Source organism: Thalassophryne amazonica, chromosome 2, assembly GCF_902500255.1.
Source record: "Thalassophryne amazonica chromosome 2, fThaAma1.1, whole genome shotgun sequence".
NCBI lineage: Eukaryota > Metazoa > Chordata > Actinopteri > Batrachoidiformes > Batrachoididae > Thalassophryne > Thalassophryne amazonica.
Genome location: NC_047104.1, coordinates 52,770,447 through 52,842,535, shown reverse-complemented (window position 1 = coordinate 52,842,535; position 72,089 = coordinate 52,770,447). Strand labels below are relative to the sequence as shown.

The 72,089-nt window shown below is 41.4% G+C and overlaps 1 long non-coding RNA gene across 1 annotated transcript; it reads right to left on the bottom strand.

Annotated features, from left to right (window-relative positions):
- Positions 1–25,209: 25,209 nt before the first annotated feature.
- Positions 25,210–71,357, bottom strand: LOC117502184. Its single transcript, XR_004558214.1, has 6 exons — positions 71,347–71,357; positions 70,947–70,951; positions 70,835–70,848; positions 48,260–48,328; positions 41,582–41,594; positions 25,210–25,221 (listed from the first exon to the last, which is right to left on the bottom strand). It is a non-coding gene; the product is annotated as an uncharacterized LOC117502184 (long non-coding RNA).
- Between the last annotated feature and the right edge of the window lie 732 nt (positions 71,358–72,089).

Genomic DNA, 72,089 nt, shown 5'->3' with positions numbered 1-72,089 from the left:
TGATCAGAGACCACTGATGTAAGAGGCATGATGTCAATATTCATGACAGCAATACCACATGCAAGAACCAAATCCAGAGTATTTCCACTAATGTGCGTCAAGTCCCGAATGCATTGCCGAAATCCTAATGCCTCCACAATTTCCATAAATGATTTGCAGAGGGAATCAGAAGGCGTATTTACATGAATGTTAAAGTCACCAATGATCAGAATGTTATCTGCACTAGTTGACAAGTTAGAGATGAACATTTGGTGTGAGAGAATTCAGAATACGGGCCAGGAGGCCTATATACAGTGACAAAGTAATACAGCTGATTTTTATTCTTCTGACCTTGGCAATGTGTAATATCCTGAGCAGAGCAGAGAATCAGATGCTCAAACGAGTTATATTCGTGACCCTCAACAGCTAATAAGCTTAACCTAGATTTATAAATAAGAGCAACACCCCCGCCTTGCTTCGCATCACAAGGGATGTGACTAAATGTACGGTATATGCTGGTGGGCAGGCGTCATTTAAGGGGAGGACAGCTGTAGGTTTAAGCCAGGTTTCACATAACCCAATCATATCTAAGTGATGATCAATAATTAGATCATTAATCATCAATGATTTTGAGGATAGTGATCTTATGTTAATGAGACCCAGACTAAAGACCTCAGTGGGGCTGTCAGTTGAACTGTTTGAGTTTAGGGGTGGTTCCATAGTAGCATATATAAGATGCCTAGAAGTAGGTTTAGGTACCTGACATTTGTTAAGGGTGGCAAGGTTAGGCCTTATTTGTGTGAGGTGCCTTGAGGCAAAGTAAATCTCTACAACTTCATATAAATGAATTAAAAATATAAAAGCCAAGATGATTGAAAGTTCAACTACAATTTGCCAGAAGGTACATCTGAGATACAGGCCTAGATTTGATGATTGATGAAAGAAAATCCTCCTCTATACCACTTCATCCTGAAGCTGTATAACTGGGGATACTTAATGCAAAACATGCACTATGCACAATTTCTCCAATCACAGCCAGAAAAGTTTATACCTTCTTCTGGGTTGTCTGGGTGTCTTGGTGTCTTTCCTCACTGTTTTCCTTCTTGCACAGTCACTTAGTTTGTGAGAATTGTCAGTGTCTACTCCACGCAGATTTACCATAGAGTGCCATACTGTTTGCATTTCTTCATAACTGATGTAATAAAGTCCAAGACAGATTCAGTCACTTGGAAATGTTCATGTATCCATCCCCTGACTTTGGCAATAAACCAGATTATTTACAGGTATTATACCAAAGTGACCCATTATTTATGTAACACATCATCTTGGCTTTTATAGTTTTAATTAATTTATATCACGTTTTAGAGATTTGCTTTGAGTTTGAGTTTAAGGACGATAATTTTAGAAATTTTATTATTATTTCTTTTTTTGTATTTGAAATGGCATAAACAAAATAAAATGTGTGAAAGACCAAGTGGCCAAATACTTTTGGACTGAACTGTAGATACAGAGAACATCAAAGGTCATCAATCAGGATTAAAGTTAAGCAATCAAAAAATCAACTGAAAGCCTAATAAGTCACTTTAAATGTCTCAGTCACATAAAGGTGACACCTGTACTAAGTAAAATCAGTATCTGTTCCATAAAAGACACAGTATGCAACGATGCTCCTAATCAATTTGAAATGGTTTTGTAACATTTTTGGTGCAGACTAGATGTCACCTGACTTTGTGAGCAGTCGGTAAAGCTGACAAGCTGTGCTTCAGGTTCAGTACAAAAACAACTCACCAACAGAAATCATCTTAAAACCTGGATCCAGTCAATTTGTCTCTGTTCTTTGAGGTGATTTGGCGACCAGCTGCTGGTCGCTCTATTTATCATACAAGTCCTAATGTGCTAATTCTGTGTTCATAATCTGAGGCAGCATCTATCAACATCGTTTTGACAGCACACCCCACCCCACCCCACCTCCTCCCTTGGAGGCTGTTCACATGCATAAGGGGGTCATTTCTTCACAATGTCCTAAATTCAGAATTTCACTCTAACAATACAAATGAGCTTGCTCTGCCATTGTTGATTAATGGGAAATCACATCCCCTCTTTCTTTTCTGGTTATTAAAGAAAAGTCTGTGTTTAGGATCAATGGCACTTGTGCAAGAAATGCACCCGTCTGCAACACTGTTGTTTATTATTCTGGTAATTTAAGTGATGAAAGAACAAAGGGATACCAGAATGTTTTATTGGTCACTGAATGTACTAGCAGCCACGCCGGTCTGTGCACCTGATCCTCTCAGATCTGAGAAGTGATGCTGAGTAGGTCCTGTTTCGTAATAGGCTGAAACTTGGGAAAGCCACCACTGTGAGTGTTTCTCCATGTACAGTTTGAGTAGTGTAAGAAAGGGCATCCAGTGGAAAATGTGTATCATATCCCAATGTGGATGTGTACTGGATCTGCTGTGGTGACCCAGAGAAACAAGAAGAACCACATTGAAAGAACTCAGAGTTGGAGCTGAAGTTCTCTCACAATGCAAGGTGTTTGATTCATCCCACTGTCCCTAATTAACTGTACATTTGATAGAAAGTCATTCCAGTGGTTCTCAAGGATTCTCCAGAGACACCTTGTCCCCACTAGACTGTGGGTACATCTTAAACTGTTTCTCTGAAGTCTTTGCAGTTATTGGATATGAAATGGAACTGTATGCAACTTCTGTTTTGCTCACTCATGTCACATTACTATATGATTTCAATGTTGGCCATATGTTAAATGGATTGGTTGAAATAAAAAATTTCCACAATTTAAAAAGAATCTACTGAATAAAACTACTTGAATTGCTCTAAAAAGTCAGGCATGTTGTGAAAGTGTGAGAGCACGGACCCACAACAGGGGGCGCAAATGAACGGACAATGGATAAAGCCAAATACAACACTTTACTGTTGTGAAAGTGCACAACAACAACAGATTACAATAGTAGATAAGCTCAAATACAATATGTCATGTGGGCAGGCTCGAAGATAGGAGACGTCAGTCCGAAGTCGAACCGGAACCACACGATTTCCTCCGCCACCGAACCCCGGGAATACTGGAGCCGCCAAGTCCCGAACACCCAGGTGGCCACTGCCTCCGCGTGTCGGATCTGGTACTGCTGGCGATGAGCAAACACAGTTAGAAGTGGGTGCGTGTGCACCCAGCAACACGTATGGTGGGAAACCACCTCCACCTCTCGTCGAAAAAAAGGAACAGAATAAATGCTGTCCAATTCACACAAGCAACAGTTATTCAAAAAACACAGTCAGCTGAGAAGTTACCTCTTTGGTAGAGCGATATCTCGGCAATGAGGTGGAGATGCCGTCTTGCTGATATACCACTGTCGAATCCGATGATTGATGACAGCTGTCGCCGGTGATAAGTGACAGCTGTCACCCCGGCTGCTCCTGTGAGGCGGCAGCGCCCTCTGGTGCCTGGAGCCCGCACTCCAGGCAGGGCGCCCTCTGGTGTTGGTGGGGCAGCAGTACCTCCTCTTCAGCGGCCCACACAACAAGGCAAGTACTTCCAGTAACACTCCGCATCTCTCCCTTATAAAACCATGTGTATTTCAATACATGTGCTACAATCTGATTCAATTCAGTGCAATTTTGATTTAATTTTGAATTTAATGTAACCTTTATTTAACCAGGTTAGTTCCATTGAGATCGATTGCAAGGGAGACTTGGATAATTATAGTTTCCACTTCACCTAACCTGCATGTCTTTTTAAATGTGGGAGGAAACCGGAGCACCTGGAGGAAACCCACGGAAACACAGGGAGAACATGCAAACTCCACACAGAAAGGCCACAGATGGGAATTGATCCCATGACCTTCTTGCTGTGAGGCAACAGTGTTAACCACTAATGCTGCCATTTTGGTGTGATACAGTGCAATCTGGTGCAATTCTTTGTTTAATGTAGATTATTTTCCATGATAAAGTTAAAGTAAATTAGAATCAGTGGCGTCATTCTGCACACGCTCATCACGCGTAGGGCACCAAAGTACCTGTGGGGGCACCAAAAAAATCAAGCCCCTGGATAGGCATAATCAGAGAAGTGGATAAACATGCATGCCTGTCTCTGTTCTCTCCTGTGAATGAAACAGAGAAGCAGCAGAGGGTTTTTTGTTTGTTTGTTTTTTAACCTGGACTTGATCTGTCAGTGTGATTTGGGGTAAACGTGTTTTCCAGTGTGCCTGTTTAACTTTTATTCTTGATCTCCGTGATCTCTGCACCTCTTCTACCTTGGACTTCTTTCTCTCTCTCTCTTCTTTTTGCACAAACAGAAGAGTCTTTTGTGTTTTTCCCCTCGTTAAGGGAAACTGCTCAAACTTTCAATGTTTTAAAAAATATATAAGAAGATGGAATTGCATTTTTACCCCATCAACATTTTGGAGGTGATGTCATTGCACTGTGTTTTGGCTGGTATGATGTTGGGAGAGCGCACGGAGAAATGCAGAAAATCTGACTCCTGCTCCTGTCTGCTCGAGGACAGACCTGCAACACTGTCCTTTTCCTCATAAGAATTAATTTTGGAGACATTACGCACTGGATTATGCACAAGATTACGCATCTGTCTACACAGCCAGGTATCCTGCTGGGGGTCAACAAGGTGGCTTGGAGTTGCTCTTGTGAAAACCTTGCACTGATCTATGAACATTTGCGAGAGTTTGAAGATGTAGAAGTAACAGCGAAACAAGATTAATGCAACCGATTTATAACATTAAAATCTAGCCATTAACTGCTTCAGTTACTACAGTTAGATTATTTTTGGGGTTTGTGTATCAATTTGGGAATAACCCTGTTGTATCTGATGATTTGAGGATGCTCATGCGGTCACACAAGAGGTAACTGTAAGATTACTCATAGAAGAACCACCTTTGGTCAGAACGTGTTATCCATTAAAGGTGGGCAAGCTTGGAACAACCTCCCAGTCACAATCAGGGAGAGCACCACTTTCAGTACTTTTGAAAGGACAATTGAAAGCTTGGTTACTGGCAAATCAGACATGCAACCATCTGTAGCCTAAATAGGGATGGGATTTGATAATATTGTATCGATATCGATGCCATTATTGATTCTACTTATCGATCCGATTCCTTATCGATTCCCTTATCGATACCTCGTGAATTTTGTACTAAAAGTAGGCTTTACAGGTTTTCTATGTATTTCATTGAGTCTTAAAGTAAAATATGAAATTGGTCACTGTATCCTTGATCTCTGGACATAAATAAAAATAAACAGTGTTTCGCTTTGAAGTTTTTAATTCAGACTGGACTCTATCCTTCTAACTTGACTCGTCAGAGAGCCGCGCAACGTTTGGAGCTGTATTAACAGAACGGAGGACGATTCTCGTTTCTTTCTCGCAACAAGACAGGAGTCCCAGTTAGTAACTTTAATCCACACAAAAGTGAATCACGATTTTACATATTCAGGGATGAAAGTGGTGAAAAACACACAAAAAAAAGCTGAAATCCCAAATTATCCCTCAACACCACACACACGAAAATGTTTCAATTCTAGAAGCTCTGAAATGCAATCTGGGACTATTCCGGACGATAAACTGCAGTGAGTGCAGCATCCATTTAGGTGAGAAAAAAAAACAACTTTCCTTATTCAGATTCATTCCAGTAGTATTCTGCTCTTACTAGGATGCAGCAGTTTCCTAGTTTGGCAGATAGTTCTGGAGGAAATCAGTGAAGAAATTAACACATTGAAAACTTAAATAACAGGGATGAAATGGAGGTGTGAGAGTCACTAGGTGTTCACAGGAAACATTTATTTCTGTATGTATTTATTTATGTATGTTCATTGTTAGTTGCTTTTATATTTTCTGTTGTGTTCCTATTCAGGATCTTTTGTCTCTTTCTCTAAATTGTATATAATAATCATTAGATTATTAATATATAAACAAAAATAAATTTAAGAAATATTACAATTTGAAAGAAATGCACCCGAACGTGATGAGAGCTGCAACTGCTTAATGCTAACTTTTAACATTGAAAATGCCATAGACATGCTATAAATGTCTATGTTATAAAATACATCTATCAACTGTTTCAGAAGACCATAACAGGTCAGTTTAACATAGAAAGGTAAATAATACAGACATATGCTCTTTAGGGTTTTAGTGGGGGAAAATTAAGCGAAAGAAAGAATAAATGAAGCAATAGATCGAAGCATTGCTTCAATCTGCGAACCACTGCTTCGATTGGTTCAAGGTTCAAAGCAAAGCCGCGCTGCAGAAAAGTTGATTACGGACCTGCTGCAGGGTCTGTAATTAGTGTAGAGAAATGATCATTTTCCTGACAAACACCCCCCAAAACAACGGCCACTCTGAAGGACCGATAACAGAATCGTTAAGCACAAAGCTTATTGATGTCGGTGGATCGAATCATTTCTTAACGATACCCATCCCTAAGCCTAAAACACAATTCAATTGTGAAGGCACCGTTTAGTTTTTTTTTTTCAGTTATATGTACACAATATCTTTGTGTATTTTATTTTATTACATGGTTTAGTAGTCTTTACATAATAAACTTGTGTATGACACCCTCTGCAATATTGTGCATGTGCAAATGAGTGTATTGGGCATCGTGCAATACAACCTAGTACTGTAATGTGCAATTAGAACCAGGCACTTTGCACTTAGCACTTGTCACTTTAATACAGTAATTTTGCACCTCAACACCCATTATGAAACTCTTTTGGTTCATCCACCTGTCAGCTACTTATTATCTATCATTTATTGTTACTCTGAATTGTAAATATCTGTATGTGTATTTTCTTTTAGTTGTTTTTTCTGTCATGATTAATTTACTTTGTTATGTTGTGTGATCGTAGTCTGTTTTTATGTTACTGGGACTATGGATGGAAATTAGCACCTTGCTATAATGTGGTATATTTACATGTAACTATGGCCATTAATATGCACTGTCCCATTTCAAATACACATGCATTAAATTGAGCTATACCGGTGACACATTAACAAAGACACAAGGGGGTTATTTCCATTCTCATCCAATTCCATCATTTGCATGGTTTATTTTTCTGTAGGTAATTTGGTCAGCGAGGCCTACCGTGAGGCAGCGTCGCTCCAACAGTGGTCAGGGCTTGGAGTAATCCATCAAATGTGAAAATCCATCAAATGTGAAATGGTAATTCTGTATCAGAATCCACATCAGTACTTTCATATGGTAGCTTAAATTCCCCCATTTTGGCAGCAGCGGTACGCGACTTTCTCTCGCTCTCAGCTAACAGCTAGCAAGCGCACACAGCCAGTGTTCTGTTGAATTGTGCATCTCATCGCATAAATCGACAGTTCAGCGTCCCGATAATATTGTGCATGCATGCACATGTGCAGTTGCGCGGAGGAAAGACATTCGACAGGAATGACATCTAGTCAGAGCCCCGGTCAGGGCGTGGAGTAATACATCCAAATGTGAAACAGTTGAATATTTTGCCACCATTACCCCGATATTATGTGGTCTGAAATCTCACATGATTAACCAATCAGATTTTTGGAAAAAAAAAATAGATTAGAATGTAGCAATATCTATTATTATAAATATTCCTGCCTGCATTCATATTGTTGAGTTCTTACACCCCTAATTTCTAGATATGGAAAGCTTAATATTTTTTAAAGCCAAATTCTGGAGATGCAGTTGTGTATTTTACAGATTTTACTTTACCATTTGTTTTTGTTTTGTTTTGATGGCTGTATATGTATTTTGTATCGCACAGTGACTACTCCTGATTCAGCATGAATATCGAACACATGCTGCAATCAAATGAGAATTGGCAGCGGGGTGAGGACAGGAAAAAAAATTAAAGGTGACACGGATAATTCGAAAGGCAGACATCAGAGATGAGTGCTTGCTTTGACCTTTTCCATGACTATGAGAACAGACTAACTCACAAGAGGAACTGTATTAGAAAATAAATGAAAGGTCTCAGCGGAAAGGTCCGGACACATGTTTCCGTGATGTCGAATAAAGACTGTTTATAGTGAGGTTTGGCTCCAAACACAACTCAGCTCTTATTGACCCTCAATGAAATACTACCAAGTCTTAAGAATGTCTAATACTCTTGACCAACATAAACATTACAATTATTGCCACGAGGTTAATCAGGTATACAAGTAAACAACACTATAGAAAGATTGGTATAATTGTTTTTATTTTTATTTAAACTGATATGACACTGGTTGTTTAACTTGTGTGTGTAGTAGTAGTAGTAGTAGTGGCAGTAGTAGAAGTCTCACATCCCACATCTTCAACCGCTTACTCCAATTAAGGGTCGTGGGGGGCTGGAGCCTAGATCAGCAGTCATACAGCGTAAGGCAAGGTACACCCTGGACAGGACACCAGTCTGTTGCAGGGCCACATGTAGACAAACAAACACAAACACACCTGCATGCACACCTACGGACAATTTCAAGTTTCTAATCCACCTAACCTGCGTGTCTTTGGATGTGGGAGGAAGCCGGCGCACCCAGAGGAAACCCACTCAAAACACGGGGAGAACACGCAAACTCCACACAGTGAAGCCACAGGCAGGAATCGAACCCATGACCTCCTTGCTGTGAGGCAACAGTGCTAACCACTAAGCCACCATGCTGCCCCTAGTAGAAGTAGTAATTGTCATAATTAATTAATTAATCTTTATTGTGGCAGTTCATGTGACAAGAATGTTTTTTTGTGGGTGTCTAATAAAGATACACTTTACATAAAATGTTCTGTTTTTCTTGACCTTTGTCCATTCTGTTTCAAAAGTTGTCTGCAGATGCTGACCCAAGCACTGTAATATTCTCACCAAGTTTGGTGGAAAATCTGTCCAGCCATTTTAGTTATTTTGGTCATGCACAGCACCAGTTGCCATACCTTGCTTGCACAGCTGTACACAGAGTAGTTACCGCCATTCAACTAGCTGAATGAATTTAAATTTTGTCCATTTTATTGATGGCAGTTTATTACAGTGGTGGTGGCCAAGTGGTTAGTGCACGTACTTTCAATGTGGAAAGTTCATCCATGATATGCACACTCTTAATGCTATGAAATTGGGCTATTAGTAAAAAAAGTAGAAAAGGGGGTGTTCACAATAATAGTAGCATCTGCTGTTGATGCTACAAACTCAAAACTATTATGTTCAAACTGCTTTTTAGCAATCCTGTGAATCACTAAACTAGTATTTAGTTGTATAACCACAGTTTTTCATGATTTCTTCACATCTGCGAGGCATTAATGTTGTTGGTTTGGAACCAAGATTTTACTCGTTTACTAGTGTGCTTGGGTCATTGTCTTGTTGAAACACCCATTTGAAGGGCATGTCCTCTTCAGCATAATACAACATGACCTCTTCAAGTATTTTGACATATCCAAACTGATCCATGATACCTGGTATGCGATATATAGGCCCCACACCATAGTAGGAGAAACATGCCCATATCATGATGCTTGCACCACTATGCTTCACTGTCTTCACTGTGAACTGTGGCTTGAATTCAGAGTTTGGGGGGTCGTCTCACAAGCTGTCTGCGGCCCTTGGACCCAAAAAGAACAATTTTACTCTCATCAGTCCACAAAATATTCCTCCATTTCTCTTTAGGCCAGTTGTTGTGTTCTTTGGCAAATTGTAACCTCTTCTGCACATGTCTTTTATTTAACAGAGGGACTTTGCAGGGGATTCTTGCTAATAAATTAGCTTCACACAGGCGTCTTCTAACTGTCACAGCACTTACAGGTAACTCCAGACTGTCTTTGATCATCCTGGAGCTGATCAATGGGTCTCACCCTTTGCCATTCTGGTTATTTTTCTATCCATTTTGATGGTTGTTTTCCATTTTCTTCCACGTGTCTCTGTTTTTTTTTTTTTTTTGTCCATTTTAAAGCATTGGAGTTCATTGTAGATGAACAGCCTATAATTTTTTGCACCTGCGTATAAGTTTTCCCCTCTCGAATCAACTTTTTAATCAAACTACGCTGTTCTTCTGAACAATGTCTTGAACATCCCATTTTCTCAGGCTTTCAAAGAGAAACACATGTTCAACAGGTGCCGGCTTCATCCTTAAATAGGGGACACCTGATTCACACCTGTTTGTTCCACAAAACTGATGAACTCACTGACTGAATGCCACACTACTATTATTGTGAACACCCCCTTTTCTACTTTTTTTACTAATAGCCCAATTTCATAGCCTTAAGAGTGTGCATATCATGAATGCTTGGTCTTGTTGGATTTGTGAGAATCTACTGAATCTACTGGTACTTTGTTTCCCATGTAACAATAAGAAATATACTCAAAACCTGGATTAATCTTTTTAGTCACATAGCACTACTATTATTCTGAACACTACTGTACCTATGTGCTGTAGTTGCGTCAGGAAGGGCATCCAGTGTGAAATGTGTGCCAATTCAACATGCAGATCCACCTCGCATTTGCTATGGTGACCCTGAGTGCAAACCAGGGAGCAGCCGGAGGGACTTACTTACTGATGGTAGTTTATTACTCATGTTGACAATTATTTTTTTTTATGCTATTTATTTTTATTATTTATTTATTATGAATTTGTTTATTAAACATCCATTTTATTTGTGTACTTTGCATTAAATCATTGTCTTGCTATTTCTACAAGGGGTGATTGAGAAGTTTTGAGCCTGACCCAGAAAAAGTAGGGTGTGCTTCTCCATCTTTTCCAATCTGAGAAACCAAGATTTCTCAAGAATGTGTGAAGTCTTGACTCACTGGGTGCAACATTGAGAAATGTTGGGTTCTAGGAATGCAAAAGATGGAGAACTACACCTTATATTTTCTGGGTCAGGCTCAAAATTTCTCAATCGCCATACATAAAATTCAGTGAATGCTGTGCAGTACTTAAAATATCCTTCACAATTTCTCTCCCCCCGCCCCACTGTTCACAGTAGCGCTAAGTTTGTTGTGGTTTTGTCCCTGCCTGTGCCTGTGTTAATGGTCTTTGTGCTCTATCTGTCTGTCATCGTTCTGATTTGTCCCCTGTTGGTCTCCAAAAGTATTGGAACACTTGGTATTTCCCACATTTTAATTTGTTTATGCCATTTCAAATATATATATATATATATATATATAATCTAAAATTATATTCCTTAAACTCAAAGTGAAAACAAATCTCTACAACTTGATAAAAATTAAAAATGTAAAAGCCAAGGCAATCAGTTCCATAAATAATGGAATGCTTTGGTATAATACCTGTAAATAATCTGTTTTAGTGGCATTTTTCTTCAGACAAGTCAGGGGATGGATACATGAACATTTCCAAGTCACTGAATATGTCTTGGACTTGATTTACATCAGTTATAAAGAAATACAAACAATATGGCACGCTATTGCAAATCTGTATGGAGCCGATAGTTCTCAAAAAGTGAGTGACTGTGCAAGATGAAGAGTGAGGAAAGCCACTAACACACCCAGACAACCCAGAAGAAGTTATAGGCTTCTGTGGCTGTGACTGCAGAAATTGTGCAGAGTGCATGTTTTGCATTTTGTACTCCCAGTTATACAGCTTCATGATCAAATGGTATAGAGGAGGATTTTCTTAAAAAGACCTGAAAGTTCAACTACAATTTGCTAGAAGGTACATCTGATATGCAAGCCTAGATTTGATGTTTTGGTGAAAGAAAATCCACCTCTATACCAGTTCATCATGACGCTGTATAACATGTGAAATACTAAGTGTTTCAATACATTTGGAGGGCACTGTGTTTCAGTTTTGTGTCCTCTTCTGTTAGTCATGTTGTTTTCCTGTATTTGCACTTTTGAGTTTTGAGTTCCACATTAGTTTTCTGACTCAGTTTTTTTTGTGTGTGTTTGGTTTTCTTTTTAGTTGGATTATTGTTCTGAGATGTTTTTGGTTCTACTCACTCCCCGGTTTTCTTTTGATGTTTATGTGACTCTATGCGTACTAGTCTGTGCGTGTGTTGTGTTCCAGTCTCCCCTATTTCCTCCACACCTGTCACTCCTTTGTTCATTTATGTTTCACTATTTAAGCCTACATTATTTCCTGTTTTGTTGCCAGATTCTTCTTTGGTTCTTTGATGTTGTATTGTGAGTATTTGGATCATCTTTGTCACCTCCCACGTGTAGCTGTGTTTCTGTTTGTACTTTTTTGCTCCTTCCTTGACACCCCGTTGTTTAATTCAGTTTATTTGTTGTCATCCTCTGCCTGTGTTTTTGGTTTTGGATTTTGTTATGGACTCTTATTTGAACCTTTTTGAACTCTCACTTGTTTGGATTTGATTCAGGTGTGCCTTACATAATAAATCACTGTTTGTAATCACCTTACCATGCGTTTTGGTTACTGTCTGCATTTTGGATTCACTCAGAAACTGCAAACACAACAGAAGAATCCGGCCAATCATGAACCCTGCAGACAGTAACCTGGACACTGGGGCACTAAAATCGATTTTTTTCTAAACTGAATTTCTTATTCAATTGTTAGGGCCCCTGCACACATAGTATGAATGTGGTCAAAGTGCACATGAAGCAGGAATCGTATGCAATAGGTGTAAAATCAGAGCTGCCTCCAATGCCTCATACACCTGTTGCTACAACTACAACCCCTGGCAAAAATTATGGAATCACCGGCCTCGGAGGATGTTCATTCAGATGTTTAATTTTGTAGAAAAAAAGCAGATCACAGACATGACACAAAACTAAAGTCATTTCAAATGGCAACTTTCTGGCTTTAAGAAACACTATAAGAAATCAGGAAAAAAAATTGTGGCAGTCAGTAACAGTTACTTTTTTAGACCAAGCAGAGGAAAAAAATATGGAATCACTCAATTCTGAGGAAAAAATTATGGAATCATGAAAAACAAAAGAACGCTCCAACACATCACTAGTATTTTGTTGCACCACCTCTGGCTTTTATAACAGCTTGCAGTCTCTGAGGCATGGACTTAATGAGTGACAAACAGTACTCTTCATCAATCTGGCTCCAACTTTCTCTGATTGCTGTTGCCAGATCAGCTTTGCAGGTTGGAGCCTTGTCATGGAACATTTTCTTCAACTTCCACCAAAGATTTTCAATTGGATTAAGATCCGGACTATTTGCAGGCCATGACATTGACCCTATGTGTCTTTTTGCAAGGAATGTTTTCACAGTTTTTGCTCTATGGCAAGATGTATTATCATCTTGAAAAATGATTTCATCATCCCCAAACATCCTTTCAATTGATGGGATAAGAAAAGTGTCCAAAATATCAATGTAAACTTGTGCATTTATTGATGATGTAATGACAGCCATCTCCCCAGTGCCTTTACCTGACATGCAGCCCCATATCATCAATGACTGTGGAAATTTACATGTTGTCTTCAGGCAGTCATCTTTATAAATCTCATTGGAACGGCACCAAACAAAAGTTCCAGCATCATCACCTTGCCCAATGCAGATTCGAGATTCATCACTGAATATGACTTTCATCCAGTCATCCACAGTCCACGATTGCTTTTCCTTAGCCCATTGTAACCTTGTTTTTTTCTGTTTAGGTGTTAATGTTTTCTTTCGTTTAGCTTTTCTGTATGTAAATCCCATTTCCTTTAGGCGGTTTCTTACAGTTCGGGCACAGACGTTGACTCCAGTTTCCTCCCGTTCGTTCCTCATTTGTTTTGTTGTGCATTTTCGATTTTTGAGACATATTGCTTTAAGTTTTCTGTCTTGACGCTTTGATGTCTTCCTTGGTCTACCAGTGTGTTTGCCTTTAACAGCCTTCCCATGTTGTTTGTATTTGGTCCAGAGTTTAGACACAGCTGACTGTGAACAACCAACATCTTTTGCAACATTGCGTGATGATTTACCCTCTTTTAAGAGTTTGATAATCTTTTCCTTTGTTTCAATTGACATCTCTCGTGTTGGAGCCATGATTCATGTCAGTCCACTTGGTGCAACAGCTCTCCAAGGTGTGATTACTCCTTTTTAGATGCAGACTAATGAGTAGATCTGATTTGATGCAGGTGTTAGTTTTGGGGCTGAAAATTTACAGGGTGATTCCATAATTTATTCCTCAGAATTGAGTGATTCCATATTTTTTTTTCCCTCTGCTTGGTCTAAAAAAGTAACCGTTACTGACTGACTGACAATTTTTTTTTCTTGATTTCTTATAGTGTTTCTTAAAGCCAGAAAGTTGCCATTTGAAATGACTTTAGTTTTGTGTCATGTCTGTAATCTGCTTTTTTTCTACAAAATTAAACAACTGAATGAACAGCCTCCGAGGCCGGTGATTCCATAATTTTTGCCAGGGGTTGTATTTGCACACACCAGCAGCTGAAAGGCAGAGTGTGCCCTGTGAGAGCCCATTTGATCCCTCTAGCTGCAGGTGTCGCCCAATTTCCAGGTGACACGCATGCACATCTAACACTGCTCACTTGGCACTTAGAAAATATGTGGCCATTTGCAAACAGCAACACACATGTGGTCTGCATGTGTATCGCACCTGTGCACATGTGTCACGCGCCCCCTCCCCTGCTGCTCCCCCAACACATGGTGTGCCCGGGGGAGGGGGGGGGCACTTGCATAAAATGCTGATATATATGCTGCACAGACATGATCACATTGGGGGGCCAGACAGGCAGGTCAGAGTGCACACAGCATGGGGAGGTGCCTGTTAGCTGCTGACCACAGACTCACTGACAGCTCACATAACACAGACACAGTGACACGTTGGTGTGCGCGCTGAAGTGACGGGGGTGTGGGCGCCAACAAGAGCAGCTGCGGAGATCTGTGGTTCTGGACGTCCCAGCTGGAGAACACATACCATGTTTGGACAGACATGGACTCACAACTGTCCACTGTGATGTGCCTGTTTCTGTTTGCTGTCCTCATGTGGACATACATAAATCATATCACTATTGCGACGGGCTGGAGAAACGGACTGTCAGTTCATGTGTACACACAGCAGGCGATCTGACTGTCACGTCTGTCTGACAGGACACGTGTGTCCTGTAAGCAACATGCCGCAGGACCATATGACAAGCCAACAGTGTGACAAATATGCCACTTTCAGTCACGTATCAGCAGAAATACGCCATAACAAATGCTGTTTGGTCAGTTATCACGGTGCTTTTTTCTCCTTTTTTTTTTTGAAATACATTTATCTGCTTGTTTATTTTAGCCATTTCACACTCCTGTTATAAGACAATGATTGTAGTGCAGTGGTAAAGTTTCTGTCTGGTAATCACAGCTTGCAGGTTCAAATCACATGAGTGGCATTTATTTTTTTATTTAACCACGGTTATTTAACTGCGAGGTTCTGTATTGCATCCCCTTTTATTTATCGTTAATATTATTAACGATATAATGTTATGTTCCCGCTTGAATCAACAACTCTATTTTCTACGGCGTTTGCGTTTTCATGGAGTCGACCAAAAAATTATGTTACTGTTTTATCAGGCAGTTCTTGAAAGCATTCTAAGATATGGCATAACCACTTGGTTTGGGAACCTTCCTGTGTCCTTAAGATCAAAATTAAACTACCTTGTTCTCACAGCAATGAAAATCATTGGTTTGAAACAGTATAACAATCCTCAGTCAATTTTTGATCAGTGCGTGATGAAGCAAGCGGACAGAATTCTTTCTGACTCCTCCCATGTTCTGCACATGCAATACGAGTTGCTACCATCGGGCCGGCGTTTCAGAGTCCCCCATTGCAGACTGAATAGATATAGGAACTCTTTTGTTCCTATATCAATCATAGCCCTGAACAAATATCATAATAAACACCGCTAACAATCAGGCACATTAGGAGGTTTTAGTACTTGTATGTTTTTTTTTTATTCTTTATTTATGTATTTATTTATTTATTGTTATGAACTGTTTATGTCTTGTTCTGTATCTTTGTATGGGTTATGATTTTTGAGAAATCCAAGACAAATTTCCCCATGGGGACATTAAAAGTACGAGGTCTGTCCGTAAAGTATAGGTCCTTTTTATTTTTTTCAAAAACTATATGGATTTCATTCATATGTTTTTACGTCAGACATGCTTGAACCCTCGTGCGCATGCGTGAGTTTTTCCACGCCTGTCGGTGACGTCATTCGCCTGTGAGCACTCCTTGTGGGAGGAGTCGTCCAGCCCCTCGTCGGAATTCCTTTGTCTGAGAAGTTGCTGAGAGACTGGCGCTTTGTTTGATCAAAATTTTTTCTAAACCTGTGAGACACATCGAAGTGGACATGGTTCGAAAAATTAAGCTGGTTTTCAGTGAAAATTTTAACAGCTGATGAGAGATTTTGAGGTGATTCTGTCGCTTTAAGGACTTCCCACGGTGCGAGACGTCATGCAGCGCTCTCAGGCGGCGTCATCAGCCTGTTTCAAGCTTAAAACCTCCACATTTCAGGCTCTATTGATCCAGGACGTCGTGAGAGAACAGAGAAGTTTCAGAAGAAGTCGGTTTCAGCATTTTATCCGGATATTCCACTGTTAAAGGAGATTTTTTTAATGAAAGACGTGCGGGCGGATTGCAGCGTCGGCTCGCAGCCGCCGCGACGCTCCGTCACAGGAAAAACACCTCTGCTGAAAGCCTTAAGGACAAGTTGGAACATCTCCAGCTGATAAACAATTTCTCATATACTCACTCCACTGAAAGCCATCAAAAGCCAACTGGATTTTAACAAATGGTTATCAACACGGAGGTGTTTTTACGCGTCCGCTGACCCGTCCGCACGTCTTTCATTAAAAAAATCTCCTTTAACAGTGGAATATCCGGATAAAATGCTGAAACCGACTTCTTCTGAAACGTCTCTGTTCTCTCATGACGTCCTGGATCAATAGAGCCTGAAATGTGGAGGTTTTAAGCTTGAAACAGGCTGATGACGCTGCCTGAGAGCGCTGCACGACGTCTCGCACCGTGAAAAGTCCTTAAAGCGACAGAATCACCTCAAAATCTCTCATCAGCTGTTAAAATTTTCACTGAAAACCAGCTTAATTTTTCGAACCGTGTCCACTTCGATGTGTCTCACAGGTTTAGAAAAAATTTTGATCAAACAAAGCGCCAGTCTCTCAGCAACTTCTCAGACAAAGGAATTCCGACGAGGGGCTGGACGACTCCTCCCACAAGGAGTACTCACAGGTGAATGACGTCACCGACAGGCGTGGAAAAACTCACGCATGCGCACGAGGGTTCAAGCATGTCTGACGTAAAAACATATGAATGAAATCCATATAGTTTTTGAAAAAAATAAAAAGGACCTATACTTTACGGACAGCCCTCGTATATATCTATCTATATCTATCTATCTATCTATCTATCTATCTATCTATCTATCTATCTATCTATCTATCTATCTATCTATCTATCTATCTATCTATCTATCTATCTATCTATCTATCTATCTAATATCAACCTAGTGATATTCACTTTATTTATACAGCTGGTTTTATTTTATTTTCTCCACATCAGTGGCACAATGTGGTGCAATACGTCCCAGCTGCTTGCACTGTGTTCTGCTCATTTGACATCAGTGCATGCACGATACCGTCGCAGCGGGATCATGCACACCTGCCTGTCGGCTTGATGTTTTCATGTGTCGCTCATACGAAATGTTCCGCCATGATTGTCCCTGATTTGTACTTATTCGTACTATGTGTGAAGGGGTCCATACCATAGCAGTTACACCCCTGGCAAGAAATTTGGCTTTCTACACCAAGCATGGCCATCTAGTGGTAACACAGTTATGCCAGTAGATGGCAGTGTTCATGGCAATGTGGGCAGCCACACATTCGCTAAAAGTGATGGACTTAACAAACAGAATTTTCAGTTTTCAAATTGCCTTTTTTTACAAGTGAAAAAAATTTACATATTTACAAGTACAGATTTATTTGTAAAACCCACCACACGTTTCAGTAACTGTGTGTTATACCCATACCAGCCAACCACTGACGTCATGAAACTAATGTACCCATAATGAAATGTGGCATGTGTGTCTAAAAGCTAAAACCTTCAAAATTAGTGCATTACTTTAAAACTAAAAGATATAGCTGATATTTTCACTTTGTAAAACGACAGACGTGATGTTAATTTCAATAACTTGCCTGCAATTAGCTTGTTTAAAAACTCTATGCCTGTGCAAGACTCCAGTAACGGTGTCAGACTCTCTTATGTATGTTTAATGATAAAGAAGCTATGTGCGTCTTGAAATATTTGATGATTTTTTTTGTTTAAAAACATTAATAATATTCTTGTAAAACTAACTCCCTTCGGCCGTTTCCTTGTTTTCACTCGGGGTCACCACATCAGATCCAAGGTGGACCTGCATGTTGATTCTGGCACAAGTTTTAATGCCGGATGCCCTTCCTGAAGCAACTCCACAATACATAGAGAAATGTGGCAACTAGGGACTGTTATGACCATTTTACATATTTGAATTTACATATAATTAAATTGATAAATTTTATGATGTAAGCCGACAATGAGCTTCCCCTTTTTGACAGACCAGTAGCAGCCACCGCTTGGAAAATAAATCACCTTTGCAATCACCTGACCTGTTTTGGTTACTGCCTCCATTTTGGATTCACTCAGAAACGGCAAACTCAATTAAATTTTCATAAAATTTTAATTGCACACTGTAGTTTAAAACATAGTTCAATTTAAAACATGGCAACTTTTACAAATGTGTTCATTGACTTACACACAAACTATGGCATCTGATCTCAAATCAAAACGGACGACTGTATAGCAACAAATTTCTGGAGAGAGACAGGTCATGTGGGCTATAAATCGCCTGCTTGTAAAATGAGATGGAGTCCTACAGTATAAATAAATAGTTCATTCTTTCTAATATTTCCTCTCTGGTGACTCTCTCACACATAAATTTAGTCATTCACGGCTCCGACTCGGGGGGAGCTGATGATTTTAATTTTCTGTTTTCAGAGTAATAAACATTGACATGAGAATGAGCCGCGGGCAGAGATTTCTAATGAGAAAATGAAATTAGTTTTTCAGCTGAGTGATCAGAAACATTTCATACATTATAATCAAGCATTTATTTGACAGCATTTGTTTTGTGTGGGTGTACAGTGTGTGTGTGGACATACATTATTCATGGTTCTGTTTGTGCCGCTGCTCGTTTCTTTCAGCTTATGACATTTTCCAACCTTTATGTGCCAAAAATGATTTATTTATTTATTTTGTCAGTACATGACTTTCATGACCTGTAAATAAATTGCACTTGGTAGCCTTACAAAGTGAGCGTGAGGAAGAGACTCATGCTTTACAATCTAAAGAACATTTTTACATCTTTGATAACAAGCTGAGTAAATTATACTTTACCTGCATTCATGAATAAATTATTTATTTCTGAATGGATGATTAATCATTTAATGTGAAAAGAATTTGTATATCACAAGTTGAAATCTGTAGTCATTTTAATTGATAACTGATTAAAGTGTGTTACATAAAACTCTTCAAATGGCTGAACACTGAAAGGTCCTTTTTAACCTTCATCAGTACACTTTGTGAAACTTACTAATCTGTACACCTGGGGTCCATTAAAAAAATACTGTAGACATTTATTTTGAAATATAGGCCATTCTTACAGATATCTTCCTGCTGTGAAACTGCACACATCGGTACTGGAGAATGTGACCCACTTTCCATACCTGGATAGCCAAGCGTCATCAAGCATTGACATCGATGATAAAATCCAACGTGAGTCAAGTTGTGCAGAAACTGCATTCAGCCAGCTTTGTACCCCTGCTTTCCACAACAGTGACCTTCAAGATGACACGAAAATACTTGTCTACGAAGATGTTGTCATGCCAACCCTGCTGTACAGATCTAAGTCTTGGACCACCTCCCGCTGCCACCTGAAAACCCTCGAGCAATTCCACCAACACTGTCTCAGGAGAATCCTTCACATCCCGTGGGAAGACCAGGGTACCAACATCAGCGTTCTGGCTGAAGCCAAGCTACAGAGCATAGAGTGGGTCAACATCAGACAGACGTGATGTTGGGATTGGGGAGATTGGGGAGATCCTCGAAGGATTCCTTCCACCGCCCGACAACATCCCCAGTCAGGGTCAACAGCTCCCCACCCGCACCATAAACAGTGCGGGTGGAGAGCTGCTTCCGCCTCCTGAGGCACCGGACGGTTTGCCAGAATCTCTTCAAGGCCGAAAGATAGTCCTCCTCAATGGCCTCCCCGGACTCCTCCCAGACCCGAGTTTTTGCCTCTGCGACCGCACCGGCTGCGGCACGCTTGGCCTGCCAGTACCTGTCAGCTGCCTCCGGGGTCCCACCTACCAACAAAGATAAATAGGACTCCTTCTTCAGCTTGACGGCATCCCTTACTTCCAGCGTCCACCACCAGGTTCGGGGATTGCCGCCGCGACAGGCACCAGACACCTTGTGACCACAGCTATGAGCGGCTGCATCAACAATGGAGGTGGAGAACATGGTCCACTCAGACTCAATGTCTCCAACCTCCCCCGGGATCTGGGAGAAGCTCTCCCGGAGGTGGGAGTTGAAGACCTCGCTGACAGAGGGTTCCGCCAGTCGTTCCCAGCAGACCCTTATGATACGTTTGGGCCTGCCAGGTCTGACCGGCTTCCTCCCCTCCAAGCGGATCCAACTCAACACCAGGTGGTGATCGGTCAACAGCTCTGTCCCTCTCTTCACTCAAGTGTCCGAGACAAGTGGCCGAAGGTCAGATGATACGACTACAAAGTTGATCATCGACCTCCGGCTGTATCCCACAATCAAGTTTTATGTCTCTTTTTTCAGGACAACCTGTGCTTTCAGAATATATATGTTTTTGTTGTGTTTTTTTTACGTGTAATAAAGGTTTACAATCAAAAACAGGCAAGGAAAAAATAAAGTGAAAACTAATTTTCCACACACATTTATTCAAAACACACAGCATACTATAATAAACAACTGTTTTGACACTTTATAAAGGTAATTTGAGGTCTTGTGTGAAAGACCACAACAAAAAGGTTCAAACAATAAACACAAATGCACATTTTGAACAATATATACAAAACGGTCTATGCGTATTGTTGTCCATTGATATGGCAAACAGTGCTTTATGCAGAGAAAGCAACAGAGTTATCCAGTAACATTCGCATGCAAACTAGTGGAGCAATCCTGATAGTTACCAGTGGTAGGCACAGTTCCGATAATCCAATAATTATCGAAGATAATGTTTTCATTATCGGATTATCTTTTTAGATAACTTTAAAAACATTATCGGACTAATTATCTTGCGATAAATTTTTGTCCGATAATTTTTAGACCGATAAAGTGGTAAAGCTGAACAGCTACAAATATTTATAAAACTTAAAATCAGTTGAGCATCTACCTGCTAAATGTTTCATAGCTGATGTTCAATTCTACCCTCTGCAAAACAGAGAAGAGCTGCTTTAAGAAGAAACCGCTCTATCCTCTGCAGACAAAGGAGAACTGGTCCCACAAAAACACCCCATACTGGTTCAACTTTTAACCAAACTAATTTCAGAAAAGTTATTTAAATTAATGTCATGTCTGAAGTTTTATAAAGTGAAAATATCAGATATATGTTTTAGTTTTAAAGTAATGCGCTGATTTTTAAGGTTTTAGTGTGGATATATGCTGTGCTCTGCAGTGCATTATGGGTAGGATAGGGTAATCTCAGTATGTTCACGACATGAGAAATGCATTTGAAACACTCTGATCAGGCTCTATGGACAACAGCATTAAACTCTAGTGCCTAAAACTCTCGTGAATATATTATCTGGGTTTATAGACGTTGTTATTGTGTCTGCGTTTATTAAATTCCACGCATCTTAAATGTAGCAGACATGGATTATCTGGAATTTTGTTTTGGCACGTTTTCAAGGTCTCTACTGCCATCTACTGGCCATTAGTGTTCATTCGCCCTATTGACATATCCCATAATCCCTTGTGTGCCAGAGAGTCGCTGCAGTCAAACAACATATAGAGAATCAACACGATGACAGTTGTAATTTTTTTTATGCTTTTCATCACGTTAATAAGAGACTGCTGCATGATACCCTGAAAACTTGCTAAAACAATTATAACAAATAATCCCTTTCTGTTACGTTTAATCTGCGTGGAATTTAATAAACGCGAACCGAATTTCAGACACATTATATATATTAGTCTCGAACAAAGAGGACAAACAGTGTTGCAAAGAACAATAATCAAGATGTTAAAGAGCAAACTTCACTTTCCCCCAGAATGACATGATCAGGAAGTGATTGTAGCTCACAGCAGCTCCCATTGAAAATAACAGAGAGACAGCCTGTGATTCTCACATGTTTACATAAAACAAACGCAATAACAATGTCTATAAACCCAGAGAATATATTCATGAGAGTTTTGGGCACAATATAAAAATAGTTTTATGTTGCGATGTTAATGGTGTTGTCCGTGTGCAGCGTTTAAAGTGCAGCGTGATCAGAGCGTCTCAATGCAGTTCTCAATGTTACTGAGATCTCGCAGCACGGCGACCTCTTTGAGGTTTTGCGGGATTTGAAACGTCAATAGGGCGAATAGCCAACATTTATGTGTCAAGACAATATTGAGTGCACGTTTTACAATATCATAAAATGTGTGCACAATATAATAAAACGTGTGCACAACATCATAAAATGTGTGCACAACATCATAAAACATGCGCACAATATAAAATGAGTGCACAATATTATAAAATGAGCGCACATTCTCTCCACATGCAAAACATTTTGTGATGACACTTCCAGGGCTCCGTAAAAATGCCTGTTTTTACAAACAAAAAAATGGAATATTTTACAAAAGCACATTTATCTGTAAACAGCAACACATGACACACGTCACATTAACGTGTTGGTTTACATAATGAATGACTCAACCAATCAGTGTTTAGCAGAAGAGGCACATTTTACCCAGAATCCTTTGCGATCTGTCTGTTTTTTTTTTTTTTACAAAACTTCAGAATTATTCAACATTAAAATATATATATTATATTTTAACGTTGTACAAATGACAGAACTGACATGAATGGAGTTATTCTATCAGTATTCATTTTATTTATACACCAAATCATAACTCAGCAGGGCTTTATTTTCCTAGACCTCCACCTGTCCGGAGCATTGTGATTTGGTAGAGAGCTGGGCTTTGTGGCTATTCTCAGCTTGCGCCTGTGCTGGAAGCCATGTAGTAAACAAGAGCTTCCAGCAGGGGGCAAGATGTTCAAAGACAGAAGTGTTGGTTCATTGTTTGGGTCTGTTGTCACTTTTGATACTACCAGAAGCCATCGTGGTGTTAAAACTCAAATTCAGTTTGTTAGTAGTTGCAAATGTACCAGAGACAATACTGGAATTTATCGGTTATCTGTAACTTCCGATACATTTTTGGGTGGTTTATCTTTATCAAAGATAACTTTTCAGTTATCTGATTATCTGTTATCGAAGTTAATTTTTTGGTTATCTGTGCCCACCACTGATAGTTACACACGCTTTGTTTGAGCACGTGAGATTGTCATCAGAGGCTCTCCGTGTGCTCCTGCTTTCACTGATCGCTGTGCCTAATGGCGCCGGGCACACTGAGTATGTACTAATAGTGTGTACTCATTGGAGCACCCAGGAGGCTATTCAAACGGGCCAACTAGTAACATATCACTCCTGAAAATGATCTTTGGATTTTCACGTGAGGTAAATCTGCCCTACGATTGGATTTTGGAAAACCATGTGACGGTGAACCAATTCCGATTGGACACTCACATTGTGCATGTCATGACACAGCTTCTATGAGGAGTACAAAGACGAAGGTCCACGGAGTTAACTTTTCAGCAAAAAAAAAAAAAAGTAAGTTTCTATCTCATATCATTCAAAAGTTATTTATAATTTACTTGTAGTAAAGCTTGGTCTTAGCTGTCGTATATGACGGCGTCGGCCCCAGAGGGTTAAAGTAGTCAAGCAGGGACAAAAACTCATAGCCATAGTGTGTTTTTTTTTCATCCTTTATAATATATCATCTAAGATTGTGTACATCAACACCAAGTAACCATGAGCTGGCCATGCCCCCGTAATGCCCATCAATCATGCTAAGGTACTAAGGTAACTGTAGGGTTAACTGAAATAAGTAGCTTCAGAATATGGATGTAGAATGTTTTTTGATCCTCACCTGCTGATCTCCATCTTCTACTCAGAACTGTTTACTCGACAACTTATTGTGTAATTAATGAACTGTCAGTGTTAGAATTATGCCATTAGTCACTAAAGCCAATGTCATTTCAAGCAAATAGGTATTACGTTGCTGTCAGAATAGTTATAGCAATGGTACAATATAGAAAGTAATCATCATGTCAAGTAAAATAGTGATAAATAGTCAAAATGGATGTAAAGATTCCCTGAGAGCTGCAGCTCTATTATGAGCTGAACTCCAATGTGAAACTGCTGCTTTTGTGGGGAAAAAAGTGGAAGCCTTGTTGTTGTAACACCGTGGCTTTAGGTGAAATGCTGAATAAGCAAAACTGCACATCTGGAGCGTTGAACAGCAGAATGCACACTGACCCTGAGCCCTCGCCGCTCGCTCTCTCTGCTCCTTTCACATATTCCCTGTGGTGCATGAGGCTCTCTGCAGTGTATGTGATGGGATCCCAAGACACACCCGCTGCATGCTTCACTGCTTTCTGCACCATTACAGTACATCTGCTGCAGGGAAATGGCAGAACTTCTGGGACAGGACAGGTTAATGTAGCTTTGGGGGAGCTGACAGGTCATTCACTGATTATCAGCTGTTAAAAATTCCTAATAATTTTGTTTCAAGGCATGAAAAAAACATTTTCAACATAAATTCATCAATGAAGATTTGAACAATTTTAGCATCTAATGCACCATTTGACATCTGGGCAGTGTGGGGTAAAGTGGTCATCTCACTTGCTTCCAAAATAGAGGTTTACCAGGTTCGGCCCACCATGCCCATTCTCCATGTGATGTGGAGTTTTGTTCGACAAAGCATCCAGTGTAAAAACCTGCCAAGTCAACATGCTGATCCATATCAAATCCACTGTGGCAACCCTGAGTGAGAACTGAAAGAATTTACACCAAATAACAGCTACTGTACATTCTTGCAGGAATTGAGCTACACCAAACACCAGTGATATGAGGAGGCTGAAGATAAACTCGACATACTTGTTGATGTGAACTTAACTTACTTTATTGATCTGAATTCTTCTGAGTTGCTCACTATATCAATCCAGGTTTTACAAGTTCTTTGACTTGCTTAAATCAGTATTAATAAGAGCACAGAAATCCTACCAGTGAACACCAGTCTACTGTTAACAAGATGGAATAAGTCCTGTTTAGGCCTCGAGGCCCGTTGGTGCTGGTGTTTATCCCCTGGTTTTCGCAGAGTGAAGTGGATGAGAGTCTATTTCTTCTGGGTGAGACGGCAGTCTGATGCAGGTTACTTCCACAACCAAGGAAGAAATAAATTCACACCTGCGGGGAGAACAGAAGACAATGCAGTTTAAGTTTTCCCAAGGACAGGGACAAGTAGTGTGACAATGAAATGAACTAATTGTTTAAATAAGTTGAGCTGAACCCAAAATGCAGGCAGCGATGAGGTAAGGGCAAACACCCAGGTGATTTATTGTCCCAATAATGACAAACAATCCAAACAATGGCAAAAATGAGGCACGGAAAAAGGGTCCAAAATTACACACGAGAAGAGTCCAAACAGCCACTAGGAGTGAATCTAACACACTAGTGATTACACAGAAGCACATGAAGAAAAACAGGCAATCTCAGAATACTCACAATCAACAGGAAGCAATGTGAAACACCTGTCAACTGAACAGGGGACAGGTGAAGGCTTAACTACCCAAACAAACTAATGAACAAATAAACAACAGGTGTGTGAAGCAGAGACACACACATGACAAAACAAACTGAAGGTGACAAAAAACTAAACAGCCATCAGAAGGTGAGGAGAAGATGAAACATAATAATTAAACATCAAAAATCACAAAACCAAAATATAGCTCCAAATACATAAAAGTAAAAACAACCGTGGAACTCGAAGGTGTAAAAAGTGTAACATAAGGGAAAACTCACAAGATGAACTGACATATAAAAAGAGGCAATCAAAGAACAATAAGAACTAAACAATAACCACAAACTAAATCAAGGAATGAATGCAGAAAATGAACCTGGAACTCACAAATGTGCAAGGTGCAAAATCAGGGAAAGCACAACACCAAGAACTAATAACACATGAAGAGTGCAAAAGAGACAAATAATCAAACTATAACAGGAATTGTATGACAACCAAAAACGAAATCAAGAACTCAAGCAGAAAGATAACGTGGAAGTCAAAAGTAAATTACAGTGCAAACCGGGGTAACATAAGATGAACAGATGGACAAGGGGCAAGGGGAACATGATGACACAACACAGACACAGAGGACTGATCCCAACAACACAGAGAGACAGACCAAGGACGCAGACAAAGGAAGAACCGCAAAGGGGATGCACACGGATGACCGACAATGACGGGACAGGACAGTAACCACAAGACACAGACATGAACGCAGGACTGGGGGCATGCACACACACACACACACACACACACACACACACACACACACACACACACACACACACACACACACACACACACACACACACACACACACACACCACACACCACACACACACACACACACACACACACACACACAGTTTACATACTGGTAGTTCAACTATGATCCCACTGGGCTGCCTGCTCTATAACCCTGTCTACAACTATAAATTGCATTTATACTTTTGAATAATGAAATTAATCATTCCATTCACATCTAGTTAAAAACTTTGAAATATGACCTATTAGGCTGTAAAGTTTGTGATAAATATTTATGTCATTCAGTTAGCTACACAAAAAAAAACGAGCTCCCAACTAAAATGTTTGTTTTCTTGTTCAATCTAATTTGCAGTATTTAACACTCAACTAACTGGATGAAGTTGGTAAATCTGCAGTTTTGTCAGTCTGTGTACTGTGCAAATGTAACAATCACCCAGGTCCAATTACTGAATCTGTGCCCCTTCATGTTTCATTTGTACTGATTCAGTAAATCACAGGAGTCCAAGTCCAGACACAGGGAGCAATCAATGTCAAAGACTCAGAGTCCGCTCTGATTCGCACTGACATCGGGGCCCCTGATTCACTCGGCTGGACTGGGTTATGTTGTAATGAGGTTGTCCAGGTTCTAGGGAGCAGAGTGATTGAAGCATTTTCATTTTAATTTGTATACATCACCCGGTGTTGGCAGTAAGATGTACCATGATCCAGGTTAATTGAGACCACAGGCTCGTGACTCCTGGGTTAGTAACAGGATCAGGGTGAATGATTCAAGTGAATCTGGACTTTAGAGGAAGCCCATAAAGTAAGCATCCTTTGCAGGCAGTGCGTTTGCGAGTATGTATTATTCTTAATTTTAACATTCCTGATTTTGTTTTTATTACTAGGTTGGTGTTTTATTGTTTTGAATGTCAATGCTTTGTTGCATACTCCTTTATTTTATTGATGCTGTGAAACCTTTGGGCACACAACCACTATATAAATGCATAATGCTGTTTCCATTATTTTTTACTAGCAGAAATACCCGCTGGTTAGAATGCATAATGGAAAAGATAAATGAATAAATAAATGCAGTGACCACATTACATTAGTCAGAGAATGAACTGTTTGAAAAAGAATGCAAATACTGGCCATGGGTACTGTCGTTTTTTTTTTTTTTTTTGCGGGTGGGGGGGGGGGGGGCAATGTGTATTGTCAACATCTTTGAACGTACTGTTGCACAATGCTTCGCTCAAGTAAAATGAAGAAATGAAAACAACTTGGATCAAAATACATGTAATATCAAAGCCAGTGGCATAATTTAAATATGTATTTATTGTGTTTCAGAGTTTATTATCATCATGTTCACTATCACGTTCACTAAAATCAAGTTATCCGAATACATTAGCGGCATGGCCAGTTGAGTGACAGCTGTTAACCTCCAAAACTTGAATCTGCCGAAAATTATGAATTATCCACAGATAGTAAAATGCAAAATGTGAATACTGAAAAAATATTCTTCCTGACTACAGATATTTTGTGTCCCTATAAATACAACCCCAGTTCCAATGAAGTTGGGGTATTGTGTAAAATGTAAAAAAAAAAAAAAACAGAATACAATGATTTGCAAATCCTCTTTAACCTATATTCGATTGAATACACCACAAAGACAAGATATTTAATGTTCAAACTGATAAACTTTATTGCTTTTTTGCAAATATTTGCTCATTTCGAAATGGATGCCTGCAACACATTTCATTCCCAGTGGTGGGCATAGATAACCAAAAAATTAACTTCGATAACAGATAATCAGATAACTGAAAAGTTATTTTCGATAAAGATAAAACAATAAACCACCCAAAAATGTATCAGAAGTTACAGATAACCGATAACAGATAAATTCCAATATTACTTCTGACACATCTACAACTAGTAGTAGAACAAATTTAATAGCTTATAATAATATTAAAAACAACAACAGATCCCAACAATGTAACCACACTTTTCTTTCAACATTTAGCCCCTGCTGGAAGCTCTTGTTTACTACAGCGCTCCCAGCACAGAGGCACTCAAACAGCAGCCATAAAGCCAACTCTCTATCAATTAAGACACTCCGGTCAGGCGCAGGTCTTGAAAAATAAAGTCATGCTGACTTATGGTTTTGATTATAAATAACATTAATACCGATAGAATAACTCCATTATGTCAATTATGTCATTTGTATAAAGTTAAAATATAACATGTATCTTTTAATGTTGAATAATGCACTAATTCTGAGGTTTTGTAACAAAGAGACAGATCGCAAAGGATTCTGGGTAAAAGTGCCTCTGCTAAACACTGGCTGAGTCTCTCTTTTTGGAGCGAGGCGGAGGGGAAGGCGAAGGGCTACAAATCCCTCCATTTGGAGGGGTAGGAGGAGCTTACTGCTGTCTCTGAAAAAACAAACATGGCGCCAAAAGAGCCGCACAAATGAAACGGCTTTCATTACAAATTACGCTGTTTAGAAAGTTATAACTTGCCAAAAAACTTTACAGGCAATTGTCTATGACAGCAGCGTGTATTCTGCTGGATGCATGTTGCGTATGTTGTCATTCTGAAGAATATCATAACGTCGCTCGTGCACTGCGTTATAATGCACATACACACGAACGCTACGATAAGACACTTTTATATCTCACAACGGAGAAAATCATGATAAAGTGTAAGGACGTTAATTTGTATGTTCATAAATCTTTGGATAATATCAATCCCTGCTGTTGGATTTCAAGGTCTGTAACGTGTGTGTATTTTGTAAACAAACAGAGCCTTGAACACACTCATCTAATAAGCTTTCAGGCAGAAAATGAAAAGTTTCATCAATGGGAATAAGTTGGAAAATATATACACACACATGTATATGTGTAACACATAACCTGACATCCTAATAGACTGATATTATTTGTCAAGGAAATTTCTAAAGGAAATAAGGCTGGATGCAAAAAATGGGAGAATTTGAAAAAGAAATAAGGTTGTAATTCCATTAAAAAAGTGAAACTTGTATAATGTATACATTCATTGCACACAAAAAAAAGCCATTTGCAAAGCCAAAAAGTTGATTTGACAATCATCTGACATAACCGGGGTCAAAATAAATAGAACACTGCTATCTACTGGTTCCCACATGCTTAGTGAACACTACTGACCAGTAGATGGCAGTAGAGGCCTTGAAAACAAAATTCCAGATACAGTAAATCCCTGTCTGCTACATTTAAAATGCGTGGAATTTAACAAAACGCAAATAAAACCAACATCTATAACGCAGAGAATATATTCAAGAGAGTTTTAGGCACTAGAGTTTAATGCTGTTATCCGTGGAGCCTGAACAGAGTGTCTGAAATGCATTTGTCCTGTCGTGATGTACTGAGATTACATCATCCTACCCAAAATGCATTGCGGGTCACAGGATGTGCTCACAAAACCTTAAAAATTAGCACATTACTTTAAAACTAAAACATATATCTGATATTTTCACTTAATAAAACTTCAGACATGACAGTAATTTTAAATAACTTGTCCAAAATTGTTTGGTTAAAATTTGAACCATAAGTTAAAAATGTATGCCTCTAGATGACTTAGGTGATATCGCCAGCCTATTGGTATGGTGTTAAAGGAAATGTTTTTTTTGTTTTTTTTTTTGGAGGGGGGGGCTGTTTCTCCTTGTCTGCAGAGGATTGAGATGCTTTTATATAAGCGGTTCTCTTCTGTTTGCAAAGGTTATAGCTGTGCGTCTGTTACAAAACTTTAACCAGGTGAGTGCTAAACTAATTTTAAAAATGCTTGTCGCTGTTCAGCTTTGTTTATCGGTTTAAAAGTTATCGACAAAGATTAATGGGAAGATAATTGGTCCAATAATGGTTTTAAAGTTATCTAAAAAGATAATCCGATAAAGAAAACATTATCTTCGGATTATCGGAAGTGTGCCCACCACTGGACATTCCCAAATTCAGGGAGTATCATTATTTGCTTCAGGAACTGCGTCTGGATGATGGCCGCTTTCAGCGGTCCTTCTGCCTCTGCAGGACCCAGTTTGAGGACCTCCTGTCCCGTTCACAAAGCGCGCACATGTAAACAATTAAAAAAAACCTGTCTGCTGCCATTGCTGCGGTGCTGCTGCTTGCTCTCTGTCATAATTGTGTTTATAAACAAGTCACCATTTGTTTTATTTGTTTTACATCTGTGTAGTTAATAAATAAAATAATCTTCACCGACAATTCGCATCGCGTGCGCACATGAAAAAAAAAACTGTCCGCTGCCGCTGCTGTGGGGCTGCTGCTCCCCCAAAAACTCTGTCATAATTGTGAAATAAAGGACAAAAGGGACATAGGTCCTGCTCACAGGCTGGCTGCCAGAGACAGGACATGTTCACATTCAACTCAGTCAAAATCCAGACATCTCCACATCACTATATATCCAGTCCCTGATTGGTCATCGCAGCGGGACAAGACGAAAAAGTTCAGATTTTCAACTTGGGGAGGAGGACAACACGACGCAATGCGATATCGAGACACAAATGCGACAATCGCTCAAAATTGCTTCATTCGCGTCCATTGCGCTGCGTTGCGTGGCTTGGTGCCACAATGCATCTTTCCATAGGGATTACATGGCAACCTGTCGCCGCTGTCGCACGCGCTGTTGCCCGGTGCTTTAGAAGGAAAGGTGATGTAACACAGTGGTAAACATACCACTGTCCCAGCTTTTTTGAAACGTGTTGCAGGTATCCATTTAAAGTGTGCAAATATTTGCACAAAAACAATAATGTTATCAGTTGGAACATTAAATATCTTGTCTTTGTGGTTTATTCAATTGAATATAGGTTTGAAGAAGATTTGCAAATCGTATTCTATTTTTATTTACATTTTACACAACGTCCCAACTTCATTGTTATTGGGGTTGTAAATTTTTGATCATTAATTGAGCAAACAAGAACAAGACAGAAAATGCATACATTTTTCAAAATATATTCAAGAATCGACAACTCATGCACTTCTTTGTTGATTTTGCTATATATTGTGCCATGCTAAAGCCACACCTGAGTAAGAGAAATACATGTATACATACGCACAATGGGCCTCATGTATCAACGTGCGTACGGCGATATTTAAGCGTATATGGGGTATACGCCAAAACGGCTGCGCTACTTGGCATTTATCAATGTGGTCGTTGGCGTACGCTGCGCTGAAAATATACACTAGGTCGAGAGGTGGCGTAAATTATACACCAAAATAAACCAGCACTGGAATCCACATAAAAAATGAAACTGATCAACATGATAAACAGTGCCATTATACAAATCAATGCATATGTTACATAAATAACACTTTCCTGATTATACTACATAATAATCAATACAAATCCCGCTTTTGCGGATTGCTGGTCTATCGAGCACGATCCGTGGACACAGCACTGAACGCAAAGAAAGCACTGCTTGCCTTTTCTCCAGAGCCTGGAGCCAGAGCAGCGCTGAGCTTAACTTATGTGGTGTGATCGTTTAGACAATGAAATTGATTATTACACTGTAGTGTTGTCATTCCCTTCGCCCGTGCTGCAATCAGGTTTTGTTTTCTCCATTCGTTTGTTACAATAAAATAAATAAAGAAATACATTTTAAGAATAAAGAAATCTGAAAAATTAGGCGTGTCTTATTAATTGAGCGAGCAAATATCCACGTCAAGAATTATTGACATGTGAAAAGCGAATACAGTGGTCCCTCTCTATAACGCGGTTCACCTTTTGCGGCCTCGCCGTTTCACTGAGTTTTTAGTCCAATTTTGCATGCTTTTTTTTTACAGTGTTCTGTGTTCTGCGTGTCTGTTTATAAAATCTTCTCGCCCAGAAGAAAAAAGAGCGCCAACAACTACTCATAACTGTGTTTGTCACTCGGAAACACACCTGCAGCGAGGTGTGAGTGGAAAAAGGCGCGGCGTCAGGACGCAGAGGCGCGATCTGTGAAATACTGGTCAGTCCCACTATTAGTAATTTCTTATGTGTCCAACCTCGTACGTTGATCGTTAAAATTAAATTTGTTAGTTCTAAAAGCCATCATAATTATTTATAGGAAAACGTTCTATTTTTATTTCTCAAACAAATGTTTGGGCCTGAAAACAGTTTGGTCTAATTTCCTACTAAGGTTTGAACCTTTGAGAAATGTTTACACACGAGAGAAAAGTGAGAAAATGTTATTGCCTGATTGAGAAAAGTGTATAAAGTGGTTTTACAGGGTTTTTACAGCTTTAAAATGTCTATAATAATTGTAAAAAAAAAAATAAAGCTGACTACATCGCGGACTTCCGCTTTTTGCGGACTATTTTTAGAACGTAACTCCCGCGATAAGCGAGGGACCACTGTAACACTTTTTTGATTATACTACAAAACAATTGATGCGACGGCTGCTTTTGACGCTCTACTGGCACGCGTCGTGATTGGTGGGTTCTTTTTCTTTGCCGTCTTCCCGGCTTCCATGTCGTAAAATGAGGGTATGTCTGAAGCGGAGTCTGAATATTTATGGGCGTGTTTATTATAATTACGATTGTTTTCACCTGCCGCATTTATCAAGGTCACGTCAGGCGTACGCTGGAAATGGGCAGGTGCGCACTGCTTGATACATGTCACGGCAACTTTGGTGTACTTCAAATTTACACCGTAAATGTACGCCACAAGTGTGCCACATTGATACATGAGGCCCATTAGGCATATATGCCTATTCGCGACGTGTGGAACACTTAGAATCATAGCTGACAATAAAGCAGGAGAAATATTTACCTATTATAATTTGATATATTTTATCCCAAAATTTATCAAATGCCCAGTTGTAAAGATCTAGTGAAAATCTATTAAATCAGATTCCTCTGAGTCAGGTGTCACCTCATCATTTAATCAATCATGTCCATAATTCAATCATTTAATTCAGATTCACAGAAAATGACAGTACAAAATTGAGTATGATTATAAATGGATGGTGAGAACTGAAAGGGATAGTGTGAAGCAGAGCTTATAAATGCCTACACCTAAGGACTTTTCCCTTGAGCTGCTTATACAATCTTCATGTCTGGAGAGGGAATTAATGGAGCATTATATCCGGGACTCCCTGGCAGCTGGGTTGATTTGACCTTCCTCTTCACCACTGGGGGCAAGCTTCTTCTTGCTCAGGAGGAAGAATAGTACTCTGCACTTTGTATTGACATTCGGGGATTGAATGCCATCAGGTCCGCAACTGGTACCCACTGCCCCTCCTTGATTCAGCATATGACTCCCTGCACGGGGCAGCCATATTTACTAAAACTGGACTTGCGTAATGCTTACCACCTGTCCGAGTCCAGGAGGGAGATGAATGGTAGACCGCTTTTAACAGCCCTCTCAGTCACTTTGAGCACCTCATCATGCCCTTCAGTCTAACGAATTGCTCCCGCAACATTCCAAGCCTAGGTTAACAATGTTTACTTGACTTCCTCAACTGGTTTGTGTTTGTTTACTTAGATGATATTCTCATCATTTTGAAGGACCCCGCCGAACACACCCTCCACATCCATCAGGCACTTGAGAAACTGACTATTTGTCAAATCAGAAAAAAAAAAATGTGATTTTCACCAAGAAACCATCTAATTTCTCAGTCACATCTTCTTTAGAATCATATAAAACCCAACCCTGCCAAGGTCAAGGCAGTCACAACAGTGGCCCATGCCCACCACGATAAACATCTGCAGCAATTTTTGTGCTTTGCAAATTTTTTCAGGCATTCATTTGCAACTTCAGCCAGATCACTACTCCATTTTACAGCACTCACATCCCCTAAAGTTCTGTCATCTGATCTTTCGAGGCAGATACAGCATTCAACTCACTCAAGCACTATTTTTCTTCTGCACACGATTCTCACCCAGCCAGACCTGGACTGCCAGTTCATTGTGGTGGTTGATGCCTCTGACATCGGAATCAGAGCCATACTATCAAAGCAAACTGAGGATGACAACCAACTCCATCCATGCTCCTTTTTCTCCCGGTGTCTGTCTCCTGCAGAACGGAAGTATGACGTGGGTAACCGGAACTCCTGGTGGTTAAGGAGGCCCTGAAGGAGTGGAGACACTGGCTGAAATGTACCACAGTCCTGTTCATCATCTGGACGGATCACAAGAACCTAGCATACAACCAGTCCGCAAAGAGACTCAATTCCCGACAAGCCAGGTGGTCGCTCTTTTCTGGATGATTCAATTTTGTTACCTTCCGAATTGGTTCCAAAAATGGAAAACCAGATGCACTGTCTTGCCAGTTCAGACCTCCAGACCTCCAGACCCAGTGGTGGGCACAGCTAACCAAAAACTTAGCTTCAATAACTGCTAATCCACTAAGTGAAAAGTTAACTTCTATAACACTAAACTGACAATGTACCAGGACATGCCCTCAGAGTATGTGCTAACGAGCTGGCTGATCTCCCCCTCCATCTTCAATCTTTCCCTCATGCAATGCATCGTCCCGAGATGCTACAAGACCACCACGATTGTCCCCCTCCCCAAGAAGAACCCCCCATCCTGTCTGAATGACTTCCAGCCAGTAGCACTCACTTCAATCATTATGAAGTGCTTCGAGAGAGTGATATTGTCCCACATTCATAACAGCATTCCAGACACCACTGACCCACTGCAGTATGCCTAAGGGCACAACCGGTCTACGTCAGATGCCATCGCCGCTGCCCTTCACATCCCTCTCTCATCTGGAAAATAAAACCCCTACATTACACAGCCGTCCCCCACAAACTCACCCACAAACTGTTAGCCCTCAGACTTCACCCGTCACTCTGTGACTGGCTTCTCAACTTCCTGACTGGCAGGCCACAGTCTGTCAGGATCGGGAGAAGGACGTCAGCCACCATCACTATCAACATGGGGACCCCACAGGGCTGTGTCCTGAGCCCCATCCTCTACACCCTGTTCACCCACAACTGTGTCGCTTCCCACTCCAACAACACCATCATCAAGTTTGCCGATGACACCGCCATGATAGGACGCATCACTGGCAGAGACGAGGCAGCCAACAGGAGGGAGGTGGACAGTCTGGTGACGTGGTGTGGAGACAACAACCTTACCCTCAACACACACAAAACCAAGGAGATGATAGTGGACATGAGGAAGGAGAGGAGGCCTCACCAGCCGCTGATCATCCGAGGTCTTGAGGTGGAGAGGGTGAGGAACTTCAAGTACCTGGGGGTCCACATCAGCGATGACCTCACCTGGACATTCAACACCACACAGGTGAAGATGGTTCAGCAGCGGCTGTATTTCCTGAGGAGGCTGAGGAAATTTGGGATGGCACCCAAGATCCTCAGCAACTTCTACAGCTGCATCAATGAGTCAGTCCTGACCACTTGCATCACTGTGTAATATGGCAGCTCTACTGTGTGGGACCGCAAACACCTGCAGAGAGTGATAAGGACTCCGTCTAAGATCACCAGGACCCCACAACCCTCTCTGCAGAGCATCTTCCACTGCAGAGTCCACAGGAGAGCTGTCTCCACCATCAAAGACCCCACTCACCCCCAACATGGACTATTCACACTCCTCCCCTCAGGCTGCAGGTTCAGGACTGTGAGATGCAGAACCACCAGGTTCAAGAACTCCTTCTTTCCCACAGCCATTAGACTGTTAAACAGCTGAACCATCCCCCCCCCCCCTTTAAGGACAGAGCCCCCCATCACTGGTCACTTTATCTTCTATTGGACACTTTACTATATTACGGACACTTTATTCTATTGCACTATAATACCTGTTAACTTGAATCCATTGACTCAATTGCATTAATTGCATGAAACCATTTACTGCTGAATGTTGCACAAAACAGTGAATGTTGCACACTGATGCACTATCATGTACATATCATGTAGGCCATTACACAAGCATATTTTATATTTCCCTTCTTACAGTGATATTTCTTTTATTACATTATTACATTTTTATTACATTGCTTGTTATATTCTATTGTTCTTACCAGCATGCTTATTTTACCAAATTAATGGCAGCTCTCATTTTTACGAAGTGAAAATTTGATATTGCACATAGTCTAAATTTTTTTTTGTCCTCCCATCATGACATGAGTCAAATTTTCCTGACTGGGTTTTTTTAAACTCACTAACCCTACACCCAGCGGTGGGCACAGATAACCAAAAAATTAACTCGATAACATATAATCAGATAACTTAAAAGTTATCCTTGATAAAGATAAACCGATAAACCACCCAAAATGTATCGGAAGTTACAGATAACCGATAACTTCCAGTATTGTCTCTGGTACACTTGCAACTACTAACAAGCTGATTTTGAGTTGTAACACCACAATCGCTTTTGGAAGCATTAAAACGGATGACAGACCCAACAATGAGTCAGCACTTCTGTCTTTGAGTGTTCTGCCCCCTGCTGGAAGCTCCTGTTTACTACATGGCTTCCAGCACAGATGCAAGCTGAGAAGAGCTATGAAGCTCAACTCTCTACTCAATCACAATAATATCGTCAGGCAGAGGAGGTCTTGGAAAATAAAGCAATGCTGAGTTATGGTTTGGTGTATAAATAAAATGAATACTGATAGAATAACTGTCAATTCTGTCATTTGTACACAGTTAAATGTAACATATATCTTTTAACGTTGAATAATGCACTAATTCTGAAGTTTTTTAACAAACACAGACAGATCACAAAGGATTCTGGGTAAAATGTGCCTCGGCTAAACACTTATTGGTTGAGTCATTCATTATGTAACCAACACGTTAATATAAGGTGTGTCATGTGTTGGTGTTTACAGATAAATGTGCTTTTGTAAAACATTCCATTTTTTTTATTTGTAAAAAAAAGGCATTTTCAAAACAAACAAAAAAAAAGAGCCAAGTTGTAATTAGATAACCATCTGATATAACCTGTCAAAAATAAATAATAGAACACTGCCATGATCTATTGGTGCCAGACATTCAGTACTTAAGCTGGGTTTACACTGTGCGAGTTTTGGCCTTTTTTCATCTGATTTTTTCATTTGTGCAAGAATTTTTTGGATCGCACTGACTTCAGGTTAATCGCGCGTCCTGCATCGTGTAGTATATGTTTGTTCGGACGCGGTTGGAGCACCGACCCAGCGTTTGAAAGGACCCAGCATAAAATAAGCAGAGCACGGTTCAAAGGATAACAGAATTTAATAAACATAACAGTGAGATGCAGTGCTAAACAACTAAAAAGTCCGCGATCTGGTGAGGTGGAAACACGGCGCGCTCTTAACAGCGCAAACGGTCCGGAGCCACAGCGGTTCGGACCCAGGGACCCCGCCGACACCCCCCAGGTGGCCGCGACAAACCGAGTCTGTGAAGAAAGAAAACATGAGGTGAGTCCAACTCCACACAGAGAGACACAACTCAAAGGTGCACGCAATCAGCAAACACTTCCTGGCTTAAATCTATACATCAGCTTCTTACCCTGCAGGCACGGAACAACTCAGTTCAAATCTCCACTGCAGCAGAAGCTGATTAGACAATTAGTATAACGTGACAGCTCAATAACACAAGGTGTGAGGGACACCAAATCCACTGTCATTACTTCATAAAAGTCACCAAAACCAAATTACCTCAGGAAGTGTGCTGAAGAGCGTGAGACCTCACCCAATCCTCCTTCACAGACCGTGGCGTCAAACCTGGAGCGGTCTCTGCGTCCGTGATGGTGGAATTGTTCTCCTGACGTCGATCTCACACGTCTGCTCATGAGGTCGAGTCTCTGGCAATCACACACTGTGCATTCAAGGTTTAAATGCAGCAATCTCTGATCAAGACAAAATACACCACAGCTGTGAGTCCTGATGACCTGCATGTGAAAACAAGCCTCAGGTGTTCAGGGTGAGGTCCTAATGCTCAGCCACTCAGTCCTGAATGCATACCACCTGGTGGGAGAAACAGAAAACAAAAACCAAGCCAGCCAAACACCAGCCCACAACAGTACCCCACCCTCACGGGAAGCCTCCCGGCGACCACACGGACCTGGGCCAGAAAAAACAAAGCCCCCCTCCAGGGACCATGGCTGGAATGTTGGCTGGGAACAAAAAACACCTCCTGCAGCTTCAGTTTCAGCTCCTTGTGCTGATGATCCAGCTGAGAAAGGCCCGTCTCCAGGAGCTGTGCGTTACTGTGCTCTGACGACAGCTCCATCATCAGCTGCTCAACCTGCAATGTTAATTTCTTCATGCAGTCATTGATCATATCAATGTTGAGCTTCTCTAGTTCTTCCTTCAGCTGGATAATGCACGCTTCCAGCCGCCTCTTCTCTGTCAACAGGGAACTTTGTGCCGAGACCATCACTCTCATCTGGAGCTCATCCTTTCTCACCCTGAGCCTGTCTGCAGTAGACTGCTCCACAGCTGACACTCCAGTGCAGAGATATCCTTTGTTGACTTTAATGGTCTTGCCCTCTGTTTCATTTAGCAAACCTGTTAGAGTCTCCACCTTTGCATTCATTCCTGTCGACTCTTGCTTTAGTTCACTTTGCATAATTTTGGCCAGGAGTTCTTGGACCTGTGCACTCAGCCTTCTTCTGACTGTGTGTTAAGTCTGCTTAGTCATAAGACAAAAAAAAAAAAAACAAACAACAACCATACCAACCCCCCTCCCCAGAGGACCGTCCCATCAAACCCCGGGAAGAGGAGAAAAGAAAGACACAACCCAAACTTAAGCTTGCAAACAAAAAAACGCTAACACCCCCCCCCCCCCGGACGACATGTAGGGACCAACACCCCCAGAGGACATCCCGCTCCAGGAGTAATAACCACAGCCGAGGTCCCTCTGGGATCCAAAGTCACCCACGGGGACTCCCAGTGCCTCCCAGAGGACCGTTCCATCAAACCCCAGGAGACGCCACCCCCATGACTAACAGACCCAGCCCCGGCCGCTACGGCTAGATGGACCCACAGCCCTTTCCCCCCCAGAGGACACCACAGTCACACCCTGAGGGCGGAAACTGGGGGAAAAAAAAAAACATACAAACAAAACAACCCCAACCCCACCCCTCAGCGCAGTGGAAACTGGAAGTACGTCCAGTGTCACCAACCAGACTATACCCCAAAAGTCAACCGGGAGGAGTGGAACAGCGGTAATGGCGTACGGCACAAGACGGCGCCACCTCCGACTTTTAAACCAGCCACCAGCTGCGGGTATATTCCACTGCCCCTAACCTCAGCTACGCCGATGGCATACGGCGCAAAGGCGCGCTGAAGCCGGAGGTGGAACAGGGAATCAACCAAAAAAAAAACACCCCGAACCCCCCCCCTCCCGGATGCAGAGGTCACCTGGGAAACGCCCAGCACAACCAAACTGCACACCCCCAGCAACGACGACAACCTACGGCTCACACGGCTGGAGCCAGAGGAGAAGAGAGGGAACAAAAAACAAAAAAAAGGAAAAAGAAAAAACAACCCAATTACCCCCCCATCACCCCCCAGAGGAACGTCCCGTCAAACCCTGGGAGGTGAAACCAAAAGAATAAAAAAGACTAACAGACAAACATAAAGTCACCTGGGTCAAACTATGCTCCAGACAGCCTGCATTTTCAACTCCACCAGACCACAGACAGTGCTTTAAAACCCACAAAAACAACAAATCAACCCCTGATAAAAACACCTCATACTAAAACAAGAAACAGATAATAGACCAAAAAAAACTAACATTGGCCTACGTCGTCAAGTGCAAAGAATGGAAAAACATTGTGTTTCCATCCTTTGAACCTGAACGGTAATGTAACTCTGTCACCAACAGAGGGAGCCAAAGTGCCAATAAGAAAATCCCCGTGGTAACAGAGTAAAAACCCATTCACACTGCTGTAGGTTATAACAAACAGCTTAAAGTGCAAACTAATACCACTGGGGCTGCTACAACAGGCGTCGGAGCCAGCTGCACGGGAGGAGACGGGGCTACAGCCGTAACAGCGGGGTGCGACACGACCCAAGCTGTAAACTCCACCATGCGTGCACCAATGAGCACAACCCGGGCGGAGAGCACCCGCAACTGATCCCGGATCAACTCCAACATCTGCTGCAGCCTTCCCGGCAAAAATACCGTCTCTGCTTCCGCTGGTCCATTGTTAAATGGCCAGAGACTACTGTTATGTTTCGGACGCGTCGGAGCACCGACCCAGCATTTGAAAGGACCCAGCATAAAATAAGCAGAGCACGGTTCAAAGGATAACAGAATTTATAAACATAACAGTGAGATGCAGTGCTAAACAACTAAAAAGTCCGCGGTCTGGTGAGGTGGAAACACGGCGCGCTCTTAACAGCGCAAACGGTCCGGAGCCACAGCAGTTCGGACCCAGGGACCCCGCCGTGAAGAAAGAAAACATGAGGTGAGTCCAACTCCACACAGAGAGACACAACTCAAAGGTGCACGCAATCAGCAAACACTTCCTGGCTTAAATCTATACATCAGCTTTTACCCTGCAGGCACGGAACAACTCAGTTCAAATCTCCACTGCAGCAGAAGCTGATTAGACAATTAGCATAACGTGACAGCTCAATAACACAAGGTGTGAGGGACACCAAATCCACTGTCATTACTTCATAAAAGTCACCAAAACCAAATTACCTCAGGAAGTGTGCTGAAGAGCGTGATGACCTCACCCAATCCTCCTTCACAGACCGTGGCGTCAAACCTGGAGCGGTCTCTGCGTCCGTGATGGTGAGATTGTCTCCTGAGTCGATCTCACACGTCTGACGAGGTCGAGTCTCTGGCAATCACACACTGTGCATTCAAGGTTTAAATGCAGCAATCTCTGATCAAGACAAAATACACCACAGCTGTGAGTCCTGATGACCTGCATGTGAAAACAAGCCTCAGGTGTTCAGGGTGAGGTCCTAATGCTCAGCCACTCAGTCCTGAATGCATACCACCTGGGGGAGAAACAGAAAACAAAAACCAAGCCAGCCAAACACCCCAGCCCACAACAGTATACATGGAGTAATGAGCTGCGTTTAACATCTCTCCACCACCTCCTGATCTGCAATCGTATGGTTGAATGAAAATCAAACCTGTTTGATTATTCTGGTCAGCCGTCATGAGGGTATCCTGCTGCTGAAAAGCTACAAGCATCCAACCACTCGCACTGTGCCTGTGCAAACACCGCAGACCTGTCTTGTAATGTTTTTTTGTTGCTGTGTTTTGTTTTGTTTTTAAATTTTGATGTCTTTTGATGTTCTGTTTGCAGAGGGTGAAACTTTTAACAGGTAGGTGCTTAACTGATTTTAAATTTTAAAAATGTTTGTAGCTGCTTACTACGTTAACGGTCTAAAATTATCAGATGAAAATTTATTGGAAGATAATTAGTCTGATAATGGTTTTTAAAGTTATCTAAAAAGATAATCAGATAATGAAAACATTATCTTTGATAATTATCGGTTATCACATTTTCGGAACTGTGCCCACCACTGCCTACTCCTACCCCAACCCTAAACTTAATTAATTAAGGTATATTCTTGCTGCTGAATCATGACTTGGTGCGAGACCAGGTTGGATATTGCACATATTTTTTAAGTAATACACTAATTCCTGAAGGTTTGAGTGTTAAATAGACAAATGTGCCGAAAGGCATTATGGGAAAGTTCAAATGAGCTGCTCTCTCTCACACACACACACACACCCCCATCAGTTGCTGTTAATTTCGTTGGCAGGATATTTTTAATATGTATATGTCGCGACATGAACGAATAAAGCTCTTCAGCATCTCACCATGTCATTTCCAAGATGGCGCCATGTGAAGGCACCCTGGTATTCTGGTGCTTTGTTTTGTCTGTTTTTGTGTGTGACTCGTGTGTCATCATGTCCCAACACCCACGAGGAGCTTCTAAACATCAAATCATCAACACCCACGGACATTACGCCAGTTTTTTTTAGTGCCTGCAGCTGAACTGGTTCACTTTTTGGCCAAAAAAGTGAGAGATGGCAGAGAGGAAAACAAGCTGGAGCTCTCGTGCACCTCAGACAAAGGGGCACGCGCACGCCCCTACCTGGGATATTTCTCTCCAACGTCCGCTCACTCCACAACAAGATGGATGAGCTGGCACTGCTGATGAAGAAGAATAGAGATTCACCTCATCTTGTGTACTGTGCTTCACGGAGACGTGGTTAAATGCACAGACACCGGACTACGCGCTCCAACTAGAGGGATTCCAACTCCTCCGCGCAGACAGAGACCGAGCACTCTCTGGTGGAAAAACTAGAGGTGGAGGACTCTGCTTCTATATCAACAACGCCTGGTGCTCCGATGTGAATGTGATCTCCCAACACTGCTGTCCCTCTCTGGAATATCTCCTCATAAACTGCAGACCTACTCTCCACGTGAGTTTAACTCTTTCATACTTTGCTCTGTGTATATTCCACCGAGCGCGGATGTGCACGAGGCTGAGCGCGTGCGTGCACGAGGCCGAGCGCGCGCTCGCGGATCAGATTATGAGCGTGGAGAGAGACTTTCCGGACTCTCTTGTTATAATTCTCGGTGATTTTAACAAAGGGAATCTCAGTCAGGAATTACCAAAATACAAACAGTTTGTTAAATGCCCGACCAGAGAAGGGAGCACGTTAGATCATTGTTACATGACAGTGAGCGGCGCCTACCGCACGGTGGCCCGTGCAGCTTTGGGACTCTCAGATCACGTGATGGTCCACTTGATCCCATGTACAGACAGAGACTTAAACTCTCTAAACCTGTTGTGAGGATGTCTAAAGTGTGGAGCAATGAAGCTGTAGAGGAGCTATGCGCGTGCTTGGCCACCACGGATTGGGATATGTTTGAGGCTTCAACAGACAGTCTAGATGACTACACGGACACTGTGACATCATATTAATTTCTGTGAAGACAGCATCATCCCACAGCGTACCAGGGTGAGATATAACAATGACAAGCCCTGGTTCACACCTAAACTCCAGCAGCTCCGTCAGCAGAAAGAGGTGGCTTTCAGAGAAGGAGACAGAGACAGCTATAGAGGTGCAAAGTACAGATTTAGCAAGGAGGTGGCAAAGGCTAAATCCATGTACAGTTCACGTCTGCAGCAAAGGTTCTCTGCCAATGACTCGGCCTCTGTGTGGAGGGGGTTGAAAGAGATCACCAACTACAAGCCCAAAGCACCTCGTTCTATTGACGACCTCAAGCTGGCCAACGACCTGAACGTCTTCTATACACACTTTGAAGACAAGGACTCACACCTCCCCACCCCCGACACAACTGGATATTCAAACACTCTGGACCTCCCCCCTCCCACTGCTGCCCTCCCCACTCCCCTGTTGCCCTCTCGGTCCAAGAGAGGACGTGAGGAGACATTTCAAAAGGTTGAATCCACGTAAGGCCCCGGGCCCAGACTGTGTCTCTCCTGCCACCCTGAGACACTGCACTGATGAGCTGGCCCCAGTCTTCACGGGGATCTTCAACACCTCCCTGGAGTCATAGTTCCAGTCCCCAAGAAACCACGTCACTGGACTTAATGACTACAGGTGGCTCTCACGTGTAGTCATGAAGACCTTCGAACACCTGGTTTTATCCCACCTGAAGTCCATCACCGACCCCCTCCTGGACCCCTGCAGTTTGCCTACAGAGCCAACAGGTCTGTAGATGACGCCATAAACCTGGCCCTGCACTCCATCCTGCAGCACCTGGACTCCCCAGGAACCTACGCTAGGATGTTTGTGGATCAGCTCTGCATTCAACACCATCCTTCCAGCTTTGCTCCAGGACAAGCTTTCTCTGCTCCACGTGCCCAACTCCACCTGCAGGTGGATCACAGACTTCCTGATGGACCGGAGTCAGTGTGTGAGGCTGGGAAAAAATGTCTCGAACACTCGGGCTCTCAGCACAGGATCTCCACAGGGCTGTGTCCTTTCCCCTCTGCTCTTCTCCCTCTACACTAACTGCTGCACCTCCATCCATGACTCTGTAAAGCTCATCAAGTTTGCGGATGACACCACCCTCATCGGACTCATTTCGGATGGGGATGAGTCTGCCTACAGGAGGGAGGTGGACCGGCTGGTGATCTGGTGCAGCAGCAACAACTTGGAGCTCAACGCCCAGAAAACAGTGGAGATGATCGTGGACTTCAGGAAAGCCACACCCCCTGCCCTCCCTCACCCTCACCAACAGCCCCATCACCACTGTGGTCTGTCACCGCTTCCTCGGCACCACCATCACCCAGGACCTCAAGTGGGAGTCAACCATCAGCTCCCTCATCAAGAAGGCCCAGCAGGATGTACTTCCTGCGGCAGCTGAAGAAGGCCAAGCTGCCTGTCCAGCTGATGGTGCAGTTCTACACGGCCATCATCGAGTCCATCCTCTGCTCCTCCATCACAGTGTGGTACGCCGGGGCCACAGCCAGGGACAGACACAGACTGCAGCGCATTGTAGCCTCTGCTGAGAAGGTGATTGGCTGTAGCCTTCCATCTCTCCACGACCTGCATGTCTCCAGGACTCTGGGCCGAGCAGGTCGGATCACAGCTGACCCTTCTCACCCTGCACACGGTCTGTTCAAACCACTCCCCTCGGGCAGGAGGCTACGGTCCATCCGGACCAGAATTTCCTGCCATAAGAACAGTTTCTTCCCCTCTGCCGTTAGACTCATGAACACCTCACCTCAGTCACCTAAGCTTAACTCTGTCACTTATCATTTTATCACGGGTCACTTTAGACAATGTACTTTGGTTTGTAATTGCACTCCTCCCACTGCACTGTTTTTTTCTGTTTCTCTGTTTTTCTGTTGCACACAGCCTTTCATATTTCATATTCTTTTTTATTTATATTTTATTTATTTTGACACATATGTTATATTTTATCCTAGCATTTTATCTCTTCTTAATGTTGCACCATTGTACCGAAGCAAATTCCTAGTCTGTGAATCCTGTTCACTGGCAATGGCAATAAACTTCTTCTGATTCTGATTTATGTCCTTCACACTTTTTTCGGGGAATGCTTCTGGGGAGCATTAGCATGGCTAAAACCCTTCAGCTCCTGTGGGGCCTTTGCCCCCAGAATTCCCTCCCAACTAAACACGTTTCTTTGTTTGCCTCTCACGTGCCTGGAAGTTCCTTACCATCTAACCATGTCATTTAGATACATCAGACTTTATTTTCAGTAAATGGTTCAGGGGAGCATAAACATAGCTAAAACCTTTCAGCTTACTTATTTTCAAAGAAAAATATTTTTACATGTAATTTACACACTAAATAGTCACTGACTTACCTCAAGACCTGACAAGGTGCACACCGCCTGTCAATTTAGAGTTCCTAGAAGTGTTCAAGATTTAACATTTTCTAACATTTGACAATGAGACATTCCCTGTTTCAGTGTCCACTTTCAACTGAATTCTCATGAAATCTCCACGATTGTCAATCCAGGAAGTGTCGATCCAAGAAGTGGTAATTCAGGAAGTGTTCAACATTTGACATTTCTGTTTCTCTGTGGACTCAAAATTTGGAATATGGGTCTAGTGATGTCTGCCATCTTGTTTGTGTTACCATATACAAGCCCAGAGGCCCATTGTACTGGTGCTTATCCCCGATTTCTGTAACATAAGCATATGAGAGTCTACAACTACCCTGGACAGGTTGCCATTCACAGGTTATTTCTCAACTCAGGAATGCTACCCATTTATAGTTGGGTGGACTGGAAATGTCTGCCTGGATGGTTGCTTTTGAGATCCCAAGACACTTCTGTGTGTTGTGGATGTAGCATCATGTTCCCAGACTTGACTTGGATTGGAACAATGCAGATTCGTTTTAATTCAATTCAATTTATTACTTTTATATAGCGCCAAATCACAACAAATCTGCCTCAAGGTGCTTTACACATGTAAGATCTAACCTTACCAACTCCTAGAGCAAGCACACAGGCGACGGTGGTAAGGAAAAACTCCCCCTAATGAACTGTCTTGTCAAAGAACCCGGACTGGTAACATGAAGGATGGAAATGAATCCCTGGTCTATATGTTGGTATTCCAATTCCTATACCACAGAGCCACCCGCTTCACTCATATCAAACCTTAAAGGTAGATACTGTGCTGCTTGCAGAGTGCAAACAGTGCTGAGCACCATGTTTTCGACAATTAAAATTTCTTGTTGAAGATGTAAATACTGTTAGAACATTTTTTTTGGGGGGGGGGGGGTGTTTTCTTTGGCACTTCAGCTTATGACTGTGTATCTTTACAATGTTACATAACACTCCCACACCATCTTCTCTCCGTGTACTGTAAGATATCTCTCTCTCTCCACAACATGCAGGAAGATGAATGATATTGTGTCTGTATGCATCAGTGTAGAACTTTTAGTTGAGCGGGTAAAGAGCTTGGCTACCAACATATAGATCTTGGTTTCATTCCCGATCACATTACCTGTTTCTCCTTGGACATTACACTTTATCTGCATTGTCTCAGTCCACCTAGCTGTAAATGGGTACCAGACTTGATTGGGGATGTGACCTGCCTCAGATTGGTGTCCCTCTCACAGGTAGTCATAGAGTCTGATCTTTGGAACCCAGGGATAAACATCACTACTAGTGGGCCTCAGGGTCTATATCAGAATTACTTCTTACCACAGAGAATAGAATACCACAGTGACATTCTAGTTCAGGAGTGGCCAGGGTTGATTTGACTGTGATTTTGACCCTCCTGGGAGGATAGAACTTGGTCAGTGGTCCTCAAGTGATTTCAGTTTCAGAACAGTTTGAAATCCCGTCAAACAGTCATCCTCTTTTTTTTTCTTTTTTTTCTTTTTGCCAGTGAGAGAGAAATTATAATTTTGTCTTCTTTCGTGCGGCAGCTTGTGGGAATATCGCTTGGTGGTGCTTAGGAGGTTGGAGGAGGTTATGGCAGCAATGAATGATGCCTCATAATGGCACTTAAGAAAGAAACTTGCATCATTAATCATCCTTCCTTTCATACGCTTGACACGTGAGACAAGGAAATCCATGTCTATCTGAGCACAGACAATAAATATGAATGCTCCTCAGATTAGTCCCCAAAGAACAAAATGGATACTCTTTAAGGGCAAATTTTCCAGTCATCACTCAACTGACTAAAATGAGCCAATTATTTCTTATACAACAGCGTGCCAATTAGAGAGCTGTCTGCTGTGCTCCATTCATGGTATTGCCATGTGGCTTGTTTAAGGTGCTGCCAGATATCTATTTCAGTCCAAAGCCATTTAGAAGAGACTTGGAGAGTGGGTACGCGTGCCATCATGTTTGAGACCAGTGGCCTGAAGTAAAGGACTTAAAACAATTTGAAGCAACAAAAAATGTGTTCACCTGAATCCATGATCAAATACAGTATATCAGAATGGAGAGAATGCTGAAGTAATATCAGCAGGCATCAATTAAATTGTATAATTAAAAGTTTCAACCATACATTGAAAAGCAATGATTTTATATTAATTGATATTAATAATTATAATTTTTTTTTTTACAAACTTCACTCAGTGTTCATTATCAAGATAACCTAAACCAAGACAAAGTTGTAACCAAGACCAGTGTATCGATACCAAGCTTTGAGGATTTGTGATCACATCAAGACCAAGACCAATGCAGAGCAAGACCCATGCTAATTCCACACATACGTACATGGGTATTTTAAAAATGGGGATCTTCCACCTTCATTTAAAAAAATATATACATCAATCCCACATGAAAACACAAAACACATTGTAAAGCACTGTTAAGAGCATGCCAAAGCAACAGGTGGTACTATAACCACTCGTATTAAACTATACAAAATGTTTTATCTTTCAATGAAGAATATTATTGACCGCATTGTTAGCAATGAAAGATGGCCACACCTCACTTCATCCGTTACAATCTACTGTTGTGACAACCAGTGTGATGGTTCTTCTACAGTCAACGTGAATGCAGCACTACCATATAGTCGAGATCTGTTTTAAGTGACTGAAAACGGAGCTTTCCCATGGATTGATAAAAGGTCAAAATGCATACAAAAGGCCTTGTTTTCCAAAATAACTGTGTACGGGTGGACAAGGCAAGTCCAGATCTGGACCCAACCAGTGCAGGTTCCACTCTGCATCACACATTTACACTAAAATTTAGAATATACAAACAACAAAGCACAATTGATCTGAAAGAACCGCATACCCATAAACACCCACAAACAAGCATTAAGAGCTTACATCAATATTTATTCAACTCTCTGTTTCTATGCTTCACCATTCATGATCATAAGAGAATTTTTGTGCAAGCATTAGGTTTTGTGGGTGATTCAGGTAATCTCCAGGAGTAGGGTTGCTGACCCCTATTCCAAATTATCTGACTGTGATTATCAACCTTTCCAGGAGGACAGAATCTAGTTAGTGAGAGTCACGGACCAGATTCTGGATCCTATCATTAAGTACAACTTTCCTTTTCTGTTATTTCTACAATACTGCAGTTGGTTTTTAGATGCATAAATGTCTGCAATTTGATCAGAACATGCATAGTTAGAGCATCCTTTAAGTTCTCCTGTTGTAGTCTGGAGAATCAGGCTAGATCCTGTTGTTTTTCTATCCTCCTTTCTGTGTCTCCCTGCCAGTGGAGCTGATCATCACCAACACCTGTGGCTGCGGCACACCTGCATTAAATCAGTGGCACACACTTAAGCCTCGGCTGAACATGAGGACGCTGGCAGATTCTTCGATTCCCAGGAGTGGTACTAGTGGTCTCCAGCTATATTTCCTGTCTTTGAGAAGTTCTTGACCAGTATTTTTCCAGTCTTTTGAATGAATCCTAATTTTGTGTTTTGTCTTTGTGCAGTCCGCAGCCACCACCAGTTCCACTGACCTGTCTGGTTTTTCACACATGCAGCCTGTTCTCCAGTGTCTTCACCTCTTGGTCTCCATCACTTTCAGTATCATGTTTTTGTTCATCATCTATATTAATAGCCAAGTGGCCTCTGTGTGCATGTGTGTGTATGGCTTTGATCCCGCAGAAACCAGGGAGAGCTGACATTTGCTGTTTGGTATTCTTATGTATCTTGGGGCAAGGATGAAAGCTACGAAAATGGAAAGTTGGTAGGACTGATATTTTTTTGAGAAATTAGCAATTTTAGCTAAACAGTGAACAGTGGGCATTGTGCTGCAATGCATCATGGGAGTTCAAGGTTTTGGGGTTTTAAATGTTATTGTGGTTCATGTTTAACAGTGTTGTTTGTGTATTGATTTATTGTGTGTGTTAACAGTGTTGTTAGTGTTATTAATTTATTGTTTTTGTAGTTCACTTGGTTTAGTCAGTTTAGTTCAGTGTCATGTTGTTGTTACCTTGAGTGAAAAGAGTATTGCTTTTGATGTCTTCTGCTATCGTCTCTGTTTTTGCATGTGTACAAAATTAAAATCAACTGCTTGCAGCAGCCACTGTCTCTGTGCGTGTGTAAAAATTAAATGCACCTGATTGCAGCAGAATGCATAAAAAGCATTCCTGTTGTGTATGTGCAACAGGGGACAGCTGACATTTGCCGTTTGGTATACATTAGTATTTTGGGTCAAGGATGAATGCTGCGAAAACAGAAAGTTGATAGGACTAATATTTTTGGAGAAATTAGCAATTTTAGCTCCCCAGTAAACAATGGACATTGTGCTGCAATGCACCATGGGAGTTCTGAGTTTTGGGATTTTAAATGTTGTTATTGTGGTTCATGTTAGTTTAGCAGTGTTGCTAGTGTTATTAATTTATTGTGTTTAATAGTTCAGTTTGGTTTATTGAATTTAGGTGTCATGTCGCGTGCGATTGGGGACAGTTGACATTTGCCGTTTGGTATGCTTATGTATTTTGGGTCAAGGATGAATGGTGCCAAAATGGAACATTGAAAGGACAAATATGTTTGGAGAAACTATGGATATTAGCTAACTTTGCTAATTACATTGTGGATGAACACACCATTCCTGCAAGGGGTGGTAAATCATCTTTATATTAAAAGCGTATGTGTGCATGATTTTATTTAGTAAATTCAATGTCGGTACATAATATAATTGTTAATACTTTAAAAATACATGGATGACACAGGAAAGTGAAAACATTTCCATTGTGGTCCATTTAAAAATCAAATCACAAAATAGAAGTAATAATAAAATATAATAACAATAATAATAATAATAATACTGTGTATATGATAACAAAAACCTAAAAAATTATAAATACGATATCACAACAGTAAATTAACATTAAAAAACTGGACTCACATGCCATTCCATCTCATTATACAAGCTTTACTTAATTTATTACCTATGGGGCCATTATTGTAGCAAAAGTACTTGCAAATGTGTATTTCGATCCACAAATGTGTAATCACATCCACAAATGTGTGAAAAAATATGTGTCTGTAATTAGATCCACAAATGTGTAACCAGATCCACAAATATGTAAAAAAGAATCTGTCTGTAATTAGATCCATTATTGTGTAACCAGATCCACAAATGTGTAAAAAAAAATCAGTGTGTGTAATTAGATCCACAAATGTGTTAAAAAAAATCCATGCGTGTGTAACCGTGTCAGTGAAAACAGGCCACTTGATTGGATGTTTTCTTACACATGACTTTTGCTGCAGTTCTGCCGTGTTAGTTCTGTAAATGCATGCAGCGATTTGTACTTGTGTGAAGACTAACCACCAGGGGGCGCAAGCACCAATGATATTAGTCACCGCTACCGTTTTAAGCCTGGCCAGGCCCTTTGAAGAACATCTTTGAGGGCGTTTCATTGTTTGTTTTTCCTGTGTTTCGGAGACCAGGAACATGAATGGATCATCTTGCATCTTTTAATTTTAAATAAACTCAAGAATAAAAATGGTAATAAGAAGAAAATGTTGACGGTCCCTTTCAGCCAGCTGCATGTCAAGATCTGTGTAATTCACAAAGAACGGAGGACGTCTCATTTTGGGGGGAAACGGTTTTGGTCTGTTGTAGAACGTTTGGAAAGAGGTGTCATTTGATTTAAAACGGCGATTCACTTTGAAGTTATTAATTCCAGAATAACTCCGAACCAGACACTTTTCAGTCTGGTGGCCCCGTGCCCCTCCCTGGAAGAATTTGATTCACCCAGGAACACCTTAAGGGAAAATCCACACTGTGTCTGATCACAGTGTGCTATCATCGTCTAACTTTAGCCCGCTTCTCCCCCCCAGACTTCCAGCTCTCATAATTACGAGTACAGGATTTATTTTTTTAATCCAGTGAATGCAATGTTCTTCCATAGGATACAGTACTGTTTCTGTTAACATTTTCTTATTTTTACCATAAGACGCAAGACGATCCATTCATGTTCCTGATTTCACACAGGAAACACAGGAAAAACAAAGAATGAAACACACCCTCAAAGATGTTCCCTCGAGGGCTCGGCCAGGCTTAAAACGGCAGCAGTGACTAATATTATTGGTTTTTGCACCCCCTGGTGGTTAGTCTCCACACAAGTACAAATGGCTGCACTCATTTACAGAACTAACGCGACACCGTAGCAAAAGTCAGGTGTAAGAACACATCCAATCGAGTGGCCTGTTTTTCAGTGACACATGGTTACACGTAGTTACGCACGCATGGATTTTTTTTTTTACACATTTGTGGATCTAATTACAGACACAGATTTCTGTTACACATTTTGAGATCTGGTTCCACAATGGTGGATCAAAATACACATTTGTGTATGTGATTACACATTTGTGGATCTGGTTACACATTTGTGGATCGAAATACACATTTGCAAATACTTTTGCTGAAATAATGGCATCCTAATTACTACCCTTGAAAAATGTCAGCTACCTATTTTATAAACACTACCCAATCTAGAGCCTGTGGATCCCCATGGGCAACACACTTGCTGTTATTATAAACTGTTTTCGTAAACTCCTGCCTCACTACATTTTGAGTCCATTTCCAGTTCGCAGTACTACCACAACAGAATAATTTGGCCAACATGGACTCACCTGAGGCAGGCACAATCCACAACACGTACTCCTCTCAGGGAAGGCTTACTTGGTCAATACAATCAACAAATCCAGGAATACCGTGACAACAACCAAAATCTATCAGCTCAGGTATGGCAACTCTGTGCACAGTTCACCGCACTCTCTGATGGACTCACAAGTATGATTCCTACATCCAGTACCAATCTGACCCCTGCTACAGATCCTGCTACAGTTAATAACAACAAACACACCAGTCACACCAGCATATGATTCAATAGTTTGCAAACCGGAGCCATTCTCTGGCCAATCTGTCAACTGTCCATCATTTTTGCTTCAGTGTCCCATTATTGTTTGTCAGAGAAACTCCAAATTCAGTACAGATAATAGGAAAGTAGCCTACCTAACAAGCTTGCTCCGAGGGGAAGCATTGACATGGATCACAACTCCGTGGAAGGGCACATCCCTGATCCTTGAAATGTATGAGGGGTTATGGACCGAACTCCATAAGGTTTTCGACCATTCCATGGAGGACAAACAGCTTCCGAAAAGTTATTTAATATCCATCAGGGCACTCACAGTCGAGTTCCGTATTTTAGCAGCCGAGGCAGGCTAAGACATCACGGTGTTGTGGGCTGCGTTTTACCAACAGGCCTGGCAGAAAAATTACTTGACCAGCTGGCAGATAGAGATGAACCATGATGATTGGATGACCTTATTGTATTGTGCATTTATGTGGATAACTGTTTGAGGGAGCATCATAGTGGAGGGGTTCAGCCAGCGCTACCCTCTCTTGGCCCATGAGGGTTACGTCTCTCTCCACAGAGGTGGCACTTCCCAGGACGGTGGCTCCCTCTCCTGACGAACCAATGCAGATTCACAGATCTCAGTTAACACGAGAAAAGAGTGCTCAATGCATTCAGACAGGAGAATGCATTTATTGTAGTTTGAGGGGCCCACGTGCTGAAAAATCGCCCTGTTTGGCCAAAAGCGGTTGTTCATCAGTGGGTTCTGGGTTAAGGCCCTTTCACATGTAGTACAAATAAGTACAAATCAGGGTGAATCATGGTGGAACAGCTCTTCTGAGTGAACCACAAAAACATCAAGCCGATGGGCAGGCATGAACAATGCTGTTGCAACGGTTTTGTGCATGCAGGAACACAGTGCGAGCAGCTGCGCGATGTGTAACCACATCGCGCAGCTGCTGTGAAAAAAAAAAAAAAAAAACATGCCACCCACGGGATTCAAACTTGCAATTTCCAAAAGCTCTGATTGACAGCCAAAACTTTACCACTGAACTACCATCACTGTCCTGTAAAAGGAGCAGGAAAATGCCTGATATCAAGAAGGACATGGATGTATTTAAAAAAGTAAAACCATACACGATATAAAAACACCGCATTTTATTGAATCCCTGTTATGAAGTGGGTAATACAAGTATCAACCGACACACGTGCACACATGCGATACACATGCAGACCACATGTGTGTTGATGTTTGCAAAGCCACACTCGTGGGGGCACTTAGACAAATTTCACATCCAGCTCATCAGTGACCGTCTGCTGACTGTTGTCATGCTAATAGCGTGAATGGCCTCACATTTTGTAAGTACCAAGCGAGCGGTGTTAGATGTGCATGTGTGTCACCTGGAATTTGGCCGACACCTGCAGCAAGAGGGATCAAATGGGCTCTCACTTTTAGCCGCTGGTGTGCGCACATAATTGTAGCAACAGGTGTACGAGGCATTGGAGGCAGCTATGATTTTTCATGCGCAATTCAACCACATTCGTATTATGTGTGAAGTGGCCCTTACTAGTGAGTGGCAATTGTATGACAGGTCCTCCGGCTACTAAGACTCAAATCCAGGCCATAATCCAGTTCATCCACCACAATAATTCCACCTTTGCATGAATTAACTCTGGGGCTCAGGCCGGTTTTATTGACAGAAACATCATAACTACACTCAGCATTCATATTGAGGAATTAACTTCTCCCATTGGGATTAAAACTCTGGATAACACCACTTTAACCACCATTACACACCATAACGTTCCCCTTCATTTAATAGCATCTGGTAACCATCACGATGAGATAAAATTATATGTATTCTCGTCCTCTACTCCCATCATTTTAGGACATATTTGGCTTCTCATTCACAATCCTTATATCAACTAGCCAATCGCACAGTGGATTGAGAGGTGTTACTCCCACTGTCTATGATCCAACATGCCCAATACTCATCCCAGAACTCATCCCTCAGATACCATTCCCGTTGAGTTGCTTTTGGTTCCCTCAGTTTATCACAAACTTGCCCCAGTGTATAGTAAAGACAGGGCCCCATTCCTACCACCTGCAAAGGCCATTCTGAGTAAGCGGTGATGCTCTTCAGTCTAACACCCCTATGACATTCCAGGCACTCCTCAATGATGTCCTATGTGATTTTCTTGACCAGTTCATGGTTGTCTACTTGGACGATATCCTTATTGTTTCTAGACACCTGAAAGAACACCAGGTGGATGTCCGTCGGGTCCTCCAGTGGCTGTGGGAAAACCTGTTGTTTGCTAAACCTGAGAAATGTGCATTCCACTTGCCCTCAATTACAATTCCAATGAAGTTGGGACGTTGTGTAAAATGTAAATAAAAACACAATACAATGATTTGCAAATCCTCTTCAACCTATAGTCAATTGAATACACCACAAATACAAGATATTTAATGTTCAAACTGATAAACTTTTTTTTTTTTTTGTGCAAATATTTGCTCATTTTGAAATGGATGCCTGAAACACGTTTCAAAAAAGTTGGGACAGTGGTATGTTTACCACTATGTTACATCACCTTTCCTTCTAACAACACTCAATAAGCGTTTTGGAACTGAGGACACTAATTGTTAAAGCTTTGTAGGCAGACTTCTTTCCCATTCTTGCTTGATGTACAACTGCAGTTGTTCAACAGTCCGGGGTCTCTGTTGTCGTATTTTGCGCTTCATAATGTGCCGCACATTTACAATGGGCAACAGGTCTGCACTGCAGGCAGGTTAGTCTAGTACCCGCACTCTTTTACTACAAAGCCACGGTGTTGTAACGCATGCAGAATGTGGCTTGGCATTGTCTTGCTGAAATAAGCAGGGACGTCCCTGAAAAAGATGTTGCTTGGATGGCAGCATGTGTTGCTCCAAAACCTGGATGGACCTTTCAGCATTGATGGTGCCATCACAGATGTGTAAGTTGCCCATGCCATGGGCACTAACACACCCCCATACCATCACAGATGCTGGCTTCTGAACTTTGTCCAGAGAAGGCAGCGGTATTTCTGGATGTTGTTGATGTATGGCTTTCGCTTTGCATGGTATAGTTTTAACTTGCACTTGAAGATGTAGTGACAAATTGTGTTAAATGACAATGGTTTTCTGAAGTGTTCCTGAGCCCACGTAAGATCCTTTACACAGTGATGTCGGTTTTTAATGCAATGCCGCCTGAGAGATTGAAGGTCACAGGCATTCATTGTTGGTTTTCGGCCTTGCTGCTTACATGTAGAAAGTTCTCCAGATTCTCTGAATCTTCTGATTATATTATGGACTGTAGATGATGGAATCCCCAAATTCCTTGCAAATGAACATTGAGAAACATTGTTCTTAAACTGTTGGACTATTTTTTAATGGAGTTGTCCACAAAGTGGTGATCCCTGCCCCATATTTGCTTGTGAATGGCTGAGATGCTCCTTTTATACCCAATCATGACACTCACAATCAGTGTCCTCAGTTCCCAAACGCTTACTGAGTGCTGTTAGAAGGAAAGGTGATGTAACACAGTGGTAAACTATCCCAGCTTTTTTGAAATGTGTTACAGGCATCCATTTCAAAATGAGCAAATATTTACACAAAACAATAAAGTTTATCAGTTTGAACATTAAGTATCTTGTCTTTGTGGTGTGTTCATTTGAATATAGGTTGAAGAGGATTTGCAAATCATTGTATTCTATTTTTATTTACATTTTACACACAATGTCCCAACTTCATTGGAATTTGGGTTATACTTAAACCCTACATACCGGCCCAGCCTCTGCGTTCTCAGGGTGCAGGACTACTTTGTGTCCCTAGGAAGAATAAAAAGTCTGTGGGTCACAGAGCTTTCTCTTATTGTGCACCTGCTTTGTGCATGGACTAGCACCTCCCTACTTAGCTGACCCACTTAAACTCTACATACTGGCCTGGGCTCTGCGTTCTCCGGGTGCAGGACTACTTTGTGTTCCGAGGGTGAATAAAAAGTCTTCAGGTCACAAAGCTTTCTTTTATCGTGCACCTGCTTTGTGGTGATCTCCCTGCATCAATAAAACAGTCAGATTCTGTAGAGATTTTCAAGTCCAGACTTAAGACGCATTTATTTTCCCTTTCGTTTGGCTAGCAAACTTGCATAGTCTGTTACTGTCAGGTTGTCTGATTGTCTGTTTATTTATTTATTTTTTGGTCTGTTTTGTTATTTTCTTTGATTCATTGGTTTTCTGTGTGTTTATTCTCTTGCTGGTTTTTTTTCTGTTTGGGTCTGTCTGTCTCTATCTCTCTTGTCTGTTCCTGGGATCTTGGTGGTGGGCGTGTCTCTCTCTCTCTCTCTCTAACCACACCCTTGTTCTGTTGCTTTCCACGCACACTTGTTCCTGATTTGCTGCTCATCACCTGGGTTATATGGAGATTCAGTGGGTGCAGTAGTTCCTCGCCAGATTGATGCACCTTGTGCCTTTTCTCCAGCTCTGTTTCTTGTGTTCCATAATCCTGTCTACCTCGTTGTATTCCTGACCTCCTGCCTGTTTGAACGACCACACCTAATCCTGATGTTTTTTGTACTGCTCTTTTTTGGACTGCCTTCTTATGTACTGACCTCTGCTATCCACATCAGTAAAGCCTTTTACTAACCAGAGCTGTTTGTTTGAGCCTTACATTTGTGTCCAACCATTTTTGAACAACCTGTCAGATCAATCTGGCCAACAATGGACGCAGCAGGCTCAGACTCGTTCCAGCTGGTGGTACGCCATCATAGTCGGCAGCTTCCAGCAGGAAGACCGGCTCACTGTGCTTAGCTCCGGGTTTAGTGAGCTAGCTAAACGCCAGGACTATTTCATTTTGTCAGTAAGCCCACAGTTGAGTCAACTACTGTACTGTCAAGACTGAATCCTCAGGCTATGTCAGACACGGCTACCGGTAATTCCAGTGTACCTCCACCGGGGCCATCAGCAGTCTCATCAACTTCCGTACCTGCATCTGTGGTCTGCAACCAGCTGTTGCAACCAGAACACTTCACCGGTGGAACAGGTGACGTCAGACCATTTATCACACAGTGTGAGTTGCACTTTGAACTTATGTCATCTATGTTTCCGTCAGCCCAGAACGAAGATAGCACACATGATAACTCACCTGACTGGTCGTGCTGCAGCATGGGCTATGGCAGAATGGGGTTGAGAATTCTCCACCTGTGCTTCACTTTCAGCCTTCACGATGCACTCCAACAGGTGTTTCAACACACTGCTCTGGGACATGAAGCTACGCGCTCCCTCATGGGCTCAAGGAGGGCAGCTGCCAAATTACTGATTATGCCATAGACTTCCGTATCCTGGCGGCAAGAGTGAATGGAACCCAGAGCACTCCTTGACTTTCAAGGTCTCTACTGCCATCTATGGCCATTAGTGTTCATTCGCCCTATTGACATATCCCATAATCCCTTGTGTGCCAGAGAGTCGCTGCAGTCAAACAACATATAGAGAATCAACACGATGACAGTTGTAATTTTTTTTATGCTTTTCATCACGTTAATAAGAGACTGCTGCATGATACCCTGAAAACTTCTAAAACACATTAAACAAATAATCCCTTTCTGTTACGTTTAATCTGCGTGGAATTTAATAAACGCGAACCGAATTTCAGACACATTATATATATTAGTCTCGAACAAAGAGGACAAACAGTGTTGCAAAGAACAATAATCAAGATGTTAAAGAGCAAACTTCACTTTCCCCCAGAATGACATGATCAGGAAGTGATTGTAGCTCACAGCAGCTCCCATTGAAAATAACAGAGAGACAGCCTGTGATTCTCACATGTTTACATAAAACAAACGCAATAACAATGTCTATAAACCCAGAGAATATATTCATGAGAGTTTTGGGCACAATATAAAAATAGTTTTATGTTGCGATGTTAATGGTGTTGTCCGTGTGCAGCGTTTAAAGTGCAGCGTGATCAGAGCGTCTCAATGCAGTTCTCAATGTTACTGAGATCTCGCAGCACGGCGACCTCTTTGAGGTTTTGCGGGATTTGAAACGTCAATAGGGCGAATAGCCAACATTTATGTGTCAAGACAATATTGAGTGCACGTTTTACAATATCATAAAATGTGTGCACAATATAATAAAACGTGTGCACAACATCATAAAATGTGTGCACAACATCATAAAACATGCGCACAATATAAAATGAGTGCACAATATTATAAAATGAGCGCACATTCTCTCCACATGCAAAACATTTTGTGATGACACTTCCAGGGCTCCGTAAAAATGCCTGTTTTTACAAACAAAAAATGGAATATTTTACAAAAGCACATTTATCTGTAAACAACAACACATGACACACGTCACATTAACGTGTTGGTTTACATAATGAATGACTCAACCAATCAGTGTTTAGCAGAAGAGGCACATTTTACCCAGAATCCTTTGCGATCTGTCTGTTTTTTTTTTTTTACAAAACTTCAGAATTATTCAACGTTAAAATATAATATATATATTTTAATGTTGTACAAATGACAGAACTGACATGAATGGAGTTATTCTATCAGTATTCATTTTATTTATACACCAAATCATAACTCAGCAGGGCTTTATTTTCCTAGACCTCCACCTGTCCGGAGCATTGTGATTTGGTAGAGAGCTGGGCTTTGTGGCTATTCTCAGCTTGCGCCTGTGCTGGAAGCCATGTAGTAAACAAGAGCTTCCAGCAGGGGGCAAGATGTTCAAAGACAGAAGTGTTGGTTCATTGTTTGGGTCTGTTGTCACTTTTGATACTACCAGAAGCCATCGTGGTGTTAAAACTCAAATTCAGTTTGTTAGTAGTTGCAAATGTACCAGAGACAATACTGGAATTTATCGGTTATCTGTAACTTCCGATACATTTTTGGGTGGTTTATCTTTATCAAAGATAACTTTTCAGTTATCTGATTATCTGTTATCGAAGTTAATTTTTTGGTTATCTGTGCCCACCACTGATAGTTACACACGCTTTGTTTGAGCACGTGAGATTGTCATCAGAGGCTCTCCGTGTGCTCCTGCTTTCACTGATCGCTGTGCCTAATGGCGCCGGGCACACTGAGTATGTACTAATAGTGTGTACTCATTGGAGCACCCAGGAGGCTATTCAAACGGGCCAACTAGTAACATATCACTCCTGAAAATGATCTTTGGATTTTCACGTGAGGTAAATCTGCCCTACGATTGGATTTTGGAAAACCATGTGACGGTGAACCAATTCCGATTGGACACTCACATTGTGCATGTCATGACACAGCTTCTATGAGGAGTACAAAGACGAAGGTCCACGGAGTTAACTTTTCAGCAAAAAAAAAAAAAGTAAGTTTCTATCTCATATCATTCAAAAGTTATTTATAATTTACTTGTAGTAAAGCTTGGTCTTAGCTGTCGTATATGACGGCGTCGGCCCCAGAGGGTTAAAGTAGTCAAGCAGGGACAAAAAACTCATAGCCATAGTGTGTTTTTTTTTCATCCTTTATAATATATCATCTAAGATTGTGTACATCAACACCAAGTAACCATGAGCTGGCCATGCCCCCGTAATGCCCATCAATCATGCTAAGGTACTAAGGTAACTGTAGGGTTAACTGAAATAAGTAGCTTCAGAATATGGATGTAGAATGTTTTTTGATCCTACCTGCTGATCTCCATCTTCTACTCAGAACTGTTTACTCGACAACTTATTGTGTAATTAATGAACTGTCAGTGTTAGAATTATGCCATTAGTCACTAAAGCCAATGTCATTTCAAGCAAATAGGTATTACGTTGCTGTCAGAATAGTTATAGCAATGGTACAATATAGAAAGTAATCATCATGTCAAGTAAAATAGTGATAAATAGTCAAAATGGATGTAAAGATTCCCTGAGAGCTGCAGCTCTATATGAGCTGAACTCCAATGTGAAACTGCTGCTTTTGTGGGGAAAAAAGTGGAAGCCTTGTTGTTGTAACACCGTGGCTTTAGGTGAAATGCTGAATAAGCAAAACTGCACATCTGGAGCGTTGAACAGCAGAATGCACACTGACCCTGAGCCCTCACCGCTCGCTCTCTCTGCTCCTTTCACATATTCCCTGTGGTGCATGAGGCTCTCTGCAGTGTATGTGATGGGATCCCAAGACACCCGCTGCATGCTTCACTGCTTTCTGCACCATTACAGTACATCTGCTGCAGGGAAATGGCAGAACTTCTGGGACAGGACAGGTTAATGTAGCTTTGGGGGAGCTGACAGGTCATTCACTGATTATCAGCTGTTAAAAATTCCTAATAATTTTGTTTCAAGGCATGAAAAAAACATTTTCAACATAAATTCATCAATGAAGATTTGAACAATTTTAGCATCTAATGCACCATTTGACATCTGGGCAGTGTGGGTAAAGTGGTCATCTCACTTGCTTCCAAAATAGAGGTTTACCAGGTTCGGCCCACCATGCCCATTCTCCATGTGATGTGGAGTTTTGTTCGACAAAGCATCCAGTGTAAAAACCTGCCAAGTCAACATGCTGATCCATATCAAATCCACTGTGGCAACCCTGAGTGAGAACTGAAAGAATTTACACCAAATAACAGCTACTGTACATTCTTGCAGGAATTGAGCTACACCAAACACCAGTGATGAGGAGGCTGAAGATAAACTCGACATACTTGTTGATGTGAACTTAACTTACTTTATTGATCTGAATTCTTCTGAGTTGCTCACTATATCAATCCAGGTTTTACAAGTTCTTTGACTTGCTTAAATCAGTATTAATAAGAGCACAGAAATCCTACCAGTGAACACCAGTCTACTGTTAACAAGATGGAATAAGTCCTGTTTAGGCCTCGAGGCCCGTTGGTGGGTGTTATCCCCTGGTTTTCGCAGAGTGAAGTGGATGAGAGTCTATTTCTTCTGGGTGAGACGGCAGTCTGATGCAGGTTACTTCCACAACCAAGGAAGAAATAAATTCACACCTGCGGGGAGAACAGAAGACAATGCAGTTTAAGTTTTCCCAAGGACAGGGACAAGTAGTGTGACAATGAAATGAACTAATTGTTTAAATAAGTTGAGCTGAACCCAAAATGCAGGCAGCGATGAGGTAAGGGCAAACACCCAGGTGATTTATTGTCCCAATAATGACAAACAATCCAAACAATGGCAAAAATGAGGCACGGAAAAAGGGTCCAAAATTACACACGAGAAGAGTCCAAACAGCCACTAGGAGTGAATCTAACACACTAGTGATTACACAGAAGCACATGAAGAAAAACAGGCAATCTCAGAATACTCACAATCAACAGGAAGCAATGTGAAACACCTGTCAACTGAACAGGGGACAGGTGAAGGCTTAACTACCCAAACAAACTAATGAACAAATAAACAACAGGTGTGTGAAGCAGAGACACACACATGACAAAAAAACTGAAGGTGAAAAAACTAAACAGCCATCAGAAGGTGAGGAGAAGATGAAACATAATAATTAAACATCAAAAATCACAAAACCAAAATATAGCTCCAAATACATAAAGTAAAAAACAACCGTGGAACTCGAAGGTGTAAAAAGTGTAACATAAGGGAAAACTCACAAGATGAACTGACATATAAAAAGAGGCAATCAAAGAACAATAAGAACTAAACAATAACCACAAACTAAATCAAGGAATGAATGCAGAAAATGAACCTGGAACTCACAAATGTGCAAGGTGCAAAATCAGGGAAAGCACAACACCAAGAACTAATAACACATGAAGAGTGCAAAAGAGACAAATAATCAAACTATAACAGGAATTGTATGACAACCAAAAACGAAATCAAGAACTCAAGCAGAAAGATAACGTGGAAGTCAAAAGTAAATTACAGTGCAAACCGGGGTAACATAAGATGAACAGATGGACAAGGGGCAAGGGGAACATGATGACACAACACAGACACAGAGGACTGATCCCAACAACACAGAGAGACAGACCAAGGACGCAGACAAGGAAGAACCGCAAAGGGGATGCACACGGATGACCGACAATGACGGGACAGGACAGTAACCACAAGACACAGACATGAACGCAGGACTGGGGGCATGCACACACACACACACACACACACACACACACACACACACACACACACACACACACACACACACACACACACACACACACACACACACACACACACACACACACACACACACACACACACACAGTTTACATACTGGTAGTTCAACTATGATCCCACTGGGCTGCCTGCTCTATAACCCTGTCTACAACTATAAATTGCATTTATACTTTTGAATAATGAAATTAATCATTCCATTCACATCTAGTTAAAAACTTTGAAATATGACCTATTAGGCTGTAAAGTTTGTGATAAATATTTATGTCATTCAGTTAGCTACACAAAAAAACGAGCTCCCAACTAAAATGTTTGTTTTCTTGTTCAATCTAATTTGCAGTATTTAACACTCAACTAACTGGATGAAGTTGGTAAATCTGCAGTTTTGTCAGTCTGTGTACTGTGCAAATGTAACAATCACCCAGGTCCAATTACTGAATCTGTGCCCCTTCATGTTTCATTTGTACTGATTCAGTAAATCACAGGAGTCCAAGTCCAGACACAGGGAGCAATCAATGTCAAAGACTCAGAGTCCGCTCTGATTCGCACTGACATCGGGGCCCCTGATTCACTCGGCTGGACTGGGTTATGTTGTAATGAGGTTGTCCAGGTTCTAGGGAGCAGAGTGATTGAAGCATTTTCATTTTAATTTGTATACATCACCCGGTGTTGGCAGTAAGATGTACCATGATCCAGGTTAATTGAGACCACAGGCTCGTGACTCCTGGGTTAGTAACAGGATCAGGGTGAATGATTCAAGTGAATCTGGACTTTAGAGGAAGCCCATAAAGTAAGCATCCTTTGCAGGCAGTGCGTTTGCGAGTATGTATTATTCTTAATTTTAACATTCCTGATTTTGTTTTTATTACTAGGTTGGTGTTTTATTGTTTTGAATGTCAATGCTTTGTTGCATACTCCTTTATTTTATTGATGCTGTGAAACCTTTGGGCACACAACCACTATAAATGCATAATGCTGTTTCCATTATTTTTTACTAGCAGAAATACCCGCTGGTTAGAATGCATAATGGAAAAGATAAATGAATAAATAATGCAGTGACCACATTACATTAGTCAGAGAATGAACTGTTTGAAAAAGAATGCAAATACTGGCCATGGGTACTGTCGTTTTTTTTTTTTTTGCGGGTGGGGGGGGGGGGCAATGGGTATTGTCAACATCTTTGAACGTACTGTTGCACAATGCTTCGCTCAAGTAAAATGAAGAAATGAAAACAACTTGGATCAAAATACATGTAATATCAAAGCCAGTGGCATAATTTAAATATGTATTTATTGTGTTTCAGAGTTTATTATCATCATGTTCACTATCACGTTCACTAAAATCAAGTTATCCGAATACATTAGCGGCATGGCCAGTTGAGTGACAGCTGTTAACCTCCAAAACTTGAATCTGCCGAAAATTATGAATTATCCACAGATAGTAAAATGCAAAATGTGAATACTGAAAAAATATTCTTCCTGACTACAGATATTTTGTGTCCCTATAAATACAACCCCAGTTCCAATGAAGTTGGGGTATTGTGTAAAATGTAAAAAAAAAAAAACAGAATACAATGATTTGCAAATCCTCTTTAACCTATATTCGATTGAATACACCACAAAGACAAGATATTTAATGTTCAAACTGATAAACTTTATTGCTTTTTTGCAAATATTTGCTCATTTCGAAATGGATGCCTGCAACACATTTCATTCCCAGTGGTGGGCATAGATAACCAAAAAATTAACTTCGATAACAGATAATCAGATAACTGAAAAGTTATTTTCGATAAAGATAAAACAATAAACCACCCAAAAATGTATCAGAAGTTACAGATAACCGATAACAGATAAATTCCAATATTACTTCTGACACATCTACAACTAGTAGTAGAACAAATTTAATAGCTTATAATAATATTAAAAACAACAACAGATCCCAACAATGTAACCACACTTTTCTTTCAACATTTAGCCCCTGCTGGAAGCTCTTGTTTACTACAGCGCTCCCAGCACAGAGGCACTCAAACAGCAGCCATAAAGCCAACTCTCTATCAATTAAGACACTCCGGTCAGGCGCAGGTCTTGAAAAATAAAGTCATGCTGACTTATGGTTTTGATTATAAATAACATTAATACCGATAGAATAACTCCATTAATGTCAATTATGTCATTTGTATAAAGTTAAAATATAACATGTATCTTTTAATGTTGAATAATGCACTAATTCTGAGGTTTTGTAACAAAGAGACAGATCGCAAAGGATTCTGGGTAAAAGTGCCTCTGCTAAACACTGGCTGAGTCTCTCTTTTTGGAGCGAGGCGGAGGGGAAGGCGAAGGGCTACAAATCCCTCCATTTGGAGGGGTAGGAGGAGCTTACTGCTGTCTCTGAAAAAACAAACATGGCGCCAAAAGAGCCGCACAAATGAAACGGCTTTCATTACAAATTACGCTGTTTAGAAAGTTATAACTTGCCAAAAAACTTTACAGGCAATTGTCTATGACAGCAGCGTGTATTCTGCTGGATGCATGTTGCGTATGTTGTCATTCTGAAGAATATCATAACGTCGCTCGTGCACTGCGTTATAATGCACATACACACGAACGCTACGATAAGACACTTTTATATCTCACAACGGAGAAAATCATGATAAAGTGTAAGGACGTTAATTTGTATGTTCATAAATCTTTGGATAATATCAATCCCTGCTGTTGGATTTCAAGGTCTGTAACGTGTGTGTATTTTGTAAACAAACAGAGCCTTGAACACACTCATCTAATAAGCTTTCAGGCAGAAAATGAAAAGTTTCATCAATGGGAATAAGTTGGAAAATATATACACACACATGTATATGTGTAACACATAACCTGACATCCTAATAGAGATATTATTTGTCAAGGAAATTTCTAAAGGAAATAAGGCTGGATGCAAAAAATGGGAGAATTTGAAAAAGAAATAAGGTTGTAATTCCATTAAAAAAGTGAAACTTGTATAATGTATACATTCATTGCACACAAAAAAGCCATTTGCAAAGCCAAAAAGTTGATTTGACAATCATCTGACATAACCGGGGTCAAATAAATAGAACACTGCTATCTACTGGTTCCCACATGCTTAGTGAACACTACTGACCAGTAGATGGCAGTAGAGGCCTTGAAAACAAAATTCCAGATACAGTAATCCCTGTCTGCTACATTTAAAATGCGTGGAATTTAACAAACGCAAATAAAACCAACATCTATAAACGCAGAGAATATATTCAAGAGAGTTTTAGGCACTAGAGTTTAATGCTGTTATCCGTGGAGCCTGAACAGAGTGTCTGAAATGCATTTGTCCTGTCGTGATGTACTGAGATTACATCATCCTACCCAAAATGCATTGCGGGTCACAGGATGTGCTCACAAAACCTTAAAAATTAGCACATTACTTTAAAACTAAAACATATATCTGATATTTTCACTTAATAAAACTTCAGACATGACAGTAATTTTAAATAACTTGTCCAAAATTTGTTTGGTTAAAATTTGAACCATAAGTTAAAAATGTATGCCTCTAGATGACTTAGGTGATATCGCCAGCCTATTGGTATGGTGTTAAAGGAAATGTTTTTTTGTTTTTTTTTTTTGGAGGGGGGCTGTTTCTCCTTTGTCTGCAGAGGATTGAGATGCTTTTTATATAAGCGGTTCTCTTCTGTTTGCAAAGGTTATAGCTGTGCGTCTGTTACAAAACTTTAACAGGTGAGTGCTAAACTAATTTTAAAAATGCTTGTCGCTGTTCAGCTTTGTTTATCGGTTTAAAAGTTATCGGACAAAGATTAATGGGAAGATAATTGGTCCAATAATGGTTTTTAAAGTTATCTAAAAAGATAATCCGATAAAGAAAACATTATCTTCGGATTATCGGAAGTGTGCCCACCACTGGACATTCCCAAATTCAGGGAGTATCATTATTTGCTTCAGGAACTGCGTCTGGATGATGGCCGCTTTCAGCGGTCCTTCTGCCTCTGCAGGACCCAGTTTGAGGACCTCCTGTCCCGTTCACGCGCGCACATGTAAACAATTAAAAAAAACCTGTCTGCTGCCATTGCTGCGGTGCTGCTGCTTGCTCTCTGTCATAATTGTGTTTATAAACAAGTCACCATTTGTTTTATTTGTTTTACATCTGTGTAGTTAATAAATAAAATAATCTTCACCGACAATTCGCTCGCGTGCGCACATGAAAAAAAAAACTGTCCGCTGCCGCTGCTGTGGGGCTGCTGCTCCCCCAAAAACTCTGTCATAATTGTGAAATAAAGGACAAAAGGGACATAGGTCCTGCTCACAGGCTGGCTGCCAGAGACAGGACATGTTCACATTCAACTCAGTCAAAATCCAGACATCTCCACATCACTATATATCCAGTCCCTGATTGGTCATCGCAGCGGGACAAGACGAAAAAGTTCAGATTTTTCAACTTGGGGAGGAGGACAACACGACGCAATGCGATATCGAGACACAAATGCGACAATCGCTCAAAATTGCTTCATTCGCGTCCATTGCGCTGCGTTGCGTGGCTTGGTGCCACAATGCATCTTTCCATAGGGATTACATGGCAACCTGTCGCCGCTGTCGCACGCGCTGTGCCCGGTGCTTTAGAAGGAAAGGTGATGTAACACAGTGGTAAACATACCACTGTCCCAGCTTTTTTGAAACGTGTTGCAGGTATCCATTTTAAAGTGTGCAAATATTTGCACAAAAACAATAATGTTTATCAGTTTGAACATTAAATATCTTGTCTTTGTGGTTTATTCAATTGAATATAGGTTGAAGAAGATTTGCAAATCGTATTCTATTTTTATTTACATTTTACACAACGTCCCAACTTCATTGTTATTGGGGTTGTAAATTTTTGATCATTAATTGAGCAAACAAGAACAAGACAGAAAATGCATACATTTTTCAAAATATATTCAAAGAATCGACAACTCATGCACTTCTTTGTTGATTTTGCTATATATTGTGCCATGCTAAAGCCACACCTGAGTAAGAGAAATACATGTATACATACGCACAATGGGCCTCATGTATCAACGTGCGTACGGCGATATTTAAGCGTATATGGGGTATACGCCAAAACGGCTGCGCTACTTGGCATTTATCAATGTGGTCGTTGGCGTACGCTGCGCTGAAAATATACACTAGGTCGAGAGGTGGCGTAAATTATACACCAAAATAAACCAGCACTGGAATCCACATAAAAATGAAACTGATCAACATGATAAACAGTGCCATTATACAAATCAATGCATATGTTACATAAATAACACTTTCCTGATTATACTACATAATAATCAATACAAATCCCGCTTTTGCGGGATTGCTGGTCTATCGAGCACGATCCGTGGACACAGCACTGAACGCAAAGAAAGCACTGCTTGCCTTTTTCTCCAGAGCCTGGAGCCAGAGCAGCGCTGAGCTTAACTTTATGTGGTGTGATCGTTTTAGACAATGAAATTGATTATTACAACTGTAGTGTTGTCATTCCCTTCGCCCGTGCTGCAATCAGGTTTTGTTTTCTCCATTCGTTTGTTACAATAAAATAAATAAAGAAATACATTTTAAGAATAAAGAAATCTGAAAAATTAGGCGTGTCTTATTAATTGAGCGAGCAAATATCCACGTCAAGAATTATTGACATGTGAAAAGCGAATACAGTGGTCCCTCTCTATAACGCGGTTCACCTTTTGCGGCCTCGCCGTTTCACTGAGTTTTTAGTCCAATTTTGCATGCTTTTTTTTTTTACAGTGTTCTGTGTTCTGCGTGTCTGTTTATAAGAATCTTCTCGCCCAGAAGAAAAAAGAGCGCCAACAACTACTCATAACTGTGTTTGTCACTCGGAAACACACCTGCAGCGAGGTGTGAGTGGAAAAAGGCGCGGCGTCAGGACGCAGAGGCGCGATCTGTGAAATACTGGTCAGTCACTATTAGTAATTTCTTATGTGTCCAACCTCGTACGTTGATCGTTAAAATTAAATTTGTTAGTTCTAAAAGCCATCATAATTATTTATAGGAAAACGTTCTATTTTTATTTCTCAAACAAATGTTTGGGCCTGAAAACAGTTTGGTCTTAATTTTCTACTAAGGTTTGAACTTTGAGAATGTTTACACACGAGAGAAAAGTGAGAAAATGTTATTGCCTGATTGAGAAAAGTGTATAAAGTGGTTTTACAGGGTTTTTACAGCTTTAAAATGTCTATAATAATTGTAAAAAAAAATAAAGCTGACTACATCGCGGACTTCGCTTTTTGCGGACTATTTTTAGAACGTAACTCCCGCGATAAGCGAGGGACCACTGTAACACTTTTTTGATTATACTACAAAACAATTGATGCGACGGCTGCTTTTGACGCTCTACTGGCACGCGTCGTGATTGGTGGAGTTCTTTTTCTTTGCCGTCTTCCCGGCTTCCATGTCGTAAAATGAGGGTATGTCTGAAGCGGAGTCTGAATATTTATGGGCGTGTTTATTATAATTACGATTGTTTTCACCTGCCGCATTTATCAAGGTCACGTCAGGCGTACGCTGGAAATGGGCAGGTGCGCACTGCTTGATACATGTCACGGCAACTTTGGTGTACTTCAAATTTACACCGTAAATGTACGCCACAAGTGTGCCACATTGATACATGAGGCCCATTAGGCATATATGCCTATTCGCGACGTGTGGAACACTTAGAATCATAGCTGACAATAAAGCAGGAGAAATATTTACATATTATAATTTGATATATTTTATCCCAAAATTTATCAAATGCCCAGTTGTAAAGATCTAGTGAAAATCTATTTAAATCAGATTCCTCTGAGTCAGGTGTCACCTCATCATTTAATCAATCATTCAATAATTCAATCATTTAATTCAGATTCACAGAAAATGACAGTACAAAATTGAGTATGATTATAAATGGATGGTGAGACTGAAAGGGATAGTGTGAAGCAGAGCTTATAAATGCCTACACCTAAGGACTTTTCCCTTGAGCTGCTTATACAATCTTTCATGTCTGGAGAGGGAATTAATGGAGCATTATATCCGGGACTCCCTGGCAGCTGGGTTGATTTGACCTTCCTCTTCACCACTGGGGGCAAGCTTCTTCTTGCTCAGGAGGAAGAATAGTACGCTGCACCTTTGTATTGACATTCGGGGATTGAATGCCATCACGGTCCGCAACTGGTACCCACTGCCCCTCCTTGATTCAGCATATGACTCCCTGCACGGGGCAGCCATATTTACTAAACTGGACTTGCGTAATGCTTACCACCTGTCCGAGTCAAGGAGGGAGATGAATGGTAGACCGCTTTTAACAGCCCTCTCAGTCACTTTGAGCACCTCATCATGCCCTTCAGTCTAACGAATGCTCCCGCAACATTCCAAGCCTAGGTTAACAATGTTTTACTTGACTTCCTCAACTGGTTTGTGTTTTTACTTAGATGATATTCTCATCATTTTGAAGGACCCCGCCGAACACACCCTCCACATCCATCAGGCACTTGAGAACTGACTATTTGTCAAATCAGAAAAAAATGTGATTTTCACCAAGAAACCATCTAATTTCTCAGTCACATCTTCTTTTAGAATCATATAAAACCCAACCCTGCCAAGGTCAAGGCAGTCACACAGTGGCCCATGCCCACCACGATTAAACATCTGCAGCAATTTTTGTGCTTTGCAAATTTTTTCAGGCATTTCATTTGCAACTTCAGCCAGATCACTACTCCATTTACAGCACTCACATCCCCTAAAGTTCTGTTCATCTGATCTTTCGAGGCAGATACAGCATTCAACTCACTCAAGCACTATTTTTCTTCTGCACCGATTCTCACCCAGCCAGACCTGGACTGCCAGTTCATTGTGGTGGTTGATGCCTCTGACATCGGAATCAGAGCCATACTATCAAAGCAAACTGAGGATGACAACCAACTCCATCCATGCTCCTTTTTCTCCCGGTGTCTGTCTCCTGCAGAACGGAAGTATGACGTGGGTAACCGGGAACTCCTGGTGGTTAAGGAGGCCCTGAAGGAGTGGAGACACTGGCTGAAATGTACCACAGTCCTGTTCATCATCTGGACGGATCACAAGAACCTAGCATACAACCAGTCCGCAAAGAGACTCAATTCCCGACAAGCCAGGTGGTCGCTCTTTTCTGGATGATTCAATTTTGTTACCTTCCGAATTGGTTCCAAAAATGGAAAACCAGATGCACTGTCTTGCCAGTTCAGACCTCCAGACCTCCAGACCCAGTGGTGGGCACAGCTAACCAAAAACTTAGCTTCAATAACTGCTAATCCACTAAGTGAAAAGTTAACTTCTATAACACTAAACTGACAATGTACCAGGACATGCCCTCAGAGTATGTGCTAACGAGCTGGCTGATCTCCCCCTCCATCTTCAATCTTTCCCTCATGCAATGCATCGTCCCGAGATGCTACAAGACCACCACGATTGTCCCCCTCCCCAAGAAGAACCCCCCATCCTGTCTGAATGACTTCCAGCCAGTAGCACTCACTTCAATCATTATGAAGTGCTTCGAGAGAGTGATATTGTCCCACATTCATAACAGCATTCCAGACACCACTGACCCACTGCAGTATGCCTAAGGGCACAACCGGTCTACGTCAGATGCCATCGCCGCTGCCCTTCACATCCCTCTCTCATCTGGAAAATAAAAACCCTACATTACACAGCCGTCCCCCACAAACTCACCCACAAACTGTTAGCCCTCAGACTTCACCCGTCACTCTGTGACTGGCTTCTCAACTTCCTGACTGGCAGGCCACAGTCTGTCAGGATCGGGAGAAGGACGTCAGCCACCATCACTATCAACATGGGGACCCCACAGGGCTGTGTCCTGAGCCCCATCCTCTACACCCTGTTCACCCACAACTGTGTCGCTTCCCACTCCAACAACACCATCATCAAGTTTGCCGATGACACCGCCATGATAGGACGCATCACTGGCAGAGACGAGGCAGCCAACAGGAGGGAGGTGGACAGTCTGGTGACGTGGTGTGGAGACAACAACCTTACCCTCAACACACACAAAACCAAGGAGATGATAGTGGACATGAGGAAGGAGAGGAGGCCTCACCAGCCGCTGATCATCCGAGGTCTTGAGGTGGAGAGGGTGAGGAACTTCAAGTACCTGGGGGTCCACATCAGCGATGACCTCACC